The 62560-nt window shown below is 45.6% G+C and overlaps 2 protein-coding genes and 1 long non-coding RNA gene across 3 annotated transcripts; 1 reads left to right on the forward strand and 2 right to left on the reverse strand.

Annotated features, from left to right (window-relative positions):
• The first annotated feature begins 470 nt into the window (after positions 1 to 470).
• LOC112542849 (uncharacterized) lies at positions 471 to 21650 on the forward strand. The gene is given in 9 exon segments (XM_088151942.1): positions 471 to 567; positions 1208 to 1210; positions 1280 to 1397; positions 8225 to 8421; positions 8660 to 8805; positions 9570 to 9747; positions 17516 to 17627; positions 18300 to 18384; positions 18386 to 21650. Coding segments are annotated over 9 exon segments (1743 nt in total). The 5' UTR covers positions 471 to 488; the 3' UTR covers positions 19211 to 21650.
• Positions 10635 to 15790, reverse strand: LOC148216947 (uncharacterized). Its single transcript, XR_015798126.1, has 3 exons — positions 15303 to 15790; positions 13502 to 13659; positions 10635 to 12927 (listed from the first exon to the last, which is right to left on the reverse strand). It is a non-coding gene; the product is annotated as an uncharacterized LOC148216947 (long non-coding RNA).
• Positions 21651 to 33187: 11537 nt separating the features above from the next.
• On the reverse strand, positions 33188 to 50649 carry IL21R (interleukin 21 receptor). The gene is made up of 9 exons (XM_007441934.4): positions 50518 to 50649; positions 42825 to 42929; positions 41142 to 41256; positions 40526 to 40725; positions 39769 to 39923; positions 38642 to 38819; positions 38202 to 38295; positions 37625 to 37709; positions 33188 to 35634 (listed from the first exon to the last, which is right to left on the reverse strand). Exons 2-9 carry the CDS (start codon positions 42868 to 42870, stop codon positions 34804 to 34806), a joined length of 1704 nt encoding a protein of 567 aa, XP_007441996.1. The 5' UTR covers positions 42871 to 42929; positions 50518 to 50649; the 3' UTR covers positions 33188 to 34803.
• Positions 50650 to 62560: the final 11911 nt, after the last annotated feature.

The following is a 62560-nucleotide window of genomic DNA, read 5'->3' on the forward strand; positions in this document are numbered from 1 at the left end:
GAGCCAACGGTAAGGAAGCGCCGTTATTTCTCCCGATGGTTATTCTGCTGCAGGCATCAGAAAGTAATGCTGCTACTTGGCCCCCCACCGCCTGCTCTTGGACTTAGTAAACAGAGTGCCTGTGATCTCCTAGTCAGGCACACATCTGCTTCCAACTGGTTTTCACGGGTAACTAAATGCTTGTTTCCCCAAACCCAGAAATGGCTTTCAAGTTTGTTTAAGAATTTTTTTGTAACTTCTGTATCTTTTTGCCAAAATCATCATGCACAGCAGCACAAGTGGGAAAGAACCTGGTGGAGCTTTCTGGCTGGCTCCCTGAGTGTGTAAGGTCCCCAGAATCCTGGCATCCCTACCACGCAGAGACCTCAGCAGGGTGATTCCAGACCTTGTCTGAGGCTGAGTAAATACTCCCGCTGAGAACCCCTTCCTAGCTAAGTCAATGCCATGTCTGTATTGCAGCACTTTCCTGCTCCAGGCATCCCCAAACCATGGGAAAGGCCTGTGGGACAGCTGCCTGCTTGGTGCTCTGGGCGCGATCCTTGCTTCTCTTGGCAATGGAGCAAACAGGTATGAGGCAGGAGCAAGTGCACACGCATAGAATGGGATCTGTAGCACCAAGCTGATGGGGCAATGGAGACAGGTTACCAAATTTTCAGAACCTGAGTATGCTCAAGATCCAGGGGGGAGAGTATTCCTACCTCCCGACTCCTGGCTGATTTGGAGAAAAGCTGGGTTTAAAAGTAGCTCCTGGTGAGTTAGGAGGTGTCTTTGTGTCGGGGAGGGAGGGCTCTTGTTTTGGCTGGAGCAGAGGTACTGGAGTAAAAGCGCTGTTACTAGCCCTACTGCGTCCGTCTCCCACATCCAGAGCTGCAGCACTCCAAATCTGTTCTCCCCAGAAGCCTCTTAGCCATCTCATTTCCTCTTCCCAGCCATGTTGATCTGTAACAGTGTTCTCCAACCTGGCTACTGATTTTAGATGCAATACCATCGCTGGTCAGGAGTTGCTATGAAGGAGCAGGAAAAGGAGTACTGTGTCTTGTCTGCAAACGTTACGTGGCCACTAGAGGGCAACCAAGGAATACAGACCACGCTAACTCTTTGCTGCCCTCTAGTGGTTATCTGGATTTTGGTAGCCCAGGGATGGTATTGTTAAGCAAGGAACCTCTGGGGTAAAGGGTTAGGGTTAGGGTTGGGGTTGGGGGTTAAGCTGGTGGATGGGGGAGGCAGGAAAATCAGGAGAACTGTAATCCTTGGATACTTTTCTCTCCTTCTCCTGCAGATGCTGCCAGTCAGGTGCAATGTCGCAACAATTATGGTTTTCAGGGACGCAGAGTGGACTGCCAATGGCACCGTAATCAGGCCTTGGGGGAAACTCCATTCTATCTCAATTTCTCTGAGTAAGATCTGCGGCTTAGCGGAGAGAGATGGCTGCTTAGGCAGCTGGGTGTCTGAGGAGGGAGGCCTTCTCACAGCATTTGCCAGTAGAAGAAAATGCACTCACACATTCCAGCCCATCTCCTTGGCATCCCCAGGGCCCTGGAGAAAATGGCAGCTGCCTATGGCACATTGTCCATAGTGAGTGAAAAATGAGTTGTAGATTATCTGCCAGGTGCACTGCAGTACCAGCAGAAGCACAGACATCCAACCCTGCCCCCCCAAAAAAGCCCATCCCACCCAGTTGCTGGCTTTGTCCCTCCACTCCAAGTTGCAGGTTCTACCTGGCCCTACGTTGGGAAAGGATCCTTCTGCATGGCTGCTGCTGAGGTCATACCTATCTGTTTCCCTTCTCCCAGAACATGCTCTTCCCAAGGAAGCAGTCTGGCAAATCAAGGGGAGCACCACCACCACTCTTCCCCCCCCCCCCCAATTCCAGCTTAGTTCTGACTCAGTGAGGCAGCTTCTGGGGGCTTGTGACCAGAGTGAGCAAACAGGGAAGGTTTCTGTGGGAATTTTGCTAGGGGAGCTAATAGGAGAGACTCCAAGCAGCATGGACAGCAAGGACTAGCCTTCCCTCTTGGTCGATGTGGAGACAAATGACACAGCCAGAAGATACAGTATCTTGAAAGGCCCTCCAAAGACTCTCTACCTGGTCTTGGGCAGGAAGAGGAAGGGATTGGGATTGCAAGTTTTTTTTCCTCAACCCTTTCAGCTGAGAGTCATGGTACAGGAAGAGAAAACAGCAACATGGAAGGCAGTGTTGCTGAAAATAGTTTGAATCCTATGACAAAGGCCTATGCTATCTGCATAAAGGACTCCTACAAAAAGACAGGCTACATCTTACAAAACCTGGGAAGGAAGTGTTTGGTCACCAGAGGATGTTAAACTAGAACAAAAAGGGAAGGGTAGCAAGAGCCCAGGGCTGAATGTGCAGCCAAAGGCTGGGGCCAAGAAAGCAGAACTCAAGGGGAGAAGAGGAGGTCGCAATGAGGACTCACAGGAAGCGCAATAGAAAGGTCAGTGGGGAGCGATGCTTAATACCTCAGATGTTTCTACAATAATGTACAGAGCATGGAAAATAAACAGGGAGAACTAGAGATCCTAACTTAGGAAGACAAGTAAGATGCAATAGATTGAAGTTTGGTAGCATGATATAATTGGCAAGCCATAGCTCATTGAGAAGGAGGAAATCTAAAGGAAAGGGTGAGGATGTTACATTGTGTTGTTGTTGTTCAGTCGTTAAGTCGTGTCCGACTCTCCGTGACCCCATGAACCACATCGCGCCAGGCCTTCCTGCCCTTCGCTGCCTCCCTGAGTTTGCTCAGTTTCATGCTCATGGCTTCGGTGATGCTATCTAACCCTCTCATCCTCTGCTACATTATTACATTACATTATAATGTTACATTATACATAAAGAAAAATTATACTTGCAGAGACATTTAGGAATTGTGGCATGGAAATCTTGTTGAATGTATTTGGCTATGAATAAAAGGTGAGAGAAAGAAAAGTACAGAAGTTTCTAATAGATCACCTTTTGTGTGAGATGATCAATCTTTCAAAGAAGCTTGTGACAATGACAATGGGAAATTTCAATCTAACTCTGCCAACAGGGAGCAAGAGATAAATTTAAGGCAACCTTAGGGCAAAGCAACCATGTGAATTTGTGACATCCAGGGAAGGGGGAACTGAGAAGAGTCAGACCTGCATATTGTACTTCAGAAGGGCAGATTGTGATGAACTCTAAAGAAGACAGGTCAGATCCAATGGCTCCAAATTCTGTGTCCACGAAGGATGGGAAATTCTACAAAATGAGTTAAGGTGCAATCACAAGCTGTCCTCACAAAAACGAAACATTGGAGAAAACTAAATAATGGATGCATGCAGATCTCTCTAAATTGCTGAAGAGAAAAGGGGACATATATAAGATATGGAAGGAGGGGAACTTAACCAAGAAGCATACAAAGCAGTCTCCAGAAATTGTAGGAACTCTATCAGAAAAGCTAAAGCTGAGAATGAGTGGAGGCTTGCAAGAAATGCCCTAAACAACAAAAAAGGCTTTGGGGGGAAGGTCAAAAACCCAAGGAAAGGCAAAAAGGCTGGAGGCCGGTTGAGAGAATGGGCTGAATTGGTCGCAGGTGTTGGCAAAAAGGCAGAATGTTCCAATAGAAGAGAATATATGAAGTGCTTGGTGCTCTCTGAATTTGGTTGTTTGCTTGCAGATGTTTCATTATCCAACTAGGTAACATCATCAGTGCTGGTGAGTTTGTGGTTTTCTCCCTGTTTATATACAGTAGCTTGCCCTGGCAGTGTTGGTGAAGGTGTGGTTTTCTCCTTGGTAGTTCCTTGGTTAGGCTGTTGTTTTCTGCTTGATTGTTTGTCTGGTGTTAATCCCTGTTTATCTGGGTGTTGGCTGCTGGAGGGGATGTGTTCTGGTCTTTTTGTTTCCTTCTTAGTTTTTTTTAATTGTCTCTTTTGAATGGTGTGTAAATGTGGTTTATCTCTATGTGTCTATTGATGGCTGATTTGACTGAATGCAAAGCTTCCAGGAATTTCCTAACGTTTTTGGATTTGGCTTGGTCTAGGATGCTCACAGTTTCCCAGCTGAAACTGTGGTTGAATCTGTCCATGTGTTGCAAGATTAAGGAGTTTTCATTGTGTCTTCTGACTGTTAGTTGGTATGCATGGATGCGCTCTGTTAGTCTTCTTCCTGTCTGTCCTGCATAGTGGCTGTTACAGTCCTTACACCGTATGTTGTAGATGACTCTTGTTTTTTCTTCTTGGGCTACTGGGTCTTTTGGCTTACTTAAGATGTTTTGGAAGACTTTAATTGGTTTGTGTGCTACGGTGATGCTGCATGGTTGTAACAGTCTGTTGGTTGTTTCTGAGATGTTTTTGATATACAGTAGTGTTATTCTTTTCATAGCTTGTGTTGGTTGTGCTGTAGTGGGTTGAGTGGTCAGGCGCTTTTTGATAAAGTTGCGTGGGTATCCATTTTGTTGGAAGATGTTATATAGGTGGTCTGTTTCTTTTTTTTCTGGTGTTCTGGGTTGCTGCAGTGCGTTTGTGCTCATCTGAATAATGCTCTTACACAGCTCCTCTTGTAAGAGGTTGGGTTGTTACTTTGGTAATGCAGCACCTGGTTAGCATGGGTTGTTTTGTGTTTCTAATTTGCCATTGTTTTCTCTGCTGATTGTAAGGTTTACCCCGTTCAGCTCCAAAGAAACTCTTGTGACACGCAAGTTCAGCAAAGAAGTTTACTAGAGTGTAACGTAGGTAGGTACAGACAAAGCCAGGGTTGGCTTGGCATAACTTACATGGTATTTTATAGTTTCCCCGTTCCCGCACGTTACCACGTCACCAATTACCCGCAGTAATCCCCCCTCGCCCAAATGGCAGATTCAGTCCAGTTCTTTTGTCTTCTTGATTGCCGTCTATTGGTTGTGTGGTCGTTGCCTTTGTTGGGTTTTCCTGTTGCGCATAAAGCCGGGAGTTCTCAATCACGCACTGATCGCTGCGCTTCCCTTTGTCTGCAGTGCTAGAGGGAAGCCGGCGGTGATACAATGTATCCGCTCTTGGCCGGAGTTAACTACCGACACCTGTCAGCAATCAGTTCACGGTTTGGCTAACTTCCCCTTTTTCGCTGCTAGCGCCTGGGGTGGTGAAATTGACTAGGCGAAGCTGAGCAGCAGTGTTCACCTTGCTGTGCCAGCTGAATCTGACACTGATAAGGGTATCCAGGAAGGGTAGTGTGTTGTTATTTTCTTCTTCCCTTGTGAATTTTATTTCTTTGAATATGTTGTTGATTGTTTCATGTGTCTTTTCTAGTTGTTCCTTTTTTATTATGATGAAGGTATCATCTACATACTTTCAGTTTTATGTGTGGGAGTGCTGTAGTTTCTAGACACTGCATTATGGTCTCTGTTATGAGTCCTGAGAGTGGTGGTCCCATGGGTATTCCTCTGATTTGTTGGTATATCTGTCCATCAAACTGAAAGTAGGTAATGCAGCAGAGGTTGATGAGGTCCATGATTCTGGGTATTTCGATCTTAGTGTATCTGGCTAGGTTGGGTGTGTTGTGTAGTACTGCTGCCATGCATTCTTTCACTAGTTCTGGATCTATGGATGTGAAAAGTGCTGTGACATCGAATGAAATTATAATTTCATCTTCTTCTATTTTTAGGTCTTTGATTTTTTGGAGGCACTGTAGAATTGTTAGAATATTTGCTCCCCTCTATGAGATATCCAAGCTTTTTGTAAGTTCTTTGGCTATATTGTAAGTTGGGATCCCTGGTAATGATGCAATTAGATGAAGAGGTATGTTGGGCTTGTGTATTTTGGGGCATCCATAGAAGCGTGGGAGGACGAGTCCACTGCATTTCATCTGCTGCTGTTCTTGGTTAGTTCATTGAGGATTCTCTTGATCTGATTTTCCAGTTTCTGTATTGGGTTGGTGTTTTACTGGGATGTAGGTTTCTTGGTCCTCCAGTAACCTTTGGCTTTCTGTATGTATTGTGTTCTGTCCGTGATAACTGTGGTTCAGCCTTTGTCTCCTGGGTGGTGATGGTTTGATCTTTAGGATTTTGAGGGTTGCTCTGTCCTTTGCTTTGAGTTGGTTCTGTTTCTGTATTCTTCTGGTCTGTGGATGATTGTCTGTCTTACATTTTCTTGGGTCTCTGTGGCAAGTTAAATGCTGCTTCCAAGGCTGCAAAGAATTCTAACTGATTAGCATCATCTATGTTATAGTTGAGACTTTTCTGGAGGAAATTGTGCTCTGTGGTGGAGGGTAGGCGGCTGGACACGTTGACTACCTATTTGGGTTCAGCTGCCTCTTTGTTTCTGGGATTTAGCTTGAGCAGTTTGGAGTTTTGTTTTCTTTTTTTCAGCTTGTCTTAGGGATGTATTCTTGATGGTGGTTCTCAGCATGTTTGTGTGTTCTGGGGTCATGGTTTGTTCCAATTGCTCCTTGAGGTTATCTGTGATGTGCTAGTATTTATTTAGTCTGAGGTGAGCATCCATGATCATTAGCTGTATTATTTTTCGGCTGCTTTGTTGAGCTATTTTCCATCCAGCTGCGCAGTTTATTGGAAGTTTGTATCTGACACTAGTGGGCAGGGCATGTGGTTGTAGGTATTCATGTAGAAAGAATAGTTGTTCCTTGGTGAAGGTTTGCCTACATGCAAATTTCTCCCATTTGCATGCTTTCTAAAGCCTTTGCCGCCCATACATGGTTCTGATAGAAGAGAATATATACAGTATATGAACTGAGCTCACCATATGAAGTGGTGAGTTGTCAGCCCTCCAAGGTAGACCAAATTTGTAAGCCAAAGATGCTCAAGCACATATTACTTTTATTATAAGGTTATAGTAACAGTACCTTGCAAGTCTGAATATGCTTTCCCCCTCCCTCCCTCCCTTTATCTTCATGAGAATTAGGAGAATCATGTCTGAGACCCTTTCTCAAATTATATTTCTGCCCTGGACTCAGATTTCTTTTATCTGACCATTGTCTTGGCTGCGGCTCTTCCTCAAGATTGTCTCTCTTGCTCATTACATGAGCTCACCTTTGCCAGAGGCCTTCAAACAGAGGCTGGATCATCATATGTCAGAGATTTTCTAGTGCATCCTGCACTGCAGAAGAGGTTGGACTATGGGACCTCTATGGCCATTTTCAGTTCTATGATTCTATGAAAACATTTTGGGCATGATCTATTTGTTTCATCATTAATGTCTTGAGCTGCATCTTCCTATTTTTCCCCCAGATTAGAGGTAGATTTCTGTGAAACTTAGATCTTGATCAACTGAAAACTGACAAGCCATCAAACTCTTTCCCTTCCTCCTCAGACTGCTCTCTCTGCTACTGAGTAGAAGTGACACAGATAGGTCTTTCTGAAGAAAGCATGTGAGGAGAACATCTGCACCACCAACGTCGCTATGCAGAGCAAAAACTATGCAGAGCAAAAAAATAAAAACGAGGGGCTCCATTGTCATTCTGTTTGTCTGCTCTAGGCATAACACCAGCCTTCTGAATCAACCTAATCAAACTGGGCAGAACCAGGAGAGAATGCCCAGCCTTCAAACCAGCTCCACCTTTGAAACATGTTGTGCAAACACAGCCAAGGCGGGTTGCCCAGACCTGGGCTTAATACTGAAGGTGATATCTGACCAATATAGAATAAATGGAACTATTAACTTTTGGGTTTGGGAAACTATATTTCTGTTGATACAGCCCAAAATTACACTTGCCCCCCCCCCCCGTTTTTTCTTTTTCACAACCACATATTCAGCATATGGGGATGTCTGGACTTCCGGCTAGACATCCAGCGCATGGATCACTTTATTGGCAAAAATCTGGATTGTGTTCCATTGCAGGAGAAAGCATGATAATGAAGTGCTGCTGTGACCTACTTGTGTGGAAAGGCTGAAAGTGCATGGTGCCCCTGGGCTCAGTCCTGCAAGAGGCCAGAAGAGACTGCATCCTGCTGGTCTTGGGAGAGGCTGCTGGTCAGCACAGGCAGATCTTTAGCTTCATATAAGAGCAGGTTCAGGGGTTCATTGAAAAGCACACGCTGCTAGCAAAGTGGGCAGCAGTTGCATTCCCCAAGTAAAATGTCTACAAATACATGATGTTGATGTTCAGAGGTAGCTCTTCTCATGGAGCCTTGAAAAGGGCCCCTTCCCCTGGCTGCCATGCAATTCAGATTTGCCCCCTTCCTGGTTTGTGCCATTCCAAAAGCAATACGTGGGCTGCTGCAGGCTGAAGTAAAGGCAGTCTTCTTCCTTTGTACAGCTCCCTTGGACTCTCTAGCGACCTCATCTGCCCCCTGTCTGCCTCCCCTGGCACTCTGGATCATTTCCACTGCTCAGCATACAACGAGGAAGGCGAGTTCACAGAAAACAATGAATACAAAGTGACTCTGCACACCAGCTCCTTGGGAGAGCACCACACCCATGTCGTCTTTATGATGTATAAGCCCAGATTGCACAGTGAGTCCTGCGGAGAATTGGAGGGGGAGGATAACAAACCTTCTGGGTGGCCGGCAGTGTTCTCTGGCCGCCATTTTCTTGGGAGGCTCCTGCCCTTGCTGTTCTTCTCCACCCCAGATATCCTAGGATCCTCAGGATCCTCGCTTCTTAGAGGTCCCAGAAATGAATAGATGTAGCTTAGCAGTGGGGACCTCTTGCCTTCCTGAAGCATTTCTCCTCACCCATCTTCTCTTTCCAGTTGAATGTGATCCACCCTTTGATCTCCAAAGCAAGTGCAGTGCCAACAAATGCCGAGTCCAGTGGAAGAGGCCAAAGGCCTATGAGGAGATTTTGAAGGACTGGCAGTGGGAACTGGCATTCAAGGTCGTTCAAGAACCCTGGGAGGTTAGTAGCAGCCAAGGGGAAGGAGATGTGATGGGAGGTAGCTCTCAAGGATCCTGGTGCTCCCAAAATTATGAGGCACTGCCTCAAGTGGTAAGGACCCAGAAACAATTTTTCAGGGCCTGCCAGGTCTCCTATCTGATCAGAACCAAGCCAACTCAACAGAGGCAGGTTTGCATCCTGCCAAATGGCAGGCACCCATGGTGGAAAGGCTCAGGACACAGTTGGGCTGTCCATCAGTCCTCCAGTATTCCTAAACCAAAGTGTTGGGCTGTGTAAAGTCACTATCTTATAGTGCAGGCTTTCCCAACTGAAAACTTTTAAAATGTGCTGGACCATAGTCCAACCCCTCATTCCCAGTTACCATGTCCATGTTGACTACAATTGTAGTCCAGCATACATTGAGGGTAGAGAGCCAGGTTGGCCTAATGGTTAAGGTGCTGGACTAGGGATGTGGAAACCCACCCGAGGCACAAAGCCACCTGGGTGATGCTGGGCCAGCCCCTCCCTCTCAACCTCCGAAAGAAGGCAAGGGCAAACCACTTCTGAAAATGATGCCAAGAAAACTACAGGGGTTTATCCAGGCAGTTGCCAGGAGTCAAGACTGAGTTGAAGACATGTATGCATGTTTCTAGAGAGTAGGGGGGGAGGATGGTCTCTCAGTGAGGCGTGTGTCTCTGCAGCTAGACTACTTTCCCTGCCCTTGGGGAGGGGATTTTATCCATCCAGATGTGTGATAGTTTTCTTCCTTCCTCCCTCATTCCTAGCAAGCACAGAGAAGGGTCTTTGTCAACACAGAAACCTGGGTGGACATAGAAGGCTTTGAGTTCAAGAGTGGCAGAAATTATGTTGCAAGAATGCGCTGCAAAACACCAGACGTGAATAAGCACTATGGAAGCCAATGGAGCCCATGGAGTTCTTCTGTCACTTGGAAAGCTCACCGAGGTTTGTGTCTAGGATGCAGGATACAACATTGTTCTGATGTTGAACTGATGCAAAATTCCCTAGTAGCTTTTTTTTCTGATATTTTGAGATTTAAATTTTTCTTACACCTTAGCATTAAGGCCATTTTGCAGAATTTTGTTTGAATTGCCTATACAGATAGTCCTCATTTAGTGACCACAACTGGGACCGGCAATTTGGTCATTAAGCAAAGCAGTCACTAAGTGAAACTGTGTCTGTGCTCATGATCTGACTTCAGCTTTTCTTTGCTTTACAGACCTGCAAAGGTTGTAAATGCAAGGACTGGTCGTAAAGTTACTTTTTCATCACCACTGTAACTATGAATAGTTGCTAAACGAGGCAATGGCCAAATGAGGACTACCTGTACCAGTTTAAGGTATCATAGAGTTGGAAGGTACCTCAGAGATCATCTCGTCTTTGCAGGATCTTCTAAAGTATTTTGGGTAGACTGCTGCCAGCCTTTGTTTGAAGATGTCCAGTGAGATTATACCTCAGGAAACTTCTCCTAATAGCTAATCTGAATCTACCGCCCTGCATTTTCAACCCACTAGTCTTGCTCTCCGAGGCAACAGAGAACAAGCCCACTCCCTCTTCTATAATCTTGAAGGCTGCTATTTTTTCTCCCCTAAGTCTTCTATTTTGCAGGCAAGACATAACCCCATTTCCAGTCCTTTGTTGAGATTCTTCTTACCCTTCTCTGAACTTGCTATTCATCCCATCCCAACATCTTGAACAGTTACAAGGCTGCTGCAGTAAAAGTAAACATGATACATGTCTGCATTGCACAGACCTCTGACTTTTCTTACTGCATCTCTCCCTTACCAGGTTTTAGCATAGTTCTTCTCTCTTACACTCAAAGAAAGGGGCATAAAACAAATCAAATTATCAGTATATCCTTCCATAATATATCAGCAGTAAAAGTGAGTATTTAAAATTTCATCATGCAGGGCAGGGGGAGGGAAATGTACTTCGCTGTTCTTCAGAAGAGCATCCTTGCTGATAGATGTCGGATCTGCCCATGTCTTAAATGCATGATCTTCTTTGGATAGGCTCCACATGGGCTGCCTTTTTTAAAAAATAATTTTGTTGAAGTTTTTAATAAACATAGTAAAAACTAATATAAACTAAACTAGAAGAAAAAAGAAAAAGTTCAGAAGGTGCAGGAAAAAGAAAAAGAAAAAAGTAGAAGAGAAAAGAAAAGAAAAAGGCAAGGAAGACAAGAATAAAGAAGTGGCTTCCAATCTTCATCACACGGAGCATAAGCTAATATAGTAACTTTTCACCCTCTTTTAAAGTTACAAATAAAAAAAAACTCTTCTCCCCATAGCCTAACTTTTATCTATATGCAATCCAGAAATCATCTTTTCAGTCCTGGTTCAGCAAAAAACCCATTAGGAGTTACCCGAAATATCAAACAGTTTATCCCTGATCAAATAGTCCAGCTTTATATTCCTTCTTTTTGCTTTTCACAATCTTGACCTTTAAATCATTCCTGTGACATTGCAGGATTTGATCTTTCACCAGAGTTCGGCATTCAAGAGGAGTCTTCAGAAGCTTTCACCAGCCTACTTTGTAAATCCCATAGAGAGGCATCATCCAGAATTTCTTGTTGCAGCTGTTCCATGTCCAGATCCTTTTCTTGATTTGTCTTTTGTATTCCCATTTTGGTAATCTCAATTTTGTTGTCTTCCATGCCATCAAGCTCTATGTCTATGTCAGGTAAAAGTTTTTAAAAGTTTTTCTCATCATCTTCTAAAAGTTTATCCATTGAAATCTGTATCTTAACGTATTAGTTATTAATATATCAGTCCAGTTTTCAAATAACTCTTTAAGATAAGAAAAAGTTATAGCATACTTAGCCATTTTAACTCTTTTCTGCCTGGTCCTTTAGTTCCATCTAGTGTCCATTTGCAACCTTCATTATGCCTCAGTTCCTAATATGGATTTAGTTCCATTTCAGTTGTTTCCCACAAGTATATCATTTAATTATATACTTGTTTTTCAACTCTTACAGCAAAAATAACCAATATTCCAAATCTCTCTGGTCTCCCAGTATGTTTAAAACTTTCTTAAAATCCTTTTTTTTTTCCTTTTTGCCAATTGTATATTATTTTAAATTCTTAAGTCTCTGTTTAAAATTTCTTAAATCCAAAGGGTAAAACTCACCAGGTGTCAAATCAAGCTTGCTGTTTTGAAGATCTCTAATATCCATAAAGTAGTTAAATTGAACATTTCTGAATGTGACTAGAAAGTGAGTTCAGCTGGTTTTGTGTCCTTTTTAAAGGCTCAGCTGCTGGCATTTTTAAAGATGTCATCTCCCTCAGCTCCTGGCACTCAAACCTGCCTCATCATGGTGATGGTGGGGTGTTCTTGGAAGGGATGAGCACAGGTAATCTTGCTTAATGACTGCCCCACTTAGCAACTGTTCGAGGTTACAATGGCACTGAAAAAGTAATTTTACAACCAGTCCTCACATTTACAACTGTTGCAGTGTCCCACAGTCACGTCATCACCATTTGCATGCTTCACAACCAGCTTATGACAAGCAGAGTCAATGGAGAAGCCAGCAGTAAAATCACAAGTCACGGTCACGTGATGTCTTGTTTAATGACCTGCAGTGATTCACTTCACCACCACAGTGGAAGTGATATCATAAATCCGGTACAGTCATGTGATGTTTCACTTAACAACTGCATCGCTTAGTGATGGGGCTGCCAGTCCTAATTGTGGCTGTTAAGCAGGAACTACCTGTAAAGAATGCCAGGAGTGTATGCCAAGTGTACATATTCCCAGCAGGGGTGAAGGTCATCCCAACTGCCCAGCTAAAGCAAGCAGGTACCTATATTGGGCAGCAGCAATGTAGGAAGATGCTGGGGAGAGATGATTGTTTTAATGACAGCAGCAAAGACATCATTTCATACTGCGTGGGAGAAGACAATGGCAAACCACTCCTGTATTGTGCCAAGAAAAGCACATGGGTAGACCAGATGAAGTGATTGACACTGGAGTGCCGGAGGATGGGCCCCTCAGGTTGGACGGCACTCAACATATTGCTGAGGAAGAGCTGAGGATCTCTCGGGGTTACTAATGGTGCTTATGACATGATCCCCCTTTGGGACATATAGCTGCTGATGTTGCCGTGCAGGAAAAGAAAATCCAGAGCTGCAAAGAGAATTAGAGTGGGGACATGGAACATAAGAAGCGTGAACACAGGAAAGCTCAACACCGTGACAAATGAAATGAACAGACTACACACTGACCTCTTAGGCATCAGCGAATTGAAATGGGCTGGAATTGGACTCTTTCAGTCAGAAGATCAGACTGTTTTATTACTCAGGACACAAAAAACGAGGAGCTGCATTCATAGTCAGGAAGGATTGAGCAGAGACAATGGGTACAATGGCATCAATGGCTGGGTAATTTTAATTAGACTTCAAGACAATCCTTTAATATGATTACCCAAGTTTATGCTCCATCTGCTGATGCAGAAGAGAAGGAAGCTGACCAATTATATGACCCAGTTCCATCTGGAATTCACAAGCAAGCAAAATGTGCTACTTGTGGTGGGAGATTGGATTTATTCATTTATTTAATAAATACATACGCTGCCTGACATTATAAACAATGAAAAAAAATACAATAGACAAAAATGAAGAGTAAGGATGGCAAGGATGATAAAAAACTGGATGGGAATGGAAAGAAACAAACCCCCACAACCCAAAGGGGCTTCACTTACCTTCGCCAAAGGCCTGGGCAAAGAGCCAGGTCTTCAAGGCCCTTTGAAACACCAGCAGAGTGAGACCATCCAACCTCATTCCAGAAGGCTTCAGAGAAGACATACCTCTGCTTCAGAGAAGACATACTTCTGGGGTCCCAGTAGATGGCATTGTTTAACTGAAGGAACAGGCAGACATACAATGGGAGTAATTGGGTAATAGTAATGGGAGACAGGTGGACCCTCAAGTAAACAGGCCCTATGCCATGTAGAGCTTTATAGGTAATGACCAGCACCTTGAATTGCACCTGGTAGCAAACTGGCAACCAGTGCAACTTGCAACGCAAAGGTGTTACATGGGCATACCAAGGCATGCCCATCACTGACTGTTCTGCTGCATTTTGGACAAGCTGAAGCTTCCAGGTGGCCTTCAAGGGCAGCACCATGTAGAGCAGGTTGCAGTAGGCAAGCTGTGCAGTTACCAAGGGTGAGTGACTGTCTGAAGAGCCCCATGATTCTAGGAAAGGGCACAATTGGTGCACCAGATGAAGCTGTACAAAGGCCTTCCTGGCCCAGCTGCCAGCTGCTCATCAAGCAGGAGCTGTGAGTCCAGGAAAACCCCCAGATTGCACACCACTTTCAGTGGGGAAGTACAACCCCATCCAAGGTCAGGGATGGAATAACCCCAGATTTGGGCAGCCCAAACACCCACAGCTACTCAGTCTTGGTACGATTGAGCCAGAGATGGTTCCTCCCCATCCAAACCCATACAGCCTCCAGCCATTGGGACAGAACCTTGACAGACTCACTTGGCTTGCCTGGCATTGAAAGATACAATTTGAACTTTCATCAGTACACTGATGATACTGAACCCCAAACTGGTGGATGACTTCATCCAGTGGTTTCATATAGATGTTGAAAAAGAGAGGAGAGACAATAGAACCCTAAAGCATCCCACAGAGGAGGGGCCCAGTGAGTGATCTCTTCCCCACATCCAATACTGACTAGGACTAGCCCTGGGGAAAGAAAGAGAATCACTACAAAATGGTGACCCTAATCCCCAACCCAAGATGCTGGCTCTGAAGGATACCAGTTGACAGGTCATCGACAAACATGACCAAAGCTATCTCAGTACTAAATCCTGGCCTGAAACTAGACTGGCCTGGGGCTAGTAATCCATTTCTTCCAATGCTTCCTTGCTATTAGCCAAAATGACACTGCCAGATGGAATATACAGAAATCAAATTGCCTGTATTATTGCTGCAAGCATGTGGAGGAGCTCAGTTATAACAGCAAAGATGTGCAAGTTCCAAGTCAAGCTAAAGTGGTAGAAGAAGAAGAGATGCCAGAGCCAAGAAAGAAAAAGGAATTCGCTCAAGGATTTCAGACGGCTGTTGGAAGACACAAGAAGCAGCATTTCAATTTGTAAACGGCATCAAAGATAGAAACAGGAAAACAAGGAAAGTTGCCCAAAAGGTATCTGAATTCAGAAGAAGGTGCCAAACTCAAACTGGCATGCTAAAAGGCGCCAATGGACAGATAGTGATTCAGAGATAATCAAACCAATATGGAAGGAGAATACTGTGTAGTGAAGATGTCAACATCCAAGATATCATAGAAGATACTCTCTGCTTACAAGAACCTCTAGTACTAGAAGATGGTTAGATCAGCTTTCCAGTTATTACCAAGTCAGGAACTGATGGGATATCTATAGCTATATGGCAAGCAACAGAAGAGTCAGTAAAGATTCTAAGCCAACTATGCCAGCAAATCTAGAGAACTATCTGGTGGCCAACAGATTAGAAAAGATAAGTTTACATACCAATACCGATGAAAGAATAGAGTGTTCAGACTATTGCATAATATCCTTAATTTCACAGCAAAATAATGCTTGGGTTCATCCAATGTCCTGTGTGAAAAGGGAAATGCCAGATGTTCAAGCTAGTTTTAGAAAAGGCCAGAGTACAAGACACACCATTGCTGATGCACACTGGATAATTGAGAAAGCCAAAAAATACCAAAAGAGAAATCAATGTGTGCTTCATTGACTAAGGAAAGGCCTTTGATTGTGTCAATCATGTCAAACTGTGGAACGTGCTTAGGAAAATTGGAATCACCGAACAGCCTAGGCAGAATATGGCAAAACAGACAGGCTCCAGATTGACAAAGAGTGAGAAAAGTGTATCCTTTCCTAAAGCAGCATTCAGTCTGCATGCTGAATATATATTGAGGGAGGCTGGACTGCAAAAAGCTTCACTGGCTACCCCCTCTTTCCAGGCACACTTCAAGTTGTTACTTATAGCCTATACTGTAAATCAAGTGACCAAATTTTCATGCTTCATTCAGTGACCTACTTAACTTGGGTTCAGATAAACATGGAACCAAATGGGCTGGGTTTACACGACCCGAAGGCACCAAAACTCATCAGTTGCTCACAAAGTGTGTGGATGCAGTTGCTGGGTTCTAATAACTTGATCAAGTGGCTCAAGAAAAGAGTCCTCTATTACTTGGGACCAAGTTATCTGCAAGACCACCTTCTGTCCGAAAGGCCTGCTTGGGCTAGACATTCTTCCAGAAGGCCCTTTGCGTGCCCCACAACCACTGGAGGCCTCCTTGGTAGGAACGCAAGAGAGGCCCTTGGGATCACCTGCCGAGAGAACCAAGTTGCCTTAGGACCCTTCTTGTTCTTTTTTTCTGGCTGGCAAAAACATTTTGATTCCAGCTTATCTAATGGCCACTGTTTATGCTTTTTAATTGCATTAGCATAACAACATTGTATCTGTCCTGTATTCTGATTATGCCTATTTGAATTTTCCTTTTGGTATCGTTGGCCACCTTGAACACCATTTTTGTACATCAGGTAAACTTGTTTTTAACGACAGGAATGCAGGGGAGCTGAGCCCTCACATGTTTGCTGAGTTTCTTCATTTTTCATCCTCAATACCCTCAAGGGAGTCCCAAGCTCAGTATTGTGCCCCACAGCAGACAGTGCAAATGTCACCTACCCAGGATGCTTATAGAAACAGGTTCTTTTTTTCTTTTACTTTCTGCTTCCCACTACATTCTTGCTGATATGATGCACATTTTCAGCACCCAAAACAGGAAGCAAAAACATCCACTGTATTTGCAGCCAAGCAGGAAAGGTGCTTTAGGTCCAGCAGGGGTACTCTGCCACCTCCTTCCCTCACACACTTTGGCCAAACCAGGGGAAAGCAGGTTTCTCCTCAGCAGCCACCAGCAAGGCATGCCCCTAGGCCAGATCCACAGCACCTTTCCTGCTTTGGATCTAAATGCCACACACCTCTAACTGGCAGCCCATCCATGCACCCTGGATGTTGGGTTCCCCTGATCAGGATATCCTCTTCACTTTATACGGCTAAACTCATGTCACAGATGTAGAGAGCATACAAGATGATCTTGATGGAAATACGCAAGAACCATTACCCAGGCAAAAGGGGCTAAAATGCTTTTTAAGCCCTGGGATACAAGATATTACTCAGAAATGACCTGGGCAGATGCCCTCCTGATTCACTGGGAAAGTCCAGCACAATCAGATTTTCAAGACTGTTGTTACAGTCAATCTCAGGAGAGGCAATTCGAGTCTTCCTGTAGAGTTGGTTTCCTGGCCGGGCCTACCTAGTAGGCTGTGCACTAGACTAGGACTCAACACAAGCCTCATAAACCCAGTCTCACCAGATGCAGTTCTTTACTGCAGAGAAGGATGCTCCTGAAGGTTCAAATCCATAGCATTTTTCTGGCCTTCAGCAGGATTAACGGACTTCGCAGCACTGGGTGGCCTTGAAGCCGAGCAGCTGTTGAACATGACTGTCTCTGCCAGCTCTAGCCTCAGGATGGCCAATTCTCAGCTTACTCCTCATACTACATGAGCCACCAAGTTAGGACCAGGTGTGCCTCTGTTGGTGCCCACATATGTCAGGAGTAAACAGTGAGTCCTGGGTCGGGGCTTTCAGAAGCATCTTTGCAAATCCAGGGCAATCCTCCATTGTGCTCATGGGCTCATGTTTCCAACCACAGGTGACTGGCAGCAGCTCGATGCCCATTTTCCCAAGGCGGCTCCCATCTATTTCCTGCTCTGCCTTGGCACACTGTTGCTGTTCCTGGCACTGGCCTTCACACTTTTCAGGAGGTATGCTTCTTTCTTCTTCTCTAATGGCATCTCTACAAAATGCTTTACACCAGGGAGTTATTGAGCGCATGTCAGGTAGCCAGCAAGAGCTCCTGGCCCAGGAGCTCTTCAGTTGGATAAAAGTGGACCCAGGTGGGCTTTCCTGTATGAGACTTCAGTGGGTGAGGTCCAGGTTCGCCTAGAACTGCCCTCCCCATGTTCTCCCAGTCCCATTAAAAGACTTCCAGGTGCACCAGGTGTTCTCTTCTTTGGGTTGGGATGAGTGGCAGGAAGCCATTTGTGTCCACGTTGTTGGGGTTGTGAAATGTTAGTGCAAAAACCCTGAGGAGGAGAGAGGACTCAATCCTACCTCAGAAGAGCCATGAGGAAAAGAGAAGAGAACGAGGGAAGCAGAAAAAAGGCGGGCTCCCAGCCCCGCCCACCAAAGCGGCAAGCCGGGCCGCAGCGGAGCCGCCCCCCCCCTTTGTGCTCGTGTGAGAGGGGCTTGGCCGAAACCCCGCGTTTCCGACACACGTGCCCCTCCCCCCCAGTCTCTTTAGGAGCCGAAGCTGGCAGGCCTCCTGGGGGGAGCCGGGGCGGGAGAGAGGGTGCACGCCGGGGTCGGCATCCCCTCGTGAGCTTCAGGCGGGAGGAGCGAGCCGCAGGACGAACCGGGGCCTTTCTCCACAACAGGGCCAAGAGCAGCTGCGGGGGCAGCATCCCCACGCCGGCAGCCTTCTTCCAGCCCCTCTACCTCGCCCACGACGGGAATTTCAAGGTAACGGCAGACGCCTGGGCGCGCGCACCCCCCCGGGCTCCTTCCGGCGCCGGAGGGAGCCCCCGCCCCGCCGCCCCGCCCAGCGCAAAGGAGCCGGCGCCCCCTCCCCCGCCTGCTCTTCCCGCGGGCGCGGCTGACGCGGTTCGGCGCTTTTTCGCAGGGCTGGGCCGGCCTGGCGGCGGCAACAACACACGAAAACGAGGCTGGCTGGCGGAGGAGCGGCGGCGAGGCAGAGGCGGCGGCGGCGGTTTCTCAGCTCTTCTTCCTGCAGCCCTCCAGCTGCCCCAGCCCTGGGCTCCCGAAGCGGCGCGCATCCCAGCCGGGCGGCGGCGCGTGGGGCGAAGAGCTGCGGGCTGTCCCGGGCGCGAGGGCTGTTCCGGGGGAGTCCGAGCGCCCCTCCTGGCCCCCTGGCGACTACTGCACCCTCGGCGGGGCTGGAGGCGGGGAGGCCCTGATTCCCGCCGGCTGGCCCCCACGGCCGCCGCCCGAGTCCGGGGCCCGCTCGGGCGCTCTACGCGCGGGAGCGCCCGGCCCGCTTCCTCGCCGCCTGCCCGCGCAGCCGGGCGCCCTCCGCAGCGAAGGCCGAGCCGAGGAGCCGCCCGAGAGCAGCCCCGGCGCCCGTGCCGATCTGGGAGAGCCGGAAAGGTCGGTCCCGGGCTTTGCAGCCGGCGAGGCGCGGCCCCTCCAGCCCCGAGCCGGCGGCACCTTACCTGGCGCGGTTGTTTTCCGGCCGAGAGATGGTGATTCTGGGCCTGGAGTATGGAATCGACGCGAAGGTTTTGCTCCTGGGAGTAGCAGCCGATTTGCCGAGTTGGGGCTCGCTTAACTTGGGCACCTGGGAGAAAACCCTTTACGAACAAATTTATACCCCAACTGCGACTTTTTCATATCTTTCTCAGATGAATTGCCCCAAATATCTGCGGAACATCCTCTTGTTTTTACCTTGGGGCTACTTTAGTTGGCAGTAAGAGTTTCAATGTTCCAGATTCGCCTTTCTACCCTAAGGCACCTTTTCTTTCTTGGGTGATTTAATTGTAGGGGTTGGGATTTGTCCTCAGGGATGAGCACTTCTGACCAATTGGTGGATTTCAGCACCCATAGAAAGGGGGGCAGGCTGTGGTTTTGTTGGGTAATTTCGATGATGTTAGATCAGTTACCAGGATCAGATTATGATTTTTTGCCATTTGAGAAGCTGCAACAAAAATATTATTTGTAAAAAAAGCCCAGAGGAATGACAGTATCTACAGATTAAAACACCTTTGGCATCTAGATGTGGGCCAGGACCCATAAGAAATGCAGAACCTATCAAATATTAGTAGAATTTGTTATTTACACAATATATAATAGCTATTTGTTTATTACATTTGATGTTCAAGAGTATAGGGAAGCGTGGAATAAGGAATTGGAAAATCCAGTCCACGAACATCAACAAAAGACTATTTTGAAATCAATATGTTGCATTTCTTTAGATATAAAATGAATATTTCACCAAATTATTATTTACAATTGAATGCTACCCCTTTTAAAAAAGTGGTGGGTTTGGCTAACAAAAAAAAGTGGAATTATTGTTAAATAAACTTAAATATTAATAATCTAATTGTACAATTGACATGCATATACAGTCGTGTGAAAAAGGAAGTACACCCTCTTTGAGTTCTATGGTTTTACGTATCAGGACATAATAAAAATCATCTGGTCCTTAGCAATTCTCAAAAGTAGGTAAACACAACCTCAGCTGAACAACAACACATGACATATTACACCATGTCATTTATTTTACAAAAAGAAAGCCAAAATGGAGAAGCCATGTGTGAAAAACTAAGTACACCCTTACTGCTTCCATAGTTATGAAGAGGCTAAGTAGCAGCCAGGCGCTGCTAATCAAATGCCCTTGATCAATTGATCATCAACAAGTGTTGACTACCTCTATAAAAGCCAAAGTTTCAGGAGTCTTGAGCATGGAGATGTGCATTAACATAATGCCAAAGAGTAAAGACATCAGCAATGATCTTAGAGAAGTACTTGTTACTGCCCATCAATCTGGGAAGGGTTATAAGGCCATTTCCAAACAATTTAAAGTCCATCATTCTACAGTGAGGAAGATTATTCACAAGTGGAAAACATTCAAGACAGTTGCCAATCTTCACAGGAGTGGACGTCCCAGCAAATGCACCCCAAGGTCAGACTGTGCAATTCTCAGAGGAATTGCAAAACATCCAAGAGTTACATCTCAGACTCTACAGAGCTCAGCATGTGAAATGTTAAAGTTCATGACAAAAAAAGACTGAACAAGTATGGTTTGTTTGGAAGGGTTGCCAGGAGAAAGCCTCTTCTCTCTAAAAAGAACATGGCAGCCTGGCTTAGGTTTGCAAAGTTGCATCTGAACAAATCACAAGACTTCTAGAACACTGTCCTTTGGACAGACGAGACCAAAGTGGAGATGTTTGGCCATAATGCAGAGCGCCATGATTGGCAAAAACCAAACACAGCATATCAGCACAAACATATCAACCATCAAGCACGGTGGTGGAGGGGTGATGATTTGGGCTAGTTTTGCAGCCACAGGACCTGGGCACCTTGGAGTCATTGAATCGACCATGAGCTCCTCTGTATACTAAAGTATTCTAGAGTCAAATGTGAGGCCATCTGTCCACCAGCTAAAGCTTGGCTGACATTGGGTCATGCAACAAAACAATGATCCCAAGCACACCAGCAAATCTACAACAGAATGGCTGAAAAAGAAAAGAAGGTGTTGCAATGGCCCAGTCAAAGTCCAGACCGCAACCCAATTGAAATGCTGCAGTGGGACCTCAAGAGAGCTGTGCATAAACAAATGCCCGCAAACCTCAATGAACTGAAGCAATGTTGTAAAGAAGAGTGGGCCAAAATTCCTCCACAACGATGTGAAAGACTGATAAAGTCATACAGGAAATGATTGCTTCAAGTTATTGCTGCTAAAGGTGGTTCTACAAGCTATTGAATCATAAGGTGTACTTAGTTTTTCATACATGGCTTCTCCATTTTGGCTTTCTTTTTGCAAAATAAATGATGACGTGGTGAAATATGTCATGTGTTGTTCATCTGAGGTTGTATATACCTACTTTTGAGAACTGCTAAGGACCAGATGATTTTTATTATGTCCTGATACGTAAAACCATAGAGCTCAAAGAGGGTGTACTTTCTTTTTCACACGACTGTATATTGTAAGAGTAGTTTTGTTCAGTGGTTTTGTTTTTTCTTGCTCTCTTTTTGCATATAATAAAAACATGGAAAAAAGATGATTGATAGAAATTTCTTTACTGGGTAGCCAGGAATTGGACACAAGAAAACAGTGCCGTGGAGGGGATTGTCTGCTTGCTGCCTTGTGAAGAAAAGAGAAGCCACAAAGAATCAGTGTATAGACACAATAGGAAGAAAACTGGGTTGAAATCAGGAGGAGTCTGGTAGCACTTTTGCCATCAAACACATTTGATTAAAAGGCATAAACTTTTGTGAGTTACAACTCACTTCAACAGAGGCATGAAGTGGCTAAAGGATATAGGATTTAAATCTGGGTGAGGGGGGGAGTTGGGGTGGGGGGAGGGATTCCGCCAAAGGTCATCAACAAAGCCTGAAATCTGATTGAAAGAGGCAATCAGTTTCCTTCACCATTGTCTCAGCAACCTTCCCTTAAAAAGAAAAGATTGGAGACCGAACTAAAATTATCCAATACAATCAATCTAAAAAGGCAAGTGATGAAAGAATTGCAAAAAGCTAAAGAACAATTAAATGGAAGAACTACAAAAGAAGATGAAGTTTACTAAATGAAAACATTCTGAGAACATGAACAGACCAGGGAAATTTTTGGCATACCAGATTAGAATAGAGAAAGACAGATAATACCAACAATACAGGTAGTCCTCGTTTAGCAACCACAATTGGGACTGGCAACTTGGTCATTAAGCAAAGTGGTTGCTAAGTGAAAAACCTCGTGACTGCAACTGTGCTTAGGGTTTTATTTCAGCTTTCCTTTGCTTTACCATGTCAGAAGGATACAATCCTAACAGCCAGGTGAGCCCAAACAGCGGGGAAGGGTTTTGAAACTCAAACTTATGAGGAAGCTGGGTGAAAGGAAGAATCTTATAGCCCTTTTTCCCCACTCCCCTGCCCTTTGTAACACTCGCCCCGGTGCTGGGATAATTAACAAGAAGGGAATTGATATTTGTATTTACATTCGTTGGAGAGGCAGGGATGACAAGCGAGTAAGCAGGCATCCAATGGGGAATACACATCAAAAGGAATGTGCTAGCAGCAGATGTGCCTGGCCAGCTGGTTAGGAGGCAAACAAAGGCCTTTAGTGTGAAACCGATTAGGGTCTTGTGGTGTCAGGCAGTAGTGAGAGGGGCAGGTAGGTTCTAATCAACTAATTCAGGTCACAGAGGTGAGCTTATTAACTTGCAGTTAGCACTTTTTAGGGAAGTGCTTCTAGGGAAGCGCTGTGGTGCAGAGAAAAACAGCTCCAGAAGAGAGAGCTTGTTTAGGCAATCGCTCTGCTCTGGGGAGCGGAATTTAAAAAATGGGTCAGGCATAGGACAACTGGTACTGATTGTAGTGGTGAACACCTGCCTGAGAAAGAGATACACTGCAAAGGTAATCCAGGCATTGGTCGCAAAGTTACTTTTTCATCACCACTGTAACTGGTTGCTATCCAAGGCAGTCGCTAAACGAGGACTAACTGTAAATAAATTGCTATTCATGAGTTTGGAAATTACAGAAGAGCTTGCAGAATTCTTTTGGAAAATTAAATGCTAAGGCTCATATTGATGAAACATGCCTGAAAATAAATAGATCTAGATCTAGATCAATATAAATATTTAATTTATATAGCTGCCCATCTCATATATGTAACTCTGGGTGGCTTACAAAATTAAAACATAATATTTTATTTTTATTTGTCATATTTATATGGCCGCCATCTCACAGACAAGTGACTTGGCAGTGTACAACAAAGCTAAAAACAAAATATACAAACATTATTATTATTATTATTATTATTATTATTATTATTATTATTATTGCTTTAAAATTATAAAAGACAGAAAACTATTGGTGAAGAGCAGGTGTTCATTACATGGGAGCCATCTCAATAGTTTGCCAGTATCCTGGGTTCCCCAGGCCTGAGGACACAACCAGGTCTTGAGGGACTTTTGGAAAGTTAAAAGGGACGAGGCCAGCCTCACTTCAGGGGGAAGAACGTTCCATAAAATGGGAGCCACAGCAGAAAAGGCCCATCGCCTAGGTCCTGCCAAGTGAAGTTCCCTAGCTGATGGGACCTGCAGCGTGCCGTCTCTGCTGGATCTGGTGGGACAGGCAGATGTAATCGGGGAGAGGTAGTCCCTCAGATAACCCAGCCCCATGCCGTAAAGGGCTTTAACAGTCAAAACCAGCACCTTGAATTGGACCCGGAAACAGATTGGTAACCAGTGCAGCTCACAGATCAGAGGTGTAATGTATGTTCTTCTAGAAACGCACATAACTCCCTGCGCCACTGCATTCTGCACCAGCTGAAGCTTCCAGATACTCTTCAAGGACAGCCCCATGTAGAGGGCACTACAGTAGTCAAACTGGGAGGTGACTAGGGCATGAGTGATTGTAAGTAGAGCTCCACGATCTAGGAATGGGTGCAACTAACACACAATATGAAGTTGAGCAAAGGCCCTCCTAGCCATGACTGCCACCTGCTCTTTAAGCGTGAGTCTAGGAGGACCCGATTGCACATGGGTTTGTTTGTGGCAGTGCAACCCCATCCAGCACCAAAGATGGTGGTATCCTGGATCTGGTGGGCCTCCAAACCCAGAGCCACTCAGTCTTGCCGGGGTTCAGCTGAACCCTGTCGTTCCCCATCCAGACCCTCACAGCCTCCAGGCCCCAGGATAAGACATCCATAGCATCACTTAATTTGCCAGGGTGAATATCAAAAAACCAAAAAGTAAAATAACCATACAAGCCTTTAAAAACATGAAAGCAATTTTAAAAACTGTATAGTCAGGGGGAGAGCACGGTCAATTCAGGAATAGTTCAACCATTTTATAGGCTCTGTACTGCCACTCTCTGATCCCCAGGCCAGATGGCAAAGCCAGGTCGTCAGGCCTTTCTGGAAAGCCATCAAGGTCGGGACCAGCCTGACCTCGGGGAACGATGTTTCATAGGGCGGGTGCAGCAGCAGAAAAGCCTCTCCTCCTGGGTTCCGTCGGGTGACACTCTCTAGTGGACAGAACCTGTAACATGCCCCTTCTGCAAGACCTGATGGGGAGAAGTGGTCCCTCAAATAACCTGGCCCCATGCCATGTAGGGCTTTATATGACAGCAGCAGCACCTTGAATTGAACCTGGAAGCAAATTGGTAACTAACGCAGATTGTGCACCAGGTCTGTCTGGGGAAGTGCAACCCCATCTAGAACCAAAAATGGTAAATTCACAGATCCAGGTGGCCCCAAAGCCACTCAGTCTTGCCAGGTTGAGCCAAAACCTGTTGTTCCCCATCCAAACTCCTACAGCCTCCAGACACCAAGACAGGATGTCGACAGCATCACTTACTTCACCAGGGGTGAAGGTATACAGTGATGATACCTCACTCCATGATCACAGATGACCTCATCCAGCAGCTTCATGTAGATGTTAAACAGGAGCAGAGGAAGCACCTCACAATTTAGGGGCTGAGGGCAGGACCTCTCACCCCTATCAACAGCAACTGAAACTGGCCACAGAGGAAGAAGAGAACCAGCAAAATATAGTGCCACTCACTCCCAACTGCTGCAACCGGTCCAGAAGGATACCATGGTCAGTGATATCAAAAGCTGCTAAGAGGCCAAGAACAGCAAGGATGGATGCACTACCCCCATCCTGCTCTTGCCAGAGGTCATTAAAAAGCATTACCAGTGCTGTCTCAGTCCCATACCAAGGCTTGAAACCCGACTGAAAGGGGTCCAGATAATCCACTTCATCCAGGACCCGCTGAAGCTGTTGCACAACCACCTTCTCAACAATCTTCCCTAAAAAGGGAAGATTGGATACTGGATGAAAATTGTCCAGAATGGTTGGGTCCAGCAATGGCTTCTTGAGAAGAGGGTGGACCAATGTCTTTTTAAGAGGTGGAAGCACCACCCCCTCTCTCAAAGAAGAATTTGCCACTGCTGAAACCCAACCAATGTAAATTAAAATGCTATGTGGATGATGTGGTACTAACCATTCTGCAACTGCAAAGTGTTGACAGCTGATGAAAACAAGGGTTTGGGTGAATTCTCAGGTGGTAAAATTTACATACAAAAAAACAAAGATAATGACAAGGCACTTACCCCAAGAAGAAGAAAGCTTTATGCCAGTCAACAAAAGACCCAGTGAAATATTTAGGACTGTATTTGACAGTAACAGAAATCTATTTCTTTTTTTTTTAATTATACCAAGTTATGGAGAGAAATTTAAAAAGATGTTGAAAGCTGGAAAAATTTGGCTCTTTTCTTAAAGGAATGGGAACATGCAAATGACCCTTTGTGCAAAGATGCCCCTCCTCAACCGTGAAAGGTGAAAAGTGGTCTTGTGAGGCTCCCTGGAAGTCATCCATCTGAGCCCTGGTTAAACATCTGCTAAGCTTTAATGTAGTCTAAGAGACCAACAGCCAGCCTCCCCAGTCCCAGACTTGCTGGGGGATTTGAACCCTGGGGGGACTCCAAGTTGCTCAGTTTCAGTATGGTGTCTGGGGGAGATAAGTAGGGGAGGTCATACTCAGGCTTATGTGATAGGGTATCTGGAAGTTTCTTCTGTCAGCCATAAATATAGGAGATACAAAAATCAAAACAGAAGAAGAATTGTGTCCACATGATTTCATAGAATCATAGAGTTGGAAGGGACCAGCGAGGAAAACAGTATGTCATCTAAATCTACCACTATGTACTTGTCTAAAATGTCAGAAAATGATTGTGTAATTGCAGCCATTCAAATCCCAAGACAATGGATATTTCCAAGAGAGCAGTCACATAGAGTGGTAAAATCTGTGTGTGATCTTATAGTGCCAGCTGCAAAGGGTTAGTGCATTGCAACACTGGCCCCACTCTCAGTGGCTGTCCATCATTGGCTTTTTAAGAGTCTGGGTGGATAATCTTAATTTTAGTCCTGTGGCTTCATCTATTAAATTAGTGGTCACCACTGAGTTCCCAAGAGCAGAGAGTTGTACTTCCTGGCCTGAATCTATACAAAGAGTAACAGGAACCATAAAGTGTGCTTGCCTGTTGTCAGCCATTTTAATTGTCTGAGCCTAGCAGCCCAGGCAGGAATGTTGCTGCAGAGCAGGGAGGCTAGTACAACAATGAACCCAACTGCTCCCTAGAGCCCAGCTTCAACCAGAGAGTCTTACATTTCACTATGTGTGCAACAGAGCTTATGAAAGCCATCAAGGTCTCCTGGATGACATCTGATATCCCACCCACCGACTCCTGCTTTGGAGTCACAGCTGGAGTCCCCATCTCCTATCCCCAGGTGGGCATACTTCTGAGAGGGGCACTCTCCCTCCATGCTCAGCCAGGTCTTGGTCATGCATGCCAGGTCAGTTGCCTCATCCACAATTAAGTCATATATGTGATGATCAGGACTATAACCTGACCCCAGGAGTCTACTTCTGGCTTCTGCTTAACATGGTTAGAAGCCTGCCTTCACACATCCTCCTTCCCAACTTTATTCTCACAATGGGGTATCTGCAAAAGAAGCAGCCATCCGTCCAGTCTTGCTGACCAAAGACTCCATTTGGTCTCCTCCTTTCACTTTGCCTTCTTTTCTGTGGTTGGGTGGCTGGAGAGAAAGACCAAAACAAGCCACAGGTAAGAGCCTAGGATTACATTTTATTTATTTAAGCAATTTATATGGCTGCCCAACTCACTCACAGTGACTCTGGGCAGCTTTTGTTGTTGTTCAGTCGTTAAGTTGTGTCCGACTCTTCGTGACCCCATGAACCATATCGCGCCAGGCCTTCCTGCCCTTCACTGCCTCCTGGAGCTTGCTCAGTTTCACGTTCATTGCTTTAGTGATGCTACCTAACCATCTCATCCTCTGCCGTCCTCTTCTCCTTTTGCCTTCAATCTTTCCCAGCATCAGGGTCTTTTCTGAAGAGTCCTCTCTTCGCATTAGGTGGCCAAAGTATCTAACCTTGAGCTTCAGTATCAATCCTTCCAATGAGCAGTCAGGGTTGATTTCCTTTAGGATTGACTGGTTTGACCTTCTAGCAGTCCAAGGGACTGCTAAGAGTCTTCTCCAGCACCACAATTCAAAGGCATCAATTCTTCGGCGCTCAGCCTTCCTTATGGTCCAGCTCTCACAGCTATACATTGCTACTGGAAAAACCATAGCTTTGATTATGCGGATCTTTGTCGGCAAGGTGATGTCTCTGCTTTTTAATATGCTATCTAGGTTTGTCATAGCTTTCCTCCCAAGGAGCAAGCGTCTTTTAATTTCATGGCTGCAGTCTCCGTCTGTGGTGATTTTGGAGCTCAAATAAATAAAGTCTGTTACTGCTTCCATTTCTACCCCTTTTATTTACCAGGAATTGATGGGTCCAGATGCCATGATCTTAGTTTTTTTAATGTTGAGTTTCAAGCCAGCTTTTGCACTCTCCTCTTTCACCCTCATCAAGAGACTCTTTAGTTTTTCTTCACTTTCTGCCATTAGGGTGGTATCGTCTGCATATCTGAGGTTGTTGATATTTCTCCCTGCAATCTTAATTCCAGCTTGTGATTCTTCCAGCCTGGCATTTCTCATGATGTACTCTGTGTATAAGTTAAATAAGCAGGGTGACAGTATACAGCCTTATCGTACTCCTTTCCCTATTTTGAACCAATCGGTTGTTCCATGTCTGGTTCTAACTGTTGCTTCTTGGCCCACATACAGATTTCTCAGGAGACAGGTAAGGTGGTCCGGTACCTCCATCTCTTTAAGAATTTGCCACAGTTTGTTGCGATCTACACAATCAAAGGCTTTTGCATAGTCAGTGAAGCAGAAATAGATGTTTTTATGGATCTCTCATGCTTTCTCCATGATCCAGCGAATGTTGGTAGTTTGATCTCTAGTTCCTCTGCCTCTTCGAAACCCAGCTTGTACATCTGGTAGTTCTCAGTTCACATACTGCTGAAGCCTAGCTTGTAGGATTTTGAGCATAACCTTGCTAGCATGTGAAATGAGTACAATTGTGTGGTAGTTTGAGCATTCTTTGGCATTGCCCTTCTTTGGAATTGGAATGTAAACTGACCTTTTCCAATCCCATGGCCACTGTTGAATTTTCAAAATTTGTTGACATATTGAGTGCAGCACTTTAACAGCATCATCTTTTAGTATTTTAAATAACTCAGCTGGAATGCTGTCATCTCCGCTAGCTTTGTTGTTAGTAATGCTTCCTAAGGCCCACTTGACTTCGCTCTCTAGGATATCTGGCTCAAGGTCAGTGACCACATCAGTGTAGACATCAGGAACATTAAGATCTTTCTTGTATAGTTCTTCTGTGTATTCTTGCCACCTCTTCTTAATCTCTTCTGCTTCTGTTAGGTTCCTGCCTTTTTTGTCCTTTATCATGCCCATCTTTGCACAAAGCGTTCCCTTGATATCTCCAATTTTCTTGAAGAGATCTCTAGTCTTCCCCATTCTATTGTTTTCCTCGATTTCTTTGCATTGTTCATTTAAGAAGGCCTTCTTATCTCTTCTTGCTGTTCTCTGGAAATCCGCATTCAGTTGCTTATATCTTTCCCTTTCACCTGAAGGGCGTTGTTTTGATACACAATTTTACACTCTCTCATAATGTGTGGGCATGCATGTGATAGTGCACTCTATCTTATTTACAAAGGATTAACTTGCTTTGTAAAGAGCACAGCGTTTCTTTCCCCCACCTTATCTCTTTGTTGAATGCCTGATTGCCTTCTAAGAGAGCACAGCATTCCCCCACCCCATTTCCTTTAGAAGCAATTAGCCAGATGCCTGACTGAACAAGTAAGCTATAAATTAGATTCATACCGGGCAGGCAGAGACACCAAATTCCAAAGAAGTTAGGCATTTCCTTGGTAACCAGAAGGAAAAAAAAGTTAAACTTAGATTCACCTCTTTAGGGCCCACCTTTACTTTTCCCTGGGTCATCCCAAAATTCCCTTGTATGGATATGAGGGGATGTACTATCTGAATACATCTGAATATGCCTATAAAATCTTTGTTGCTCACTTTGCAAGGTGTGGTTCTGGGCAACACTCCTGATAGGAGAGTCTTACAAAGTCTTGTCCCTGGATCGCAGCCCTCAGCCCCTTGTCCCACGTCTGGCAGCCTGATGGTCATTAAAGAGAGGTCAAGAGAGAGACATCCCATTGGAGAAGGTCTGCCTCATTGCTATACCCTTTGGCTTGACCTATTGTTTTCTTTCAACTTGGCTGGTAGGGATTCATTAGAAGCTAATTAAGCTAAGTTAACACTGAAGAAACCACTCTGTATTGTTCAGTTCAAGGCTTTTTAACCCTCTTCCTGTTCCTCCACACACCTTTAGCCAATATTTACAAACATTTATTGTTACTGCTTTGGTATTGCCGCCTCCACTCTCTTCCTTCAGGGCTTATTTTGGTAGTTCCTGGGCACACATACAAGGACGCCTTTAAGAATCTGCCTCAGCAGAGAAGCATTGTTCCAATAACGCTGGTTTCCTGATCGCTTAGAAGGAAATTGCCTCTTTTCCTCCTGAGCTACTTTTGTTATGTACCAAGAATTGTTCATTGCTTCCAGTGTGAGAAAGGCAAACTATCCAGTCATAGGGTTATTTATCTTTCTCACACTGTTACAAGATGTTGTATCTTGGTGAGATTATTGCAACTTTAAAAAGCAGTAATCAGATCAAAAACGGAAGAGGCTGGGTCATCCTGCACAGGCAAACCTCTTTTTTGCATGTAACAGTGAAGATCTCATTTAACAACAGGACTCAGTTTTCCTGTAGCCTTTACATCTCGCTGCTTCCAAGATTCAGGGGAAGAAGAGAAAGGGAGTCACCTGTTTCCAAAGCAGTGAACGGGAGTCCTACCAAGCACTGTCTCCTCCTTCTCTCTATTGATTGCTCCTGCACATCTTTGCAGCCTTGGATTACTTCCTTCCTTGCCCAGCACCATCCCTTCATCCCATGCATTGCAGTCACAGATGTTAGTCAGTTCTTACCATGGTTTACTGGTCACTCTTTTTCTCAAGGTTCCTCGAGTGGTGCAGCGGAAGGTCCCCAGCCGCAGCAGCAGGCTGAGCTGTCAAAGCCGGCGAGGTGGGGGGCAGTGGCCAAAGCCATGGCAAAGGAGCGAGGAGCGAAGCAGCAGATGATGGCTGCCGAGGTGCATGGACCCCAACCCATGTGGGAGGGGCGAGTGGACAAGTTAGAAACCCAGATGACTTCCCTGGCAGATGACCTGTGGGCTATGAGGGCCATGTTTGAGAGGACACTGGGTGGCAGCCAACCGCTCCAGGCGACAGTACCCCCAGGGACGTCGGAAGAAGGTAAAGAGTTGTGCGAAGGTCCACGTCCAGTGAAGAGGATGAGGATTATGTTCCTAGGAGAGTGAAGAAGAGCCCATTGCAACAATGGGGCTTAACCATGAAGTTCGCCAGGGACCCGGCACAGTTACCCTGTTTTGTAATGCAAGTGCGGGTCTACATGGAAGGCTACAGTCCTTTATTCCAAAATGAAGCAGAGAAAGTGACCTACATGTCAGGTTGCCTTGAGGACAAGGCGGCGGAGTGAGTGGTAGAGATGTACTGCGGAAAAGCTCCACCCCTTGGGAAGCTGGAAGTCTTCCTGGCCGCCTTATGTAAATGCTTCGAGGACCACTGCGTGACCCTGAAGACGAGGAGAACATTAGCACAACTCAAGCAAGGAAGTAGACCAGTGTCTGAGTATGTGCTGGAGTTTAAAGGTCTGGCTGAGAAACTCCAGGAATTCCTGGATATGCTCCTGATCGAGTATTTCCAGCAGGGTTTGAGCCCAATTTGCTGCATTGTGTGTTGAACCAGGGCTACCCTGGGACCCTGGACGAGTGGATCACCCTTGCCACAAATGTTGAGGAGCAGTGGTTGACAGCTACTGTATGTTCCTGCCAAGTCTAGGAAATGGGTCCTGGAATGGGGCTACAACAGCAAAACAGCAGAACACTTTGGGTTCATAAAGACTTTACACCTCCTTCAGAGGCAATTCTGGTGGCCAGCAATGAGAAAGGATGTAGCTGAATATGTGGCTAATGGCGGGGGGCGGGGGGGAGCCGATGGGTTTATTGCAGCCAGTGGTGAGCCCGGACAGACCTTGGAAACAAATTGCTATGGACTTCATTGTGGAACTGCCCGAAAGTAACAAGAAAACTGTGATCTGGGTAGTCACTGACTTATTTTCAAAACAAGCACACTTTGTGGCGTGTGTGTCCATCCCCTCAGCAACCAAGCTAGCCAAAATGTTTATACAGCATGTCTATAGAGCTCACGGAGTCCCCGAACGAATAATTAGCAGTTGCGGGGTTCAATTTACTTCAAAGATTTGGAAAGCTTTTGTAAAGTTAATTGGATCAAGTCAGGCTCTGAGTTTGAGTCATCACCCCCAGACGGACGAGCTTCTGAACGTCTGAACTCTGTGTTGGAACAGTACTTGAGGTGTTTCATCAATTATCAACAGGATAATTAGGAGGAACTCTTGCCGTTTGCTGAGGTGGCTTATAATAACGCCGTGCACCAAAGTACCGGGTTCACCCCGTTCAAAATAGCTACTGGGCAGGATTTTGTCCCAATCCCTGAATTGCCTCAGGAGGCCACTTGGGGGAGCTCAGCAGATGATTGGGTTAAGCAAATGACAGAAATCTGGCTGGATATAAAATCGGCACTGGAGCACGCTAGGGAAAGTTAAAAAAAGTTTGCTGACCGGAAGCAAGCACTGGAGAAGCAATGGAAGGTGGGAGACAAGGTGTATTTATCAACTAAGCACCTCAGAATGTTGCAGCCATCAAAAAAGTTAGGACTCAAATTTGTGGGACCTTTTACAATCAAGAAAATTATCAACCCACTCACGGTTCGTTTACACCTGCCTCCGACCCTTAAACAGATCCACCCCGTTCATGGTGACCTCTTGAAACTCTGCAATGAGTCACTGGATTGATGGAGTGTTTCTTTTGTTGGGAGCCGGAGGTGACAAATCATTACAGACTGGCCCAAGGTCCCACCGCTGGCTTCATGCCTAAGGCGGGATTAGAACTCACTGTCTCCTGGTTTCTAGCCTGGTGCCTTAACTGCTAGGCCAGACTGGCTTTCCGACCCAACCTGTGGTGTGTCTAAACAAGACATCCAGTTGCCCTCCCCATTCACCCTGCTTTTTCCTTACTGGAAGAAAGCTGTTGAAGATGAAAAGACAGCACGGGTTTGTGCAACAGGCAAGACTGCAGCGTGACTGGCTAGCTTCTGTGGACCCAGCCCTTATGGCAAGTTTCTCGTTCATCTGTGTGGCAGGAACTTAAACCATGGTTAGTAAACCAAACCATGCCAATAACTATGTAATGTCATTTGATCCCTAGCATTAAGAATTTGCCATTTGGATGGAACCCTTGAAGCATTCTTAAACAAAAGAGTTGTAACATTATACTTAGATTAGGGCAGTGAGGCTGGGAAAGACTCACACCGGACACATTGGGTGGTTTTGGCCAGGTATTGGCTTGATTCACATGTTACACTAGGCCATAAATTAAATAAATAAATAAATAAATAATGGGATCTGATTAGGCATTGCATGAGCCCAGCCACCATGATTTTAAACCGTGGTTTATTGTTTGGACTATTATTTTTTCTGGTATATTCAGTAAACATCAAATACAAACAAGCTATGTGTGATATATTGTCTCAACCTATGCAGACAAATACTGAACTAGATGGGCCAAAGTTCTGATGAGATATAATTCTGCTGCCCATGTTCATTATTCAGAATGTGCTGACATTTTTTCTGAAAATACTGCAATCTGAATTTGTCAGAGTTATGAACGAGGTAGGGAAAGCATGCAGAGCATGATTCCTAGAATTCTTTCTAACCCCTTTACCAGCAGACACCATAGGAAGCGTCTGCATGTTCTTCTGGGATGACCCAGAAGCAATGTGCTACCCTCCCCAAGTGTTGTTATGTCTGCACTGCAGGGCACAGGACAGGCTGAATGGGCCTCACTCTGGGTCACATGACTGGGGGGGCTGAGAGTGGAGCACTTGCCAAAATGTGGAGCAGCTGCCTCTCGCATTGAGATACCTGGGCGGGGGGGAGGGGGAGGTTTTCTGGATCCTCTCCCCTTCAGTCCCTGGTCTGATATGCCCATTTTCAAACTCAGTCTTTCTTTTGCCATTTCTCCTTCCACACCAACTTTGGTCATCTCCTGTTTAGTTTTCTCAGGGTGGCCCCAAATCCTTTCATATCATTCCTTCCTAACATTCTGTTGAGTTGGAAAGAACTTGCTTAAAAATATCCAAGATGTTCTCGTTAATGATGCTTCTGTCCAATGTATGACACTAAGCAACAAAATCCTTGCATGAGGAAGAAAGACGTGTGTGCTGCAATGGTGCAGGCAAATTTATCTATTTCACATATTGCGATCACACTACACATCACAACCTCCTCCCGCGTAGCCTCTGGATGCCCGAGTCTGAAGGCATCTGGGACAAAGGACTGCAGTCTTGTAACTTTTATTCACAGTCAGTAGGTTGTCGGTGTCCGTCTGAGCTGGTCTAAGAAAGCATCAAACTTGGCAGGAAGGGAATCCAGATCAACCTGTCCCACGGCACTCAGACATTTTGGAAACCCTGATTCTTGTAGGACAGTCTTACTTTTTAAGTATCAATATCAACTAAACAGTCTTTAATTTAATAACAAAAACACTGTTTTTGCAGAAGCAAAAGGCTTGGAGTGGCTCACCGTCTAACTGCAGCTTGCCCTAAAGGAAGGAGGAAAGACCAAGAGAGTGCCTGATCCTGGGTTGCCAGGCACAGGACAGATGCGGCTTGCAGGCGGGGAACCCTGGAGCTCAGCCCTGCTCCCCACTCCCATTTTTCTTTGGTGCCCCAAGACCCAATTCCAGCATTGCCTGGAGAGCAACACTTTTTCACAAAAAAGGTTTTTCTCAGGCAGGTGAGCACTTTCTGGTGTGGGGCATATCCACATAGCTTTTAAAACTCCTAGCTCCTATCTAATGGGGAGGGCTGAGGAGAAAAGGCAATATCCATGGACAATGTTTGGACTAAGGCCTTCCTTAGGTGAGTAGGTGAGACAGCACGGGCCTCTGGTACAGCAGCATCCTGCAAGGGCTGGCAGAGGCTCATGGGATGCATTGGGCTGGGCCCCTCAGCCCCTGCCCAGCCCGCTGAGTCCCTAAATACTGTGGGACTAAATCCACTGCTTGACATATCTTGGCAGCAGAAAGACCTCTCTTTCGGGTTCCCCATCAGCCGTGTTGGGCTCAGACTGGCAACTGCAACCTGCCGGCATTTCTCCAAGCTCACCCTCTCCAGAGCTCCTGCAGTCGCAGTCTGCAAAGCCACTGTCAATGGTGTCGAGGTCCAGGCCATTGACGGGGTCGCTTTCGCCATCCCAGTCAGGAGACAGAGGCCCCCTGCAGAAGAGGCCTTCCTCTGCTGGGGCGGAAAGGCAAGCACTCAAGAGGGAGGTGGCAGGCAGTGGGCCAAAGAATCCCTCTGCCGCCCTTAGAGGGCAGCCAAAGGGAGGATTGCTTGCCCAGGGGGCCAACCCAGAGGGAAAGGAATCCGGGGGGGGTATCTCATTCCCTGGCAGCAAATGCCCAGAGACCAGGCCATGGCTGCTGCTGCTGCTGCTGCTGCCGCCCAACTGCAGGCCACGGTAGGCATCTCTCTCACTTGTTTCCATCTCCTCCTGCAGTTCCTCAAGGGCACAGCATGGACTGGCACTGCTGCACCTGGGGCAGCAGTTTGCAAATTCCTCAGACACTGTGACTGTGCCAATGGAGAGGTGGCCATACCCCTGCTCCCATGTGGCACTGCAGTCTTTGGCCACAGCCTGCAAGCATTCTGGCAGGAGGGGGACAGACACTGGAGGCTGCAGATTCTGGCCATCAGTCCAATCTCCCTTGGCACAGCTCAAGAGAAGGTGCTTGTGTCCAATCCCAAATGTTTCTGGCACAACCACACCCCAGTCAAAGGCATCTAGGGTTGCTCCGGAGCATGGGGTGCCCACCCATTTCTGTAGAGAGAAGAAGAGAGATACATGCAGTTACAACAACTAGAGAAAGAAGGTGCCATCTAGGTGGTTAGTTGCTCCAGAGAATATTGCCGCCTACCCAAACCACCTAGCAAGATAACCTTAGTCCTATCTGAATGATCAGTTCCTTGGTTCTCATCTACTCCGTTACTGTGCTAGCACTCTCTTGGAGCAGTTCTAAATACAAACACTGTTATCAGTGTATTGAGGACACTACTCTAAATCCCCAGATGACCTAACTCAGCAGTTTTGTGGAGATGCTGAACATCATAGGAAACAAGATGGAATCCTGTGAAGCTCAAACCACAAATGCCTTGGGTGCAGCACAAATCCTCCAGCTTCACCATCTGAAGCAGCCATCCAAAGAGTGAGACTCCTACACAGCAGCTGTGCCTGTTCTGAACTCAGACAGCATGGTTGATGGAAACCTTAAGCCCTTGAGAGCTCCAGGAGAAGGCACAAGGCCCCAGTTCCCTCCCTCTCCTGGTAATGGTCATCCCACAAAAGGAAGGCAAGGTCTGTGGTCAACTCAGGCCTTGTTAGAAATGAATCTCAAAAATCAGAGTTTTTGATTAAACTTTAGGGAAAAAAATAACCTAATGGTAGGATGTTTGACAATGGGACCAGTCACTCAGAGAGCTGAGGGCTCCCCTTCTTTAGATGTGTTCCATTGGAGACCAGACAGCCATCTATTTGGGATACTCGAATTTGGATCCCTGAACTGAGCAGAAGCTGGGCTCGCACTGAGTGGTGCAGTTGTGGGTGGGGAAGATTGTGGATGGCAGGTTTCACATTCCATTATAACACCACCAAGAACGAGAAGCTAAAAGGAGTGGGGAAGTGATAGCTCAACCTCAGAGATGGTGGAGGAGGTCCACTGGAAGGCCTTAGTCCAAACATTGTCCATGGATATTGCCTTTTCTCCTCAGCCCTCCCCATTAGATAGGAGCTAGGAGTTTTAAAAGCTATGTGGATATGCATGGGAGGCACAGCTGGAAAGGCCAGGATCCTTTCCAGCTCAGATCTGGATGGACCTCTTTAGAAGAAGAATCTTGGGAGTCCACTGACGGTTCTACTGGAAGCCCTGGATGTTACAGTGATCCAGGAGCAGCCTGAAATTCCCCAAACTTTTCCTGAGCCTGAGCCATTTCCCCCCTCCCCCCTTTATCCTTCAGTTCTCAAGAGCAGATGATCCAGGAAAAAGTGGCCCAGACCGTGAATGTTTTCTGTTCAAGCAGCAGCAACAGTAGGAGGTTGCAGATTGTAGCTGGGCATGACGTATTAGTTACATTATTGATTCAGTTTGCTGGCCATTTGTTCTTAGTGCATCAGGCCTGTGTCTCAGTGTCAAGCATTCCCTAGCAAATAGGGCAGAGACCTCTTTACCGTTTAAAAATCCCACATATGCTTAGTTTGCTGACATGGGAAAGAGGAGCATCTGCATTGTGGATAGGCAATAGGGAGTTGATAGGGAGTGCAATGCAGGAAGAATTGGTGACATAGGGAATGACGATCCAGTGTGCCTTTTGCTCTAATCCAGCCTGCTGCTCACATGTGTTCACTGGCAGGCCGGCCAGGATGGGGAGGGGATGTGCCCTCGGACAGGACATGGTTCCCCTTCTTCAGCCTGCTTAGGATCTCTCTCTGGGCACGCATGCCCACAGGAGGGTGATTGAGGGAACCAAGGTGTTGTAGTGGAGGACAGGCTGGCAGGGCAGGCTGGTGCAGGGAGGAGGCCGACTAATCTGTGCTGTTCCCTTGCCTGTCCTGACCTGCCACAACAGCTGCCCATGGGCTGCCCTCCTTGCAACAGGGAGCACCTGCTGGGGCAGTGGTGGCCTTAGGGACTGCCGGCTCTGGGCTGCCAGCAGCTTCCCAGAATGTGCTTCGTGAAGGCACCCCCTTGCAACTCTGAGTCCTCCCCTCCCTGCAAATTACTTTGTCTGGTACCTAGCAAGGAGCTGGCTCTTACCTTAAAGTCTCCATTGTGGCTCAGGTAGAGAGACTGGAAGAAGGGGGCTGGGCTGGGCGTGAAACAGTCCAGCTTCTTCCATAACCTGCAAGGGGAAAGAAAGCCCAGTCACCAGATGTCGTCCCACCTGCTAACGGGCAAGTCCTGAGCAGAAGTCACACCCCTGAGTTGCACGGCATCTTTCATTTCTCAAGTCCCCCAGTCCAGGAGGAGTCTTGAACTGGGCACTCTTTGCCCCACCCAGTGGCCGGTCTGCCTGGAAAGAAGGCCGGTTTTTCTCCCAGGTAATCTAGGGACAACAAGGAATTCATTGTGCTTTGGGACATTATTGATTATTCTCTGGTCCCCAGCCTCTGCCACTTGGCCCCTTGAGATACCCGTGGAAGCAAAACACACCAGCCCCAGCTCATATAGCTTATGCTGGCTGGGGATGATGGGTGCTAGATGAAAAACAGACATTTTGAAAAAAAGCCTGCAGTGGAAGGAGACACGAAAAAGCCTGCAACTCCGTGGCCAGGCCAAAGTGTCTCTGTCTTCTTCCTGTGCTGCATCTGGCTTCCCTTGCACTGTCACTCACCTCTGGTGCCACCCCAGGAAGGCCATGAGGACAGCAATCAAGCTGAACACCAGTAAGAGCACCTCTGGCCATTGGACTCCACCATGCTCCGAGGCTGAGGAAGGGAAGTGAGAAAGTCATTCTTGTTATCCAACCTTGAATAGCCAGTGCAGGAAGCCTGCTGCTGGGGGAGGCTCCAGAAGCTGAGCTTGGGGTCAGAATGTACCTGGTGTCCAGGTCCTTGGGTCCTCATAAGCTGGGTTCCCTGGACTGAGAAGGTAATTGGGCTAGCTGTACCTCAGGAAAAGCAAGGTTGCCCCTTGCTCATTGAAGAGCTATCGTCCCAGATAAACTGCTTGAGGGCAGGATGGGGTGCATTGACTGCTGGCTCTCTCCACCATCTTGGCTGAGAAGGTGTGGAAAGGCCCAGCCTGAAGGCAGAGGATGGTATGGGGGCTCACCCTTGTACATTGTCTTGAGGGCAGCTTGGGTGCTCCAATCACTCCACGTTCCCTGGTAAGAAGACTGTTCCCCCGGCTTTGATCGCACCTGGAACTCATACTCTGTATTCTCCTCAAACTCCTGGGGCAAGAGCCACAAGCTCCGTAGGTCTTGCAAGAGGGATTTCTGGCTCTGCCCCTACATGAGGGAAAAGGAAGAGAGAAATCTTAGGAAGTGCTTCCCCATCCCAGCCGTTCTGAGGCAGGTCAGGCCCCCAAAGAGAACCAGTTTTAACCCAAGACCACCCTAGGATTCTGTGAGATTAAGCTGGTCACTGGGTCATCTGCAAACCAGCAGTTAACTCTCTCTTCCAGCAACCCAAAGAAGAGCCCAGAATTATCCTGTCAAAACAGTCTCTGCTGGATTTTTCATTTCACTCTAAGGGACAGGGGGATCCCCAATAATGCAAGAAGTGCAGAGGGAGATGTTCTTGGTAGCCCTGACTTTGATTGGACTTCAGAGATTATTACTGGTTTTTCCAAACCAGTCCCAAAAACTAGTATCCACCCACACCCTGCAAAGGAGGCTAGGAAGAGACCAGCCAAGAAGGCTGTTCCTGAGCTAGCCTTGAGACTCAGGAAGGCTTGCTGGGGTGGCCGCAGAGTGAGCCAGCCTTGTGAAGGGAACTGGGCTGGTGAGGAGCAGGCATTTTTCTCCTGCTTATTTTTTATTTCCAGGAAAGTGTACAAATCAGGACCACCATGTGGTATGGCCATGGAGAAGGCATTTCCTTTTGACTCACACCAGGGGAATGTCAGGGTTGGGGGGAGCTCTGTTGGCTCAAACTTTTGTTTTAATAGGAAGCTTCAAAGCCATTCTTCCAGGCTTAGAGACAAGACAGTCTTACTTTGTGAAATAAGCATTATTTGCATGTTTAAAAAGCATGGGGGGGGGGGCAACTGCAAAAGGTCATCAGTCTTTCCCAAACATTAATTTTCCTACTTTCCTCAGTTGTGCACTAATTTTCCTCGATTGGGCTGTCCCTGTGTTCCATCCTCCCAAGAAGATCCTGCCTATGCCTTCTGATTGACCCTCGGGCACCAGCTAGCCCTTGAATTCCCCCCACCTCGCTGCTCTGCCTTCTTACTTGCCAAGGATGGCCTTTCTTCTTGTATCGCAACTCATACTGCAGGTTGCCATCCAGGAAGTTGTACTCTTGCTCCAGGTATCTTGTCTCCCACGAAATGTTGTAGCCGGTGAGGGATACGGTTGCGGCCAGGTGGATTGGTGGACATGGCTTAACTGGACAGGAAAGAGAAGCTGGACTAGGGCATCCTGCTGCAGGCAGCACCCGGCAGTTTTAAGAGAATTAAAGCGGTGCAGAGGATTGCAGGGCAGCCCCCTCCAAAACCTGTCCGAGAACTTGGTTTGCTTTTTTCTGGAGGGATGTGGAGAGCAACAAGAGACAAGCAGCGCTTCAGCATTTGCTCCTGGGCAGTGGTTGAAACTGCTTTTTAGGGACGTCTTAAGAAAAGTTTATTTTCCAGTCTCTTCTGGCTCTTTGCAGCCTTGGCTTAGCATACCCTGAAAAACTGAACATCATAGCACTTTCAGTGCCCTCAGCTTGTTCACTGCAAATGCACCTAAACATAGCAAAAACTGCCTGTGTCCCACTGATCGCTCCTTCCAAAGGAAAGCAAATCCAGGGTAAGCACGAACTGGAGGGTCTCCCCACTCAGGGGAGGTGGGGATCACGTAGGGGGAAAGTACTACAAGGAAAGCAGGCACCAGGCGATTCCCCTCATGCTGCCCTTTGGGGCTTCCTCATCCACTTGGTACCTGCTGCTGATTCTCTCTCTTGCTCCTGCCTGGGAGTTCAGCACCAGGCCTTTCTTTGTACTTACTGTGATTCTGGAAGAGGAAGGTCTTCTTGCATCCTTGGAGAAGGTGAGAAGGCTCGTCCACAAGCGTGGTCATCGTTACGCTGACATCAAATATGTTGTTGCCAAAGCACAACTTCTGCTCTGAGAAGCAGGAATAGTGCGCATGGGTAGCATTGCTGGAGGTAAGGTTGAAGGAGCAGCTCCCTCCTTCTCCACAGTCCCTTGGAAAACAAGCATTGCAGGAGGAGTTAGCAAGAAGGCAAATTCATGGGTTCCATGATGCAGGATGGGAACAGAGAGCGAGGTGCCTGGAGCCCCCCAGAAGCTTTTCTGGGCTTTCTCCTTCTCTCCATGTGGAGAGGTGAAGTCTCTTTACTGCAAGCCCAACGCCCCCCACCCCCCACCCCCGCGGAAGAGCCCCTGCTTTCATCAGGAAAGTCCCTTTCACCCACAGCTGAGCCCCGCCATGGAGTTTGCGAGGCGGGAGGGACAGGCCAGGCGGCTGTCATGCCAGAAGCAGAGCCTGATATGGGAAGGGAATGGTTGTGAACGCTCCTGATCCTGGTTCCGGAATGGACAGAGAAGCATGGTGTGCCATGGGGGCCTGGGGTCAGCAGCGCACTGTCCTCATACCTACCAGTTTGCAGTGAGATTGTACAGAGCCCTCTCAGCAAGGCTGACTCCATCTCCCCACGTGCATTCTAGCGTCTGGATGTAGTCAGCAAAGCAGGTGAGGTCCTGGCAAGCCGAGGCTGCATGGGAAGCAAGAGGCTGCCATGTCGGGTTGTAGCTCCACAGGCACTGGGGCCAAGACAGACCAGCCTGAATCCCTTACCTCTAAGCCACCCACCCACCCCCACCCCACTTGGCAGCAGCAGGCCTCCTGATCTGCCCTGGAAACCCCCTGAGGGGGTGAGGTGAGCTGCAGAAAGAGCCATGAGCCCCTTTTCTAGCAGCGAAAACACAAATCCTGCTTCTCACGGTCCCCAATGAGACATCAGCAGAGGTGGAGGAAATAATTTTAGCCCAATATTTCCTTGTTGGCTTCCCTCTTTTTTCATTGGCGCATCTCAGAGAGGGGAGATTTTTTGCCATGTTCTTCTGCCACTTTCTGTCACTTTGGACAAGTGGGCACACGGTGGTTTGCCACAATTATACCGTAGCACAGTCACCATGTTAAGACCAGCTTTGTGTTTTAATCGGTGCTGATTAAAATAGTTAAATTATTAAAAAAGCAAATTAACAGACTGCCTTTCTGGTCCTTACTGTTTCAGAAACTTTCCCCTCATAATTTCCTTTTGATTTACCTAGGGAACCACCTCTAGGCACAAGCCTTTTTTTTGCATATAACAGGGCCCCCTTCCCCTTAAGTGCAGGGAAGCATAAAGGGGAGGAGAGAAATGGGGATAAGGAGACACAAACAAGCAAAGATACAAACATAATTTTTCAAATACACACATGTAAGGGAAGTTTGTGGCTCGTGCTATAAACTGCATGGTATTTGCTTGTGAGGACACACAATTATTCATCTATAAACTCATTTTTAGGGAATTTGGGGAATAGGTATAGAACAGCTTTTCCCCACATGCTGCATTGCAGATACCTGAGAGTACAACTCCCATGTCAGTGCTCGTGTTGTGCATTCAGGATGCATTTGGTGGTGGAAGAGAGGGGGTGGGCACAGAAAGGAGAAATGCTGGAGCTGTTGGGTGTTCTGATAGAACTGAATTTAGCACTTGGTCCCACTAAGTGCAACACTTCTGTTCGCCTTTGCTCCTGCTGATCTAAGGATTGCTAGGAAAAGTTCCTTTCTTGTTAGCTCTGAAGGAGGCCCATGGCAACAGAACTGCTTTCTGTATGATAGTTGGGCTTACGTGGAAGAGTCATTCCTAGCACCAAATGGAAGAACTTTTGCCCACCCTGAATTTCCCTTGGCTTGGCTTTTATGCCACCATGACCAAGCTCCTCAACAATTGTATCATTAAACCTGGTTTGGGAGTAGGTGCAGGTGGAAACACTTTGGACAGCTGTAGAGGAGGGGAGAAACTCAGACTTTTCCCCCAAAAGTAGGCTTGGGCCCTGGATATAAGGTCTTGCCTTGAAGAACTGAAAAGAGGCTGTAGCCCTGTGTTTTAGATTTGTGCTCAGCTGGAGTGAAGCACTATGTAGTTTTGATAATTAAACTGGATATCCCAGACTCAGTGGGCAATGTGAGTTGTATAGGCAGGTGTTTGTAGCTGTAGGCCATTCTAGGCAACACAAGTGTGTTGATGGAACATGCCCTCAAAAATGTAGAGACAGACGTACAAAGACAACTTACTGTACTGAAGGAGAAGTAGCAACACAGCAGTCTGGCACAGTAGCATCTTTTCCTTCCTCCTATTAGTACTGGTTCACTTGCTTTCCTGAAAGCTGTCTTCTGCGTCTTGGCCAAGAAATGTTAGAGATTAGTAGTGGTGGCAAGTCAGGAGGCGGGGTATAAACCTTATATACCCCCAAATGTAGGCCTTTCAAGATTCAGCAGAAAACACTTGCATTGTTGTATTTCAAGTTGTATTTCAGGGAAAGGGATATTTGCCAACTCAGGAGCAGAGAAACAAACTTGCAGTCATAATTCTCTTACTCAGCCTGTTATCTCCTCAACCTAGAGGAAGTCCAAGTCCTCAAAATCAGACAGAATAGGTAGAGTACATTACTGATCATGGGCACCTATGCAGAATTTCAGCTGGCTTTGCAGTGTTGCTGGAACAAGATCTTTCTGTCCTAAGAGGACAGAATTTCATCCAGGGTTCTTGTTTTCTCTTGTCTTCATCAGAGAGTATGCCTTGATTTTGTTGTGACTAATTTTCCTACCTTGCCTGTAGGATACTACTGAGTTCCCCTTGAGCCCCAGGCTGCCATACAAGAATATAGTGAGGACACAGCAGTATTACAGTATTGACAATGGGATATTTCAATTACCGTGACATCAGCTGGAAATCTAACACTGCCAAGAGTCAAAAGTCTAGCAAATTCTTGTCCTGTCTTGCTGACAACTTCATTTGTGAAGTTGTGGAAAAAGGAACTAGGATGCCTGCTATCTGGACCTAATCCTTAACAAGAGAGAGGTTGGTTGAAGAATGGAATGTTACTCAAACCTTAGGGGAAAGTGACCATGTTATCAAAGAAGGAAGAGTCATACTTGAATGTTGGATTTCAGAACAACAGATTTTGATCAACTCAGATGAAGATAAGTCAGATCCAGTGATTTGAAATACTGATGGAGAAAAAAAAATGCCCAAGAAGAAAGGGAAGTCCTGCAAAATGAAATACTGAAGGTGCAATCACAATAAATTCTAAGTGGGAGGCAAGCGTGGTACACACAGAATTACTACCAATATACTGAAAAGAAAAAGGGCATATATAGAAAAGGGGAGAGTGATGTGCAAAGAAAGAAGGATACGAGGCAGCAACTGGAAACTGCAGGGATTATCAAAAAGGCTACTGCACAGAATGAGCTGAGGCAAGAAATGCTCAAAACAAGGGGAAAATAAAACAGGATCTTTTGGGGTGCCACAGAAATGAAACAAAAGACAAAGAGGCTGTAAGACTTATGAAGAGAAAGAGGTGAAATGGAAAGGGGTAAAATGGGTAGGAGGATGAGAGGACAGAAAGTTTCAACTCACATTTTACATTTCTCAGGAAAGAAAGGAAACCCGGGTCTCCATGGTTGTACCACTAGTGGAAGGAGGAAGTGGCAGTTGCAGGATGGAGAAGGAGAGGGTGAAGAGCAGTTCACCAATTTAAACAAACTGAAATCTCCAGGGCCAGATGGATTACATCCCATAGCACTGAAAAAAATTAGTAAAGGTGGTCCCAGAACTGCTTTTGATCATCTTTGAGAACTCCTGGAGGACTGGTGAGGTCCCAGAAGACTGGAGAGAACAAAATATTGCTCCTCTCCCCCAGTGAAGGAAAGGAAGTGGACCTGGGAAATTACAGACATCTATGCTGGGCAAGGTCCACAAGCAGAGTATTAAACAACATATTTGTGAGCCCTTGGACAGGAATGCAGTCATTAACAATGGCCAGCATGGGTATATCACAAACAAGGCATACTACGTTTATCATTGTCCATGGGGTTTTCTTGGCAAGGATACTGGAGTGGGTTGCCATTTCCTTCTCCAGTGGACCACATTTTGTCAGAACTCTCTGTCATGACCTCATCATGACATCAACAACCTCAGATATGCAGATGATACCATCCTAATGGCAGAAAGTGAAGAAGAACTAAAGAGCCTCTTGATGAGGGTGAAAGAGGAGAGTGCGAAAGCTGGCTTGAAACTCAATGTTAAAAAAACTAAGATTATGGCATCTGGACCCATCAATTCCTGGCAAATAGAAGGGGTAGAAATGGAAGCAGTAACAGACTTCATTTATTTGGGCTCCAAGATCACCGCAGACGGAGACTGCAGCCATGAAATTAAAAGATGCTTGCTCCTTGGGAGGAAAGCTATGGCAAACCTAGATAGCATATTAAAAAGCAGAGACGTCACCTTGCCGACAAAGATCCGCATAATCAAAGCTATGGTTTTTCCGGTAGTAATGTATGGCTGTGAGAGCTGGACCATAAGGAAGGCTGAACGCCAAAGAATTGATGCCTTTGAATTGTAGTGCTGGAGAAGACTCTTAGCAGTCCCTTGGACTGCTAGAAGGTCAAACCAGTCAATCCTAAAGAAAATCAACCCTGACTGCTCATTGGAAGGATTGATAATGAAGCTCAAGCTCAGATACTTTGGTCACCTAATGCGAAGAGAGGACTCTTTGGAAAAGACCCTGATGCTGGGAAAGATGGAAGGCAAAAGGAGAAGAGGATGGCAGAGGATAAGATGGTTAGATAGCATCACTGAAGCAATGAGCATGAAACTGAGCAAACTCAGGGAGGCAGTGAAGGACAGGAAGGCCTGGTGCAATATGGTTCATGGGGTCACGAAGAGTCAGACATGACTTAACGACTGAACAACAACAACAACAAGTTTATCATAGCAAGTTTATCTCCTTTTCTGAAACAGTTACTAGATTAGATCAGGAGAATGCAGTGAACAAAGTGTACAGGTAGACTTTGTTTAATGACTGCCCTGTTTAGTGACTGTTAGAAATTATGATGGTGCTGAAAAAGCAACTTTACCACCAGTCCTTTTCAGTGTCCCTGCAGTCACATGATCAACATTTGGGTGCTTTGCAACCAGTGGGGATTTACGACAATTGCAGCATACCACGATCATGTGATTGCCATTCACGCACTTCACAACTGGCTTCCAACAAGCAGAGTCAATGGAGGATCCGACAGTAAAATCAGAAGTCATGGTCACATGATGTCTCACTTAACGACCGAATGGGAAGTGATATTGTATTGGGAGTTGATATCCTTTGTGGTCACATGATGTTTTGCTTAGCAACCATGTCGCTTAACGAGTTTCTGGTCCCAATTGTGGTTGCTAAGTGAGGACTATCTGTATCGAGCTCAGCAAAGCATCAGACAAATACTCTCCTGATATCATCATTAATCAAATGGTAAAATATGGGCTAGATGACATTAGGTGGATTCATAATTGACTGCATTGCCACACTAGAGAATATAGATTCAATATTTTTGTTAATGACCTGGATGAAGGCACTGAGGGGATAATTGATCACATTTGCAAATGAACAAAATCTAGCAAAAATCTGGCTAGTACTGTAGAAAGATCTAGAGAGGCTTGAACAGTGGGCTGAAATGCACAGAATGAAATTTAACAGAGAGAAGAAAATGAAAGATATATATATAGGATGGGTAAGAGCTGACCCGCAAGATGCATGAAAAGGATCTGGGTGTTGAATATGAGCTAAGAGCATGCTGCAGCTGCAAATGTTGTTTCAGGTGTATTAGCAGAAGTACAGACTCCTGATTAGGGGAACTGTAGGAGGAAAGCTATGTAAGAATTATACAGCTGCAGTCACAAGGGCCATCTAGTCTAATCCTCTGCAATGTGCAAGAAAACTATCAAGACCTCCAGCCTCTTTATAAACCCTCCAGGGATGGAGACCTCACAGTCTTTGTAGGTAGATTGTTCCACTGTTCTACAGATCTTACTAACAGGAAGTTTTTCTTTACAGTATTAAGTGAAATCTAACAGCTGCAGCTTGTACCAACTGTCTTGGTTCTGTGGCAATATATACTTGTCCCTGGCCATCTTCCCTGTCATTTCCTTTTATATACCTGAACACTGCTGAAATGCCTCCCCTCAGTTTTCTTTTCTCCAGACCAAACATCCCAAACTCTTTCAGCTTGTCCTTATGGGGTTGGTCCTCAAGTCCCTGTATCACCTCTGAATCTATTTTAACCTGTCAATATCCTTCTGGAAACGTGGTACACAGTATGGTCTCACCAGTGCAGAGGAGAGAGGAATAAGGGCATCACATGCCTTTGATACAATGCTTCTTCTAGCAGCTGGCTCCCAGTGCTGGCTCATAGTCAGCTGGTTGTCAATAAACGCATTGAAGTCCTTTTCCGATATAGCATTTCCAAGCCATGAATCCTACATTTTTCTTCCCTAAATGTAATACCTTACATTTCTCCCGTTGAAAGGTGTCATGTTCCTCTTAGCCCAGTCCTCCAATCTGTCCAGCATTAGACTGGAATCTCATTCTGCTATCTGGGTTCACCTCCTGGAGCTCCCTGGATCAGTGTGCCCCCAGATCAGTGCCCTCAGAGGAAACACTTAAGAACAACCATATCAAGACGTCTGGCTGTCTCTGAATTCCAGAGTACAATCAAGCTTTGCACAGAGTTGCCTGCTTCATCAACATCTGTTGTATCCATAAAATGCCTCATCTAAAGGTCCTCCTGTATGAAGTTGGTGGTGGCCATGAGTCTAGGTGACCAGACAGTGATCTGATCTGACCATGACAACCAACTAATGTTGATGCTGTCCACCCTCAGATCACAAACTAATTGCTCTAAGATAAATACCAGGTGCAATGTGTGCCTCCTCCTCCATGAATCAGTATTGTGATAACTTGGGACAAGTCCATGCTTGTTGTGGCAGCCATGAACTCTTGAGCCCCCTAACCTCATCCCCAAGCTGTGAAGGTTAAAACCCCCAACACAAACAGCCTGGGGGAATTAACCATCAGCCTGGCAAAGGGGTCAAGGAACTTGAGGAGGGATCAAGCTGGGCAGCAGGGAAGCTCCCATCTTGTCCCTGGCACCTAATTTCACATAGAAGGCCCTATACCCAGCAACTATGGAACAGCACCCACGGCCAAAGTCAGATGCTCACAAGATGTTAATGCTACCTCCCCTGCCCTGCCCTTGACTCGAGTTTGGCGTGCCACCCCAAACCCAGCCAGGCACATTTTGGACAAAGGCACCTTCCATCCTCACCTAGCCAGGTGATCTATGCCAGGTCCCCCCACACCTTCAATGCCGGGTTGCGGAGGAGCAAGGTCTTGTTACAGATGGACCTGCCATTCATCAGAAGCAGCCTGAGTCCATAGCACCCAGTTATCTGACACCAAGAGCTAGGTTTAGGGCATTGGACTGGGAGATGGGACAGGAATCAGACTTTCTCTCCCCAATGGCCTGCCCCCTCCATCCCCGTGCTGTTTTCCTCTCCCATAACTCTCCCCTCACTCTCTACACTCCTGATCATCCTAGCTCCCTCCCCCAACAGCAACTCCCACCCTGCCTGCTCGCTATCTGGAGCTGTTCCATCAGGGCTGTGATTCTTCCTAAAGAAGGGAGGGGCAAGAGCAAGAATTTGATACCCAAATTCCAGATAATATATTTGGAGTTAGAAACAGCTTTTGGGCCACAAAAAATAATAATGCTAAACAAGGAATCAAAAAGTTAGTGACCCAAAAGACAAAGAATTACAATTGTTGCATGCAAAAGGACAAAGACAAGAGGAGGACTAGCAGAAGGAAGATAAGGAGGAATGACTCACTCCTAACTATGAGGAACAGATACTTATGTGTGGTGTGTGGACCCCCTGGCTCATGAAGTGTGTTGTTACCTGGGAACATGGATCAGGGAAGGGCCAAAACTTATCAAAACCACTGACAAATATCTCTTCTTACTTACGCACAAGGGGACAAATTATACTGTCAAGAGTACCTATAACTGCATCACTTCAGGCTTGAGGCTGTAGGATTATCAGCAACGTTGGTTTTTGAGCGACCATCTAGATTTGGGCCCCGCAGATAGATCTATCCTTCAATATGCATGCTCTCAAAAACGCTCAGTTTCTTTACCTTAGTTCCTTAAGACCAACTCAGAACAACTATGGGGGAATGACAACCTTCATAGGGATGGAGTCATATGAATACAAATTCATATTAATTAACTTGATAATTAATTAATCAATCACATTAATTGAATGGATTGATTAAATTAAGCCATTGTGTTCAGTTGATGATATTTTCCACAGGTTGATGGCTGAGCTGAAGTAGAGCTTTACCAATGTCAGGTAACTAACTGCCTCATGGTGCTGCTGGAGGTAAGATGGAAGAGCCCCCCTCCCCTCCATCAGTGTTGGGAAAAGAGGGTTGGATACATAACATGCTAATAAAATAATCTCTGCTTGAATGAAACTGGTAAGCCTTTCTAAAGTTGAAAGAGACATATCTTGGCTGAAATGCAAATCAGAAACAATTTCAGGTAGAAAGTTAATATCTAATATAAGACCATTTTTCCCTTTAAAATCCACATAACAAAGGTCAGTTCTTAAAGACACTAAATCCAAGACATCATAAGCAGAGGTGATTGCTAATAAAAAGCTAACTTTGTGGTTAAAAGGCAGGATCAGTAAGAGCTATTAGATCAAAGGATTTCCTTTGCAGTATTGAGAGGATAACAAACTCCAAGATGGAGAAATTGGATATAAGATGGAGAGTGATTTTGCAGTCTTCAAAAACTGCATTATAAGGGCTGAGAAAACACTGACTTTTTGCAATTGGAATGTGAGATACTGTAATTGCTGAAATTAAACTACAGTAGATGAGTTCTTTGATCCTTGTGAATAGCAGGCTAGTGAAAGTTGAAAACTTACACTGAATAGCAGGCCCTGTCCCAGGACTGATCCTTTGCTTTGTACAGATACTGTGAAAAGCCTTCATTTGGCACTGCAATATTTCCATTGGAGATAGATGATAGATAGATAGATAGATAGATAGATAGATAGATAGATAGATAGATAGATAGATAGATAGATAGATAGATAGATAAGAGAGAGAGGATAGATAGATAGATAGATAGATAGATAGATAGATAGATAGATAGATAGATAGATAGATGAGAGAGAGAGAGAGATGATAGATAAGAGAGAGATGATAGATAGATAGATAGATAGATAGATAGATAGATAGATAGATAGATAGATAGATAGATAGATAGATAGATAGATGAGAGAGAATATTGTTCTTAGACTCCTTAGTGAAACCAATGAATCCTCCAAGCCATTAGGTGTAGGGAAGAGAGGTTTGTGGGTCACAATATTGTGGGAACCATTGAGAGATCCTGTTCCATCATGGAACACTAAACACTGTAGGTAATTCTATGCTACCTGGAACACAGAAAACTATGGGTTGGTGTGGCTACTGCGGAGTTATCAGGATGTTGTTTGCATTATCTTGTTGGCTTTGGGGAGTTACTCTGGTGAGCATAGTGGTCACAGATTCAGGAAGTCATCCCCAAGAGAGTCTCAACCTATTCCTTTTTAGAGCAGCACTGGGTGCAAGTTGAGTACTCCCTTGTGACAAACAATATTGGATATTTCCAAGGCTGGAAAAGCTGATTCTTTGTCCAATTATTTAGTTGTGCTTCATATATGATCACAGAAGTTCAGCTGAGATGGTTCACTAATATAAAGTCTAGTTCAATATCATGGTAAGAAATAGACAGGTCTGGGATTTTATACACCCTGGATTGCTCAGATAAAAGACAATTGTGGTCTTGTTAGTGACTATTTGAACAATTGCATCAGAAAGTATACCTCAGAAATTTTGAGGGCTTTTCATTCTGTCAGGAGTTCATTCGCATTGAGTGCAGAGGCATCTTTGATGGATCATTGCAATCAGCTCCCCAGATTGAGAGACATGCCTGTATGAGTTGCTTGGTAGAAGCTCTGGAAGCGAAAAAGACATTGTGGGTTAAGCTGGGTAGAGAGTAGTGGGGTTGACTAGATGTTGGATAATAGTTGATATTTTCTAAGGGTAAAGTGTTCAGGGTCCAGTATCATCAGTATGCTGTTGATATTCAGCTATCTATCCTGGTCCTGGGACAACCAAGTGATCCTGTTGAAGTCCTGCCCTAGTATCTGGAGGCTGTTTGGGTCTGGTTCGGGTGAAACAGAAGGGTTCAATTGTGACAAAACTGAGTGGCTGCAGATATTTGGGCCCTCTGCGTCTGGGGATTTTCCTCCACTGGCCTTGGATGGGATTGCACTTCCTCACTCAGAACTGGTGTGCAATTGAGGGGGTTATCTTGGACTTGCAGTTCCTGACTGAAGAGCAAGTGGCAGCTGGGACCACATGGGTCTTTGCATAGATACATCTAATGTGCCAGTTGTTCCCTTCCCCAGAGTGGGAGGCCCTTCAAACAGTCACTTACACTTTAGTCACCTTACAATGGATTACAGTAACACGCTGTACATGGGGCTGCCCTCAGAGATTACTCAGAAGCTACACATAAATTACTATGCTATCATGTTCTCTAAGCAGCAGACCTGTCCCTCTTTTTTCTTCATTTCACAACTGACATAGCCAAAAAAGCCCTTTCAGTTGCTTTTAGCTTCCCCTTTTATGCATTAGCCTTTCTAACTTTCTTTGTGCAGTTGTTTGCTTATTTATTTATGCAATTATTTACCACCTCAATCCTCATGGGCTCTAAGGAATTTACAGAAATTAAAATAGCAATAAAACAGAGTTGCATTTTAAAAATTCAAGAACAAACAATAACACTATCAAATAATAAGGAAACCACACACACACACACACACACACACCTCTATAGACACCTGTGGCTCTACAATCAGTCCCCAAAGGCCTTCTGGAAGCCATCAGGATGGGCACCATCCTCATCTTAGGGAGCAAGCTGTTCTGTATTGGAGTTACACAAGAACACCTGATGTTGGGCTCCTCCTACCACACTGCCTAGTAGATGGGGATCCTAAGTAGGCACTAGCTGTCCATCTGGGTTGGACAGGCAGAGGTTATTTGGGAGTCTCTCAGTTATACAGGCCCCAAGCCATTGAAGGCTTTAAAGGTAGCCACCAGCACCTTGAATTACACTCAAAAACACACCAGCAGCCAGTGCAACTCCCACAGCAGTGGTGTTATAAGGCAGTACCATAACTGGCCAGTGAACTCATGGGTCACTGGGTTCTGGTCCAGCTAAATATTCTGGGTGACCTTCAAGGGCAGTCCTGTGGAAATGAAATTACATATTTTATTTGGGATATAACAAGGGCATGAGAGAATGTCTTCAGCGCACCCCGTTCCAGATCAGCTGGAACTGGTGTACCAAACAAAGTTGAGCAAAGGCCCTCTTGGCCATGGCGTCCTCCTGCTCCTTGAGCAGGAGCAATGAAGCCAGGAAAACCCTCAGATCGCAAACCCCCCCAAGAGTCAAAGAGGATCCATTCCTGGAATCCAAAGGCTTCTAAAGTCACAGCCTCTCCGTCTCACTTGGGTTGAGTCTGAGCCTGTTTCTCCCCATCCAGACCCTGGCAGCCTCCAGGCATGGGACAGGACTTCTGCCATGCCTCCCCTTGGGCCCGGGGTGGAGATGTACAAGTGGATATCATCTGCATTTTGACGATACCTTACCTCAAGCTGGTGGATGACCTCTCCCAGTGGTAGCAGATATTAGCTACTTGCTGGCAAATCCTTGCTGATTGCACCCATCTTCCACTTCCTATCCAAATTCCTTCTAACTCTTAGTTCAGTTGAAAATGCTTCCACAAGGATTTTGTAAGCTGCCCTATTTTTGTTCCTCAATGGAATGGTGTGTAACTTATTTTTGAGAATTCCCAACCCTCCTGCATCCCTTTGGACCTGAAAATTTATTTCCATGGGATAGTATTTCTTTAAATTGTTGAAAATGGCTGTCCTTAAATCTAGTGTGCATGTATGACAATGTTATAATTGCCCTTCCTGTAGCATCTTAACTTCCTCCCAAAGCTCCCCTTGCTTTTACCTCTTCAGCACTTGCAATTGGTCAGGATCCCCCCTTGACTCACCATCAGCATTCTGGAAAATGAAGCAGTCAGCAAGACCAGTGAGGAATTCTCAGTTCTTGTCTTTCTTTTTCAACAGATGTCCAGATAGTTGATGTCCCCCACTATTATGTATCTCCTACCTAGTCCAAGAGGGCAGTATTTAGATCTTCTGCCTGGCTTAGTGGTCTATAGCATCTCCTCCAATTCTACTATTTTGTTCCCCTTCCCTATATTTTTAACCAAATGCTTCTGACTGGGCCTGCATGTCAGTGTCAAGTCCACGATGTCCAACTCTCAGTTCTGAAGCATTCTCACGCAACCAGTCTTGGTTCAGACAAATACTTCTTTATTAAGGGGTACATGTAGCTTGTAAACAGAACATTGCTAAAACTAATGCCTTGGGTAAACCTCCCTCTATTTATCCCCCCTCCCCTTATTGCCTGGCATCGTGACTCCTCTTCACCTGTTGTTGACCTCCCTCCTTCCTCCCCGAGCTTCTTCCTGGTTCTTTGGGCCCCAGCTGCCTGGCCGGCAATCAAGCCAGTCTAAATTGCCCATATATGGTTAAGCTGCTTCCCAACTCCCCTTACAACCATTAACAGCCACCCCCCCCTAGTTACAAGTGGCAGAAACAAATCAATCCAACTCCCAACAAATGCAATACAATGGAAAACAACAACAGTTGGGTGATGCAGGTTCTGACAGTCAGATTCCTAGATCTTTACACATCTGTGCATTTACTTCACATGCAATGACAAATTCTCCCCCTCCCCACCCCCACTGCCCTTTACCCTGATGTATTCCTTCTGAATAAGTAGTATCTGTGGGAGCCGTATTCCCATGGTCAGAAGCAAGTGGATTTGTACCAGATCCAGCTTTGACCAGAACAAGGAACAGATAAGAGCAGTCCAACCTACCCAAAAAAGAATTGCTTTTATCCTTTTAGACAGAGCAGACCATGAATCTGATTGCAGTATAAACAGAAGTCACATTTTATACACAATAATTGCTGTAATTCTTTCATAAAGGCTTTTAAATTTTTCTACAATAAATAGGAAATTCTTGAATATCTGTTTATCTGTTCCAGTCTGGTTTGCTGAGGAGAAGCCTGACAATATCCTTCGGTCCTTGCATTCATCCATACATTCATTTTCTTCCTACCAGGTTTGAGTGTTGCCTACTAAATTAAACTCACATTCCTGCATTGTGACTTCCAGTTCTTCCTGCTTGTTCCCCTAGTCCAGCAGTGTCTGGGGTGCAGGGGATCAAAACAGGCACAATGGTGGTTGCATCAGCACACTTCAAGCCCTGCCCTTTTTGTATGTGTGTCAATGTTGCATGCATGTTCAAAGGGGCAGGCTTCGATTCTGGGTGCCGTTGCCCTGCTCTGCATAAAGACACTTTAATTCTCTGGCCAAGTACCTTGACCTGTTCTTTCTTGTATTTATGTACTCATTATTGGATGCCTGCACTGTGCATTTCCTCAGATGCTGGAGGAACAAACACGAATACTTGGGACAGTCTATGTAGGAAGGATTGCAGTGTACTTTCCTCCCCCAAACCTTTCCATTCCCTAGACTGCTGGCATTGTCCCAAAGCTGAGTATAAAGAATGAAACTGGCAAAGCAGGAACTAGTAGTTTCCAGACTGGAGAGAGAGACATTATGTCAAAATTTATTGGTGTTTCTTAAGACCATCAAGAGAGCAGCCAAGAATCTGTTGACTTGGAAAGATGAGAATTTAAACCATGGAGCAGAGACCTGCATAAAGGCTTTGATTTCTGTGTACCATAGTGGGCAGATCCTCTCTGTCTGTGGCTTCATTCATGTCTGCAATAAACAAACGTATATCGAAGTCATATCTGAAAGTCTATTGCTAAGGAAGACAAAGGAGGGTTAAAGTATCTGCAAAGCCAAGACTTATGACCCTGCCCTGATGTGAAGCTTGACATCGACTTAGTAAAAGGAGAGGTCAAGGAGTATCATCTGTGAGACTGCTGTTCTTGTTGAGATGTAAACTGAACGTTCCCCCATCTTCATGTTTTGACTCCATGGCTGACTTTAAGGAGCTCCATTCACTGAGCCTTATTTTGCGGTTTCTGAATCCCATTCAGTTCATCATCTGTTTTAATATAGAGCAACTCTTCCACATCAAGCATCCATTGCCTTGTTGTCTTATTCAACCTGGACAAAAAATTACCCAGAATGTCTATGTAAGTCAACCAAATATGTCATTATTCATGAAGAATAATAAGCATGCCTTTTCATGTTTACCTATTACTTGGCTATACAAACTGCTTTCTCTCAGGATGTGTCACATTAAGCATCAGGGAGAGTGTTCGCCATCTGTACAATCTTCTCCCAAAAATAGCTGGCAGTGTCTCATATACAGTTTGTATTTTGTGATACACATTGGAAGAGTGCTGATGAAATACAATTTCCTGCCTCTGCCATCAACCCTGGTCTACCGGGGTGAACCTCCACTGTGATAGAGTTTGGTTATAGATGAGAGTTTAAGAGGTACCCTCATTACTGTGCACATGCTATAAATTACCCAACCATTGAGGAACTGGAGGCATAAAGGCTGATTTTGCTAGGACTCTTAGTAGCTTTGAGCAGGTCAGCAACACTGGGATGAAAACAGGTATTCAGCTTCCAATCCCAATGTCCTAATTAGCCACACAATCTGTTGCATGTGATTATGGGAATTCACTAAAGGAGAAACTCCAGACTCCATTTCTATGATGCTTAATCCAAGGAAGTTAGGTAAGAAGTTAATAAAACTACAGAACTGAAGTCAGACCCATAGACATGTGTTTCAGAGGGTTCAGAGGGTTTAAGAAATGACAAAGTCATTGTGGATGGCTTTAGGATGTTATAATTGTTAGGTGGGAAGATGGAAATGAAGTAGTTGGTGGTATTGGAGAGTCTTCTGGAAGAAAAGATTTAGGTGGGAAGTAAGCCTTATTATTGAGCTTGTAGATAATATTAATCTTGATAGAGGTCAGATTCCAGCCATTCTTGTTGTAAAGAAATGAGCAAGTTTTTCAAAAGGGTGATAAAGGGGCAGGATTGAATTGTATATAATGAATTTAATCAGTCTGATTAATAAACACAATCAGAGAATACTTATATTCTTTAACTGAGTTTAAATTTCCAGGACCAAATGGAATTGTGTCATAGGATAGGGAAGGAATTAGCTGGTGGAATGACTGAACTTTTATGTATTATGTTTGAGAGATCTTGAAGAACAGGAGAACTGCCAGATGGCTGAGGAGGAAAAAATGTTGTCCCTGTCTTTCAAAAGTAGGACAGTGAAAATCCACAAATTACAGGCCATTCAATCTGAATCAATACTTGGGAATATTGTAGAGCAGATCATAAAGAGATGGATCTTAAGAAGCTTGAAAACTATGCAGTAATTACAAGAAGTGAGCATGCATATCAAGAACAAGACTTGCCAGACCAACTTTATCTGACTGTTTGATCTGGTAACTTCCTTAATATATCATATCTTGTTTTTATCAAAATCGCTTGACAAAGTACTCCATAACGTTCTGATTAGTAAGCTAGTTAAGGGTGAGCTAGCTGCCATGGCAATTAAATAGACACTGAGTTGGTCTGAAAATTGCATTCAGCTGGATAGTATCTAGTAGGTCTTACAAGGTTCAGTCTTGGGCCTTCTATTCTTTAATATTTTTATTAAAGCCTTGGATGAGCAGGTGGAGGGAATGCTAATCAAATTGCAGATGGCATAAAATTGGGTGGGATAGCAATACTCTAGAAGACAGAACAAATTAAAAATTTCCTTGAAGTGGAATAAAAATCATGGAATGAATTTTAATAGAGACAAATCCAGAGTTCATCATTTAGGAGAAAAAAATCAAATGGCACGTGTAATGGGAGATATACCTTGCTTAGTCATAGGACTTTTGAAAAGTACTTGAAATTGTAGTTGACTAAAACCAAATGAGTCCCAGGTGAAAATACACCTGTATTTGTACAAATACAGAGAAAAACTCAAAGAAACCAGGATAGGCACAAAGGAGGGTACTGTGGACAGTTAGAGGACAGACCCATTTGTCCCTTACTAGGGCCTGAACACGCCTGAGGACCCCTTTTCCTTTTACCACACCTTAATGATGCTGCCCTCACCTCGTGTCCAAACCATGCCTGAGGTTAAATCCTTAGTGGTTTGTCTGTCTGTCTGTCTAATTTGATTTGGTGCTGCCCAGCTCCAGAGTGATTCTGGCCAGGTCAGAGTATGATAAACAGAATAAAAAATGATATAATAAAAATGAAACCACACAACAGAAGGGTTAGACCAGACAAGAGAGAAAAGAACCAGATGGTGAATCCAGTGGACCACGCAGGACATCCAGGAGGTTCTCCGGCTCCTGGGAGAACAAGCAGGCTGTTCGGCCCTCCAGAATGCCAGCATGGTGGAAGCCACCTGGATTGTAGGGGAAGCTCGTTCCAAAGGGCAGGTGCCATGACAAAGAAAGCGTGCTTCTGGGTCACAATAGGTGACACTGTTTAAGCAAAGGAGCCCAGAGTGCAGTGACCCTCTCGGCCGAGAAGGCACCATGGGAGACAAGCTGTCCCTCAAATAACTAGGACCCATGCCATGTAGGGCTCCATAGGTCCTAACCAGCCCCTTGAATCCTACCTGGAAACCAACTGGCAAACAATGCAACTCACGAAGCAGGGGTGTCACATGGGCATGCTGAGTGTCCATCTGTGCCTGTGCTACTGCATTCTGGACCAGTTCAAGTTCTCAAGTGGCCTTCAAGGGCAGCCCCATGTAGAGTGCATTACAATAGGCAAGCTGTGAGGTGATTAGGGCATGAATGATTATCTGAAGAGCCTCCTGATCCAGGAAAGGGTACAACTGGCACACCAGATGAAGCTGCACACAGGCCTTCCTGGCCACAGCTGCCACCTGAGCAGGAGATGGGAGTCTAGCCAAGGTTGCTCATCACTATTCAGTGGGGAAGTGCAACCTCGTCCAAGGTTAAAAATGAACTACTCCAGATCCAGGTGGCCTTAGCATCCATAGCCACTTGGTCTAGGTAGGATTCAGTCAGAAATGGCTCCTCCCCATCCAAACCTGCACAGCCTCCAGGCACTGGGACAGAACCTCAACGGCCTCACTTGCAGTTGAAAGATATAATTGGGTACCATCAGCATACTGATGATGATGATGATGATTCATCAGTTCAATCATGTCTGATTCTCATTGATTTGACCAGTTCTCTCTCATACCAAACCCCAAACATGTGCATTAGTCCTAACTCAAGGGTATATGGTACCCCTAGGCCATATTGACTGATGTTGCCACCTCCTGCCAATGTGAAGATTTGCATTTTTAAAATTATTTGGAATAAGGGCAGCACTGGCATATCCTAAGGGTGGGTGCCCTGGACCAGTGCCTACTGGACCTTAGCCTAAAGCTGGACCTGCTGTGCAGAACCTCACCCAGTGGTTTCATGTAGATGTCGGAACAAGAGGGGAGAGGAGATTGAGCCCTATGGCATTACCTCAAAGTTTGGACCTAGGGAGAGACCTTTCCCCCCTGCCAACAGTGACTGGAATTTTCCTCAAAGGATGCAGGAGAGGCACTGTAAAATGGTGTCACCAACTCCCAACCCCGAGAGCTGATCCAGAAGGATACCATGGTTGATGGTATCAAAAGCCACAGACAGATCAAGGAGCATAAGCCTGGATGCACCACCTCCAACCCAGATCCATCACAGGTCATCTACAAGTGTAACCAAGGCTGTCTCTGCACTGAATTCCAGCCTTAAATGGGTCTAGATAATTCAGTTCCTCAAGGTTCTCATCAACTGCAGACTGACTACGTTCTCCATAATTTTCCCTAACAAGGTAAGTTTGGAGACATGACGGTAGTTATCTAAAAGTGTTGGGTCCAAGGACAGTCTCTTGAGGAGGTATAACACCACGTCCTTCCAGGGTTGAGGAACCACCCCCTCCCTCAAAGAGGTTACCACTACAGCACGAACCCAACTGTAAATCACCTCCCTGGCTGCCTTAACTAAACAGGAGGACCTGGGTTTAACAAACAGATGGCCAAACTAATAGCCCTGAAAACCCTGTCTACTTCTTCAAGAGTTACCGACTCATCCCAGACCACACTACAAGATGGCGCCCCAGGCACCTTGGATGGATCTGCCCAGTCAGATATAGATATGTAGATGACGTAGATATAGATATATAGATATATAGATCTGAAACAGCTATCAACTTACTGACTGCTGGGAATTTTTATTTTTCTACTTACTAGGAAATGGGTTTCATGTATTGTATTTTTTTTTTAAGAATATCAAATACAAAATGATCATTTGTCAAGAGTCTGTTCTAGGGTGAAAGTAAATTACTGGAGTTTCACAGCAGTATGTGCAAAAATGCTGGCTAGTGGATAACAGTTTAAAATAACAAATGGATAAAAGCCCAGCAGTGTGAAGTGACAGCAGCTCTTGGCTATTCATTAAAGCAGCCCTTTTTTGTTCAGTCAACATATATATGGAAGATACATTGAGGGAAACTGGATTGGAATATTAGCGTAGTTTTAAAACTGGAGGAAGAAACATCAATAACCTGCAGTATGCTGAGGACACTACTCTGATAGTTGAAAATGCAAATGATCTGCAAGCTCTAGTAATGAAAGTCAAGCACAGTGAAAAATGGAACTAATTAAATATGAAGAAAACCAAACTAATGACAACAGGTACAGCAACCGGAATTGATAATGAAGACATTGAAGTGGTGGAGAGCTTTTGCCTTTTAGGATCAACCATCAATAGTAAAGGAACAAGCAGTCAAGAAATATGCTACAGATCAGCACTCAACAGAGCAGCCATGAAGGCCTTGGAAAACGTATTCAAATGCCATGATGCGTCTACCTACAAAGAACAGAATTCTGCAAGCCATGGTAGTCCCTGTGACACTCTATGGAAGCAAAAGTTGGACTTTAAAGAAGCAGGATGGGAAGAGTGTTGATGCCTTTGAACTTTGGTGTTGGAGAAGACTCTTGAGAGTACCGTGGACAGCCAAGAAAACAAACAAATGGATCATCAAACAAATCAACCCAGAGTTCTCACTCAAGGTAAAATGACCAGGCTCAAATTATCCTAGTTCAGACACATTATGCGAAGACCCAGCTCTCTGGAGAAGGCTGTAATGCTGGGAAAGGTGGAAGGAAAGAAAAGAAGAGGATGACCAGCAGCAAGGTGGATGGACTCATAGTGGCAATGAGTGCACCGTTGGGATAGCTGAAGGACCAGGTTAGGGACAGATCATCATGGAGAAGTTCTATCTATGCAGTCACTAAGAGTAGACACTGACTTGATGGCACATAATCAATCAATCAATCAATCAATCTTTTTTTCAGTCTTCCACATAAGCCTGAAAAAAACCTGCCGCTTTGTTAAAGCTAATCACATTAACTTTAATGAAGTGATTCCTTGACATAGCCATACCTTTTCTTTAGCTAACAAGCAAGTTGGGAAAAAGAAAGTCTACTTGAATGGATAGTGGTGAGGTATTCTGCCAAATTGTTCCTGAGGCATTAACAGCCTCTTAAAGGCAGTTTTGGTATAAGCAAACACTCTGCAGATGACCCTGTGAGGCCTTGCGGCCCTTATCATGAATTTGGGAGACGCCGCCCTGCCTTCTCTCTCCTAGTCCCTAGAGCACTCCTGTCCCAAGCGGCTTCTTTTCACCCCACTGCTAGCTGTCAGGATATGGCAAGACCTCAGCAAAATGCCCCATACACTCAACTCACACAGCTTGACTAGCTCTAGGCTCACACTTTAAGGCTCTCCAGCACGTGGCACAACTAGATCAAAATCTATTGCACACTAAGACAATGGAGATGCAAGTGTCCCTCTTTACGTAATTTAATTCTGACACTTTTTTCTCCCATGCCTCATGTTCTGTTAACAGACGTTTTGCCCTGCATTTCTTGGCCTTAAAATCGATGAGTGTTTTCTTGACTGACATCTCTATCCAGAGAAATACAAGCTTGCACACTAGCTCCCCCAGGCCATTCCCTCTGGGAGTCTGCTTCTTTTCCCCTTGTGTATGGCAGTAGACATCAGGGGACCAAAGAAAGCCAACCAGAGTGCTGGAGATCTCAAGGGAAGGACAGTGTGACCCATAACCTCTCCTTTTAGATCATTAGGCCAGGCATTCACTTTAATAACATTCAGATGCCACTCTACCCTAAGCAGGACCCAACATGGAAGCCAAGGAGAAAGACCCCCCCCCCCCATTCTCAATGCCCAGTATTACCGTTTGCCTTCTATTCAGGAGGCCATGTCTTCTAGCAGGCTCTCACTTGGCCTCCCCAAACTGCACCTCCTGAAAACTATGAGTCGTAGCTAGACACCAAAGCAGGCTGCAACCAGCCTGCCTGCCCCACTATTACTGTACAGGAAAAGGAAGTGGTGAAGGTGGAGGGGGGAGCAAAACATCCAAGCCAGCTCACCTCCCAAGGTGACAAGCAGCTCCTTGCACACACGGTCTCTACAGAAATATTCCCTCACTGGGTGGAATGGTGGATGCAGCTGGCATCCTGGAACTGCTCAGAACAACTGCGTGTCCTCAGCTAAGCAGGGTTTGGCCAATTGTGAAGCTGAGATATTGGGATTCCAGCTGCAGATAAAATGGTGGCCACAGTTGCTATGTTCAGGGGCATAAAGCAGGGCTTCATGTGGGGGTAATGTCCTGTTCCTGTACCACATCCAGTCAACCTACCTGTAACCAAAGTCTCTCCGTGGCTAGTATGGAACTGGCCAGAAGCTTCCTCTACATAGCCATGAACCATTTGTCAAAAGTCCAACAGAAGGTCTTCTATTTAAGTAAGTACTGTGCCTGCTTATTGTTTCAGATGGTGAGTTTGTATAATTGCCTATTCTCTAGGTAGCAGGAAAATGAATGCCACATGTGGAAGAGCTCTGGGAAGGGGCCCAGGGTTTAGTTCAAAATGAAAAAAAAATGGTTCAAAATGAAGAGATTCCTGTACCTGGAGGTCCTGGTCAGTTCCACCAACGGCTAGAAAGGAGTTGAAAAGCAAAGGAGCGAGATGGCTCTTCACCCCGAGCCCTTCTGCAACCTCAGCTTGGAAGATCCTCAGCGGCAAAGCTGTTCCTGGAAAGGTCACAAGGTGCACTGTGAGCACGTTTCTTACAGTAAAGCTTTTTTTCTCAGAAGTGGCTGGGGATTTCCACCTCTGCTGGAGTATTCGGTATCTGCAGCCATACAAAACATGGGGACCAAGCATAATGAACAGAGGGGGACCTCCTTTGCTGCAGACAGCCTGGCTAAGCCAAGATTGTGGCTGGCCACAGACTTATTTTTGAGATTAAATGAGCCATAGTCAAGATGGGTTTTGTATCTCCTCCAGTGAAATACCAAAGTGCAAGGGGAAAAGGGACTTTTGTCCTGACTGTTTGGGGCAGGCCCCAGAAGATGCAGCATGGAGATACAGCCAAACTACATTTCCAGGCATTATTAGCCCCACTGGCTGGGGCTTCTGGCCACACCATTTGGAGAGTTATGTTACAGTAGGAAATTATGCTGATTCTCTGACCCAGCTGCAAGGCAGTTGCCTCCAGATAGAGCCTTTGGGAGAAGAAGGCTCTCCTTGGTGGCCAGCCATCATTAGAGGAAAAGAATGTCCAGCAACCAATTGGGGTAGTGTTCAAATGAGCAGGAATGAGGCCGAGGAGGATTGGAACCTGCAGCCCGGTACTTAGTGGCTCTGCACCTTTAGATGGGGGCAGCTGGATCATTCT

The sequence above is a fragment of the Python bivittatus genome, unplaced genomic scaffold, assembly GCF_059951505.1.
Source record: "Python bivittatus isolate LINGU-HERP-01145 unplaced genomic scaffold, Pbiv_v1 ctg000030_np1212, whole genome shotgun sequence".
NCBI classification, from domain to species: Eukaryota; Metazoa; Chordata; class Lepidosauria; order Squamata; family Pythonidae; genus Python; species Python bivittatus.

What these genes read in the sequence shown, in the direction of transcription:
- IL21R (XM_007441934.4), bottom strand. Translation starts at nt 42,870, where the DNA reads ATGCTACTGTGCCAGACTGCTGTGTTGCTACTTCTCCTTCAGTACA. An exon ending in CTTCCTCTTCCAGAATCACA is followed by an intron (nt 39,924 to 40,525) that starts GTAAGTACAAAG and finishes TTTCCTGTCCAG; the next exon opens with TTAAGCCATGTCCACCAATC. An exon ending in TTCCTGGGGTGGCACCAGAG is followed by an intron (nt 37,710 to 38,201) that starts GTGAGTGACAGT and finishes TTCCCCTTGCAG; the next exon opens with GTTATGGAAGAAGCTGGACT.